This window comes from Atractosteus spatula, assembly GCF_055471065.1.
Source record: "Atractosteus spatula isolate fAtrSpa1 chromosome 10 unlocalized genomic scaffold, fAtrSpa1.hap1 SUPER_10_unloc_3, whole genome shotgun sequence".
Lineage (NCBI taxonomy): Eukaryota > Metazoa > Chordata > Actinopteri > Semionotiformes > Lepisosteidae > Atractosteus > Atractosteus spatula.
Genome location: NW_028296623.1, coordinates 2,140,531 through 2,212,619, shown reverse-complemented (window position 1 = coordinate 2,212,619; position 72,089 = coordinate 2,140,531). Strand labels below are relative to the sequence as shown.

General features: G+C 44.3%; 9 non-coding genes and 1 pseudogene across 9 annotated transcripts; 5 read left to right on the top strand and 5 right to left on the bottom strand.

The window, feature by feature from the left end:
- Nucleotides 1-31,510: 31,510 nt before the first annotated feature.
- trnaf-aaa (transfer RNA phenylalanine (anticodon AAA)) lies at nucleotides 31,511-31,592 on the bottom strand. Its single transcript has one exon. It is a non-coding gene; the product is annotated as a tRNA-Phe (tRNA).
- Nucleotides 31,593-33,278: 1,686 nt separating this feature from the next.
- On the top strand, nucleotides 33,279-33,352 carry trnat-agu (transfer RNA threonine (anticodon AGU)). Its single transcript has one exon. It is a non-coding gene; the product is annotated as a tRNA-Thr (tRNA).
- Nucleotides 33,353-34,363: 1,011 nt separating this feature from the next.
- Nucleotides 34,364-34,445, bottom strand: trnaf-aaa (transfer RNA phenylalanine (anticodon AAA)). Its single transcript has one exon. It is a non-coding gene; the product is annotated as a tRNA-Phe (tRNA).
- Nucleotides 34,446-49,554: 15,109 nt separating this feature from the next.
- On the bottom strand, nucleotides 49,555-49,673 carry LOC148812509 (5S ribosomal RNA; annotated as a pseudogene).
- A 6,945-nt stretch (nucleotides 49,674-56,618) lies between these two features.
- trnaf-gaa (transfer RNA phenylalanine (anticodon GAA)) lies at nucleotides 56,619-56,691 on the top strand. The gene has a single exon. It is a non-coding gene; the product is annotated as a tRNA-Phe (tRNA).
- A 4,133-nt stretch (nucleotides 56,692-60,824) lies between these two features.
- Nucleotides 60,825-60,896, bottom strand: trnah-gug (transfer RNA histidin (anticodon GUG)). Its single transcript has one exon. It is a non-coding gene; the product is annotated as a tRNA-His (tRNA).
- Nucleotides 60,897-63,572: 2,676 nt separating this feature from the next.
- Nucleotides 63,573-63,645, top strand: trnav-aac (transfer RNA valine (anticodon AAC)). The gene has a single exon. It is a non-coding gene; the product is annotated as a tRNA-Val (tRNA).
- Nucleotides 63,646-64,219: 574 nt separating this feature from the next.
- Nucleotides 64,220-64,291, bottom strand: trnah-gug (transfer RNA histidin (anticodon GUG)). Its single transcript has one exon. It is a non-coding gene; the product is annotated as a tRNA-His (tRNA).
- A 726-nt stretch (nucleotides 64,292-65,017) lies between these two features.
- On the top strand, nucleotides 65,018-65,090 carry trnam-cau (transfer RNA methionine (anticodon CAU)). The gene has a single exon. It is a non-coding gene; the product is annotated as a tRNA-Met (tRNA).
- Nucleotides 65,091-70,413: 5,323 nt separating this feature from the next.
- On the top strand, nucleotides 70,414-70,486 carry trnav-aac (transfer RNA valine (anticodon AAC)). Its single transcript has one exon. It is a non-coding gene; the product is annotated as a tRNA-Val (tRNA).
- Nucleotides 70,487-72,089: the final 1,603 nt, after the last annotated feature.

Sequence of the window (72,089 nt, the reverse complement as noted above, 5' to 3'; positions counted from 1 at the left end):
TTACTTTGAAGCAAGTGTTCATTTCCTTTCTGGAACAAGTTGTTTCTGAACTTCAAGAAATTCATACAACTTCTGAAAGATAAAATACAAATCTTGCTTAACAGGACAGAAGAAATACTGCAAGAAAAAGCCAGTGATTTTTCTCCTTTTAACAAAAAGTGGAGCAAAATAACGGTAGTGCATCTCCGTCAGCTTAATTTAGCTTAATACAAGTATTCACTTCATTTTCTGGAAATTACAGCCTGCGAAAGATGAAATAAAGTTCTTGGTTATTCTTGGTTATTACAGAAGAAATACTGCCGGCTGGCAGGAAAATGCCAGTATTTTATTTTCTTTAACTACAAACGTATGAAGGGTGAAAAGCAATGGGAATGTGTCCCTGTGCAGTTCTTAAAGGGCTGGTGGTTCAAACACACTCAGGGACATGCTAAGGATTGTTCTGATGTATAGATAAGATAAGATTTTATTGTCATTTGAGGGAATTTTTTTATGGACACCCAGCACTGCTGTACATTTAAACAGAGTAGAATGAAAAAAAAGAGTAAAGAAAAACATTGCACATCATTCTATTGCACATGTATAGTATTAAACATAACAACATGTAACATTTATAACACATCACAAAAACATATTGCACTCAAGTGGGTTGTAAGAGTCAATATTTTGTTTGTCCTTGACATTTGCATTGACAACTTAAATGGATAGCGGAACAAAGGAATGTTTGTATCTGTTTGACTTACATTTGGGAACCTTAAAACATTTGCCAGAAGGAAGAAGTTGATATTCAGAGTTGAGGATTTGGGAAGGATCTGATATAATTTTTCCTGCCTGTTTGATTATGGATCTTTCAAACATTGTCTGCAGGGAGGGGTGCTGTTTCACTCCCATGACTTTTAAAGCTGTCTGGACGAGGCGGGTAATTTGCAATTTAAAATGAACTGATAGATTACCAAACCACACTGAAATACCATACCTGATAATGCTCTCAATTACAGCACGGTAGAAGAGAAGCATTACTTCCTGTTGAACCCCAAACACTCTTAGTCTTCCCAGGAAATAGCGCTGCTGAACTTTGGAGCAAACACTCTCAGCATGAGTAGACCAGCACAAGTTACGGTCTATGTGCACACCTAAGTATTTATATGAGTTAACCTCCACTAAAAAATGATGGGATTTCTTCACAAACCCTCTTGAACTTTGCAGGAAATGTGCGTGTTTTACTCGTGTGGAACTACAACAAGTAAACAATTAAGTACCTAAGTCAATGTCCATGGAAAACCAGGTTCACGTGTGAAATTTTATCTTCAACTGGTTGTCGGGAGAATTCATTTATACACCCGTTGTGTCCATAGCAAAAATATTTTAAATTTAGAACACAGATTTGTTGGAGAACTTGACAATCCTTGACAATCATTATTAGAATTAGCACTGTACAAATGTACGTTGATATTTTGTTATATGTACCTCAATTGTAATATATATAAACATAATTGCTTTGATATGGATGTTCATTTGAAGGATTTGAGGAAACTATCAAGGATCTCAGAACATCCAAAGATACATTTGGGCATCTGCATATTTGTAAAGATGAAAGAATACTGTAAGTGTGAAGTTTGCACGCATGAGAGAAAAAAAATCAGTTTCAATGCACTTCATTAAACTGATGGTGTGCTTATCAATCGTGCGTAAAACGTGTATAGCAGAGGATGGTTTCAATCTATCTGCGTTATGGACCCAGTACGCTTCCGCTGCACCACTCTGCTACGGGAAGCCATTCAACACAACTGCTTTTGCACCTGAGATGAAAGGTTTCAATGGTAAACGTAGACGTCACTTGGAGCACTTGGTCTTTTGTAGTACAAATCATCACACGCTGCTCTACATGGGCGTGTCTTCAAGATCGTTGAGAACCAAAGCTTCTGCTTTCCGAGGCAACTGATTCTTTCGTAGTTAATTCCCAAATCTTCAATGAGAATCAGTGAAACGAAAACCAGACACATGTACACACTCGCGTCCTAGCGTGAAAGAAAAATGATGGAAGCATTTGAGAAATAACAAGAGTAGTCTGAACAGCTCCAGCCTATCAACTGCTCTACAGTGATCGCTCCCTCTACACCCAGTTTATAACACTGAAAATGATGCAGGAAGCACAGCAAAGTTCTAAAACCAGCGGTTGAAAAGCGTCTAGATACATAAGATGACAATTTCTCATCAGTAAAATCTTCAGCTTTAAAAGATTGTTATCCATATATATTTGTTTTTCTCCGTTTTACATAACACGCTTTCGAGAAATAAACTGTCTTGTAATGAAGCCTGCATTAGAAAATGTGTATCTAGCTTTGTTCAATTAAAATCGGGACATCCCAGTGGTCAAAAGATGTAGAATATACGTCTATTAAACTCATATCTTAGACGTATAAATGTGGTCCGTAATTCGTCTAGAATGAAATTCTAATATACATATATCGTTATACGTCAATTAGACATCTATGATTATATGTTCATTATACATATATGGTTGGAGTTCTATTATACGGATAACTTTAGAGGACTATAATACATATATGGTTAAATGTCTATTATACATCTAAAGATAGGTTTTATAGGTGTAGAAACTAGTAAATCAAGCCAATGATTTGGTTGAGAAATTTATTCTGAAAATATACAATTATTTACACCTGAAAAATATGTAGTTCAAATTATACATTATATACAATATTGTAATCAACATGTGGCTAATCATCATAAAAAACACAACTAGTAAACTTTAGCTACAAATTCTAGTAACATGGCAATATATATATAGTAATGACAAACACAAACTAATTACATGAACACGCTAATATTAAACTCAAAACCACATTTCGATTCAAATATATGTTTTAAAATTTACAACTTCTATATTCGCACGAAAATATTATTAATGTAGCACAAACGCTACTTTCTAAAAAAGACAGAAAGAAACTGTTTGTTTTGTGTCTAATGGTGATCCTCGTCTCCATCCTAATGAAATGTTTAATATTGTAACGCAACGGGGGCTCAGGCGGGCGCCCTTGCCGCATCTGGTCGGCCCAAAGTATAGGTGGCTCGAACCCGGGACTTCCGCGTCTCTCTGCAGCGACCTAGCCCCGTGAGCTAAAGAGAGATCTCTCTTCAGCCCAGTAGCTGTAGTCCTGCTATCACAGGGAAGGGCGGTGACGTCACCTGCTCTGGTACGCCGGCTCTTACACAGTACCTGTCGGCCGTAAGCGTTACACTCTCCCCCGCTTAAATCGCCGTCCCCGGCGAAGGGCTATCCCACCCCGCTTCTGACACCAATGTAACGCAACGGGGGCTCAGGCGGGCGCCCTTGCCGCATCTGGTCGGCCCAAAGTATAGGTGGCTCGAACCCGGGACTTCCGCGTCTCTCTGCAGCGACCTAGCCCCGTGAGCTAAAGAGAGATCTCTCTTCAGCCCAGTAGCTGTAGTCCTGCTATCACAGGGAAGGGCGGTGACGTCACCTGCTCTGGTACGCCGGCTCTTACACAGTACCTGTCGGCCGTAAGCGTTACAATATGATCCCTCTAGAAAAAAAGGAGTGAATATCCGCCTGGAATGATTGATGCTCCATCAAACATTTTGTAATATCCCGGAAGTTTATACAGTAGAATCCTGGTTCTTGACTAAAATTTAAGGTAAACAAGACTAAGGAAACGAGTTGGAAACTTAATGTCGAACTGGGATTTAAATCACCCGGAACATTTCACTACATTGGGCAGTATGTGCCAGAAAGCAGCATCGGACATTCTTTCGATAGCTCAGTTGGTAGAGCGGAGGACTGTAGTAAAAACTGCGCGAAAACTTTAGGTCGCTGGTTTGATTCCGGCTCGAAAGGAGGTGCTTTTTGTGTATTTTAATCAAAGAGTTAAAATAGAGAATCTTTTTCATTCAGACGTTGATCAAAAGCTCAATAAACGACAAAGCAGAGGCTCTTGTTCCGAATTCAAATCCCGTCTGATTTTGTTGTTGGCCAAGATCTGATCTTTGAATTCAGGGACTACACTGTCTGCTTTGTTATTCAAACGTATATACAAATGTCACGTTATTATTGTACATATAAAGGTGTTCTCTGTTTTTATTACGTTCACGCTACTTTGCACTTTTGGGAGTAAAACAGGTTCGATATAAAGTGGCAAAAATATAAAAGGGGAAAATATCTCCAGACTGCGTGTATGTTGTGACTGTTGTTTTATTTTTAGATAAAAATGGCGTACTGTGCCCGGAATGTTGCAGAAACACAATCTGATATTTTAATAATTATTATTTTAATAATTTGATAAAATTGAAGCCCCGGATCCAAATCTTCAGTTCTGATTTTTTTAAAGTGATATCTTCCCTTCTTGTTATGGAAGTCATACGATGTGAGCATTTGTTTTTTTTCACGTTGCGATTCAAATAGCCTCAGACGCACTGTCACACAGTAACCAAACCAGAATAGATTCTGCTGGGAGCCGGACTGAGCTCATTCTCACTTCCTGTGCTGAAAACAGAATCTCTCTTCCCCAGACATCTACTGCTGCCACATACTGCTCTGCGTCCTACTGCTCCAGCAATTCCTTTGACGAAAGACAGATCACTTGTGCGCTTTTAACCTTCTCGCAGCTACAGGCGAGACTGAAGCTGGAGATGTGAAGGCACCCGCTGGTACACCTTTTCTAACTTTCACAATCGCAACAGACTTCTTTTTGATAAAAAAAAAGTAGATATAGCCCTGAAAAAAGCATTAGTTTTATCAGTTTTTACATTAATTGATTTTGAATCAAATATGATATTTTTATTGCATTTTACATAATAATAATTATTATTATTGCTTACACTTATATAGCGCTTTCATGGACACTCCACTCAAAGCGCTTTACAGGTAATGGGGACTCCCCTCCACCACCACCAATGTGCAGCCCCACCTGGATAATGCAACAGCAGCCATAGTGCGCCAGAACGCTCACCACATATCAACTATTAGTGGGGAGGAGAGCAGAGTGATGAAGCCAGTTCAGAGATGGGGATTATTAGGAGGCCATGACTGGTAAGGGTCAATGGGAAATTTGGCCAGGATGCCGGGGTTACACCCCTACTCTTTCGAGAGACGACCTGGGATTTTTAATGACCACAGTCAGGACCTCGGTTTTACGTCTCAGCCAAAGGACGGCACCTGTTTACAGTTTAGTGTCCCCGTCATTATACTGGGGCATTAGAACCCACACAGACCCGCCCAGTGACAGAAACCAGACGGTACCGTGTGTCGGGCTCTGCTGCGAGCAGGACAATGACGTCACGGGGACAAAGTAGAGAAAATCAAAACGGTTCTATAAAATACCTGGGTCAGCTGTCGGTTCGCAGTCTGGACTCTAAATCCACCGATCCGATTTCAAATCTCTCTAACACCTGAGCTGCGGCTTCTTTCGAGTAGTTATTCAGGAGAACATTATGTTAATCATATAGATGAAACATTTAATATATTCAGGTGGGTAGCTACATCAGCATTTGTATCTGCAAAGGAACAAGTAATACTGTAGGTTTATTCCATGCTGAAAAGAGAAAAGAGAAAACAAACCTGAAGAAGGTTTCGCAGCTGAAACGTTATGTTTTCTCTCTTCTCTTTTCAGCATGGAATAAACCTATTACTTGTTCCTTTAATATATTGTTCGGTTTGACTCAAAATGCTTTACTACTACAAGAGAGAATTCTAGTATGGAGGATGAGACAAATTGATGATTTCTTGGAAGAAAATGGTTTTTCTATGCGTTCGAAATTAATCGAAACTTCAGCGCGACACACAAACCCTTTGTCTTTTTTAAAGATATTGTAACGCAACAGGGGCTCAGGCGGGGGCCCTTGGTGCATTAAGTCGGCCCCACACCATCTGGGGCTCGAACCCGGGACTCCCACGTCACTCAGCAAGGACCCAGCCCGGTGAGCCAAAGAGAGATCTCTCTACAGCCTATAGGCTGTGGTCCTGCTATTACTGGGAAGGGCGGTGACGTCACCTGCTCTGGTAAGCCGGCTCTTGCACAGTACCTGTCGGCCGTAAGCGTTACAATATAATATTTTAAAACAGACAAGTATAGAAAACGTTTTTTTATGTAGAAATTTTGGCCGGGGGTGATTTATTACTAGTTGTGGCGCTGAGGTCACTACAGTGCAGTTGAGCACCGTAAGATTAGGGCCAGTGACGTAATGTATAACGCATCTGACTTCGGATCAGAAGATTGTAGGTTTGACTCCTGCCTGGCTCATGTTGCTTTTTTAACACAGTACTGTCTGAAGATCAGCTCCTGCTCTGAGCTCAATAGCAATGCAAAACTGTGCGTAACAAAGCTGGCGAGCAGCTGAAGTTGTGCTCAGTAGTCAGTACGGTGCTGAGGGTTCAGTACTGGAGTTGTTCTAATTAGCACGAACTGCAATGGCTCTGAATGTGACCATTTCTATGGAAGCCCGTTTCCGCCAGGGAGTAAAAATAAAAACGTGCTATGGTATCTCAGAATTCCGACTTAGTAACTGAGAATTGCGACTTAAAAACTCAGAATTCCGACTTTATATCTCTTAATTGCGACTTTATATATCTCACATTTGCGACTTCGAAATAACCCATATTTCATTGTCTGTCCTTTTGTTATTGTAACGGATTCAGGTTCCAGGGCTTGTGCCCTCGCCACTCCCACCCTAGTTCGTGCCTCACTGCATTGGTTCAAACGCAGGCCTTGCCAGCTGAGCTAAAGAAGAGTTTCTTTTTTAAGTAAAAAAGGACATACAATGGAAATATGTAAAAAGTATAAGTTTCAGCTTTTATAATTGTGAATTCTTCTGGATGTGAAGTGTCTATTTCTGTATCTTATTTCATATTCTGTCTTCGTTTTTGTATTTCTGGTGTTTAAATAAAAAAAAATGTAAAAGCCCACCATCCACTATTCCATCCGTGTACTATGGAAGCCTCACTACCGGAAATGGGATTCCATAAAAATTAGTGTAATTAATTTGATTTTTATCAGGGCACTGTACAAGACAAGTCTTCAGGCTTATAGATCCTATGATCTTGTACGATTCATCAATATAGTGTAACAGAACGGCCAACATACAATTTGTAGTTCAGGTGGGTAGCTGCATCAGCATGCGTAGGCTGCAAAGGAACAAGTAATAGGTTTATTCCATGCTGAAAAAAAGAAGAAAGAAAATATGTTTTGGCCGAAACGTACCAGTAAACTTTACATTAACAATACCAGCCAACGATACATTATCATTTCACACTAGTTCTACAGGAATCTACAGCAGAGCCCTGAGTTGACTCCCAGAGTCCCACTGAGCCCATAGAATTCCACATTACCCATCACTCCTGCACACAGTCCACTGAGAGTGCCTGTCCATAAACTACTGGATTGAGAATGGGATCAAATAATTCCCCATTTTCTTAATTCTACATCAAAGGACTGTTAAAGGTCTATTTGAAGGCATCGATTCGTATTCTTAAACCAGATGAACGCCTGGAATAAGTTAATATTACTTATAAATAGTCGTGCTACAATACTCCAGTTGAAGGCACGGTTCTATCTTTGTGGTACTCTGGTGCGTCACGAATTTCTGTTTGAATTTCTGTGGATGAACTACTATAGGTGTACCCTCACTCACTTTCTTTAGCGACAGTCGTTGCTCTTCATCTGAGTGATGTATTTGCCTGTTTTTCAGTTCACTTCCCTGCAAGGAATATTTACCTCAGAGCTCTCTTTCACAGACTGCAGGCGCTATGTTTGTTAACAGGTGTTATAGTGATGACATCTTTCTGTATGATCAGGACAGGAGCTGCAAGTCCACTGTGTTGTGGCTGCAGTACAATTTTAGCTTATTATAATACTTTTTAACAGCGACAGATTCTTAAGATCACGAGGTGTTTACGATATTATTTCAGTATTAAGCTGTTACTACATTCAGAACTGTCCCATAGGATTCAGTGTTCCATTAGTTTGGCACTAAACTGCTTAGTCTATTGCAGGAATTGTACTTAGTCCTGTCCTGTAGTGTCCTCTAGAGAGCAGCAGCTGTTTCCTTGGGCTCATTGCAATTGGGAACATTGTGATTACTGAGCAGGGGACTAAAGTCAGCAGACGAGAGCGTTGCAAATCGGTATTAATCTGGCGTACAGAGCTGCATGTTAATCTCTGGATCTTCTCCAGTTAATGTGATACTGTTCTTACCTTGCAATTGACCCAATCTGACTACTGGCACCAACACCCCTGTTATTACAAATAAACTTCTTATGTACATACCGTGATACATAAGTTTGGTGGAGAGGTTTGGCAGCCCATATTCAGTCAAAGGTGTGTGTGCAGATCACTGTGATATACAGGCATCAACAAAATGACAAATACAATATTAAATGTTTAACTGATAAAACCCAAATGAACCAAACCTGAATATATTAGTGGTGGAAAGGAGTCTTTTTATATAGCAAAAGGTCTCTGATCCTTTGGTAAGAAAGATGGGTACAGATGCAGCCATTCAAAATGCGTGAGGTATTTCGCGGCATACCCCGGTGGGCGTGTCACAGTATCACGCGGTATGACGCAGTTAACGTGGTGTCACGTGGTTAACTATCCGGCGTCGCCTTATAAAACCGCCAGGGGGAGCTTAACCCCTCATGTACAGCATTTGAGCCTTTAATTTTGAACTGTGAATTACAGCATGTTAATCATCAGTCATTAAAATGTTGGTATATCTTATGAAAGCAAGATTGCTCAGTTGGACAAAAGTACACAACCTACCTTTATCAGAAATATCAAAGCCTTTACTGAAGATATTACTAATAGTATTAATAATGGATGACTTTGGACAAGCTGTATACTCAAAGTATAATTTCTTTAGCACATTTGTACAAGCACTTGGAATCTGTCCAAGCCATACTTTGTCAGGCATTTTGTTTTACTTCAACGGGCATAAAAACTTCCTTGCTTTTAACAGGGCGTTTCATAATTTCTAGCTACGAAAATGATTTAAAATGCGACACCTATCATTCAACTAGAGCTTAAAATATCACAAGGAAAAATACACACCGGTATTCCATTTCTCCCTAAACATTGTAAGCTTCGAAGTCTTTAACTAACGTGATACCGGAGTCAACAAGCATACTTTTAGAATTTGATTAAAAGGGAATATAATATGGAATCGCGTATCTCAAGAAATTAATAACGGTATGATTATATCCGTGTACTGCGGCAGGGCTGTGTAGGGCTGTTTCGCCTGCTTGTTCATGCGAGCTGTCTTGTAGCCTACTGGTCTAGGTGCTTGACTACCAACTGGCAGGTTGTGTGTTCAAATCCAGCTGGTGCTGGACCTTCCAGATTTATTTATTTATTTTTTAATCACGTAACATAAACATATTACCGTATGCAAACTGTACTGTATACAATATGTATATGTATATTTAATGTCTTAACTGTGCCCGTTTAAGTATTGAATATTCATATCTAATTTTACCACTGAAGGGAAATCTTAACATAAACATACAGTATATGGCTGGTCTCGGTACTTCAAAGAAAAAAATACACACCAGTATTCCATTTCTCCCTAAACATTGTAAGCTTCGAAGTCTTTAACTAACGTGATACCGGAGTCAACAAGCATACTTTTAGAATTTGATTAAAAGGGAATATAATATGGAATCGCGTATCTCAAGAAATTAATAACTATATTATTATATTCATGTTGCAAAAGAACTGCAACAGACATAAAAACTCCCTTGCTTTTAACAGAGCGTTCCATAATTTCTAACTACGAAAATGCCAGGTGAAACATATTTTGTTAAAGCAAGTCAGTTTTTTCTGCAACACATAAAATACATTTTTCCAAGAAAGTTTAGCCTTTGTCACTAATGAAATCACTAAATAAAGACATAAATATAGAAATCTTAAGATTTGTTTTATTTAATGTTGGTAGCAGGATGAACTGTCAGAGTGTATATTTTGTCGCAAAGTTGCTGCAAGATGTTAACAGTGAAAAAGGTATTTAGAAATGAGTTATTTCAAGATGAAAAAGAAAACATACACGAAACATGGTTTCATTATGACCAGAATCGGTCTTGAGATATTTTTAACTTGATTTACAGTATTTGAGAGGTATGTCTTAACACCGATACTACAGTGCTTAAGTACTGCTCACGTATATGTTTCTAGGTTTATATTATGCATTTCATACGGTCAAATTACTTTTGAGCAACTAATAAGAAGCGCGAAACGGTATGCGTTTTACTTTCATTTTGTGCTGGGAGCCATGGATTGATTAGAGATATCAAGTACATACAAGTCATTTTTTAAATGTTGTAGTTCGTCTTGAAAAAATGTTACGAGTACATCATCTATCAACAATCACACAGGTTCTGTTTCCATATTGCGGATTTTGGTTAGGTATTATCAAATCCAGTGGCGCTGTTAGTTTACTGAGTCCCATGTCACATGGTCTGTGATTGAAACCGGAAAAACTGGTTTAATTCGTCACAGCCAGCACTCTTCAGGTGTGAGGGTCTTCTACTCAGAATGAAACGCTAAAATGTTTGTGTATATTCTAATGGTAGTGGGGGCAGGGTGTGTGGGAACAGGTTTGGTTGAAATTGCATTGGAGATCTATGTTCTTCACACCTGAAACATTTTCTCTGAAACCATTTTCTTCGCAGTTTAACCGATCATGTTACAGCATGTTACAGTTTACTATTATTAACCATATTAATTTTCAGTGCTTAATGTAAAATCTTGTAAAAATATATTTTCATTGTTCAAATATACATTAAGTCTGACTATCATATAATAAGTTAAATACAAAACTAAAGAAAAAATAGGGTTAAATATAATTCAAAATATTTTGCTAACAATGTTAACTGTTTATGAATAATAAAATGTATTAACTAAGGAGTAGGATGGCACAGTTGTTAGTATGTTTTTTGTTTTGTTTCTTTTTCATAAATACAACAGTAGTACCTGATGTCTCAGTGGCTTTCAAAATTAAATTATTTCTCCCTAAACATTTTAAGCATCGAAGTCTTTAACTAACGCGATACCGGAGTCAACAAGCATACTTTTAGAATTTGATTAAAAGGGAATATAATATGGAATCGCGTATCTCCAGAATTTAAAGACCAGACAATCGCAAACTCGTTTTCAATAAAATTATTTTATTCATTCAGCAGTTTGTGAGAGGGACATCCAGCAGGGAGAGACACACACACCGGTTTTCATTGACAACATTGTTTTTTTTTCAATTCCTCTTGTCTAACAGGAATGTTTTGTTTGTGGACAGACTGTTAGACAAGAGGAAATTTGTCTAACAAATTAAAAAACTCCATCCCGGCCTCTCAGTTCACCACCGCGCAGGACTCTGTTGATGCTGTCCCCGCCGGCTATCTCCCCCCAGGAAGCACAGCGGAATTCACAGATGCCAGTGGGACGAATAATTCTCCCAGATGTCCAACTGCTACCCATCACCCAGGAGATGGAGGGGGGGTTGTACTTGCAGTGCATCGGCATAGACGGGAAAGCAAGAGCCGACCGCTACGCCGCCCTCGTGTTTCGAAATCTTGTGACTTTTGAAATTTACTGGGGGTGGACCACGTCTGTAAATTTCGATGGGTCCAGAGGCAAAAGTGCCTTGCCTTGCAATCTCCGGGAAACCATTAGTACGATGGTGAATCGGAGATTCTCAACCCTTGCTGCGTACGACTGGAAAAGAATTCGTGATCGGATCAACGAAATGCTTCGTAGGAGGAGGCGGTCTTTTCCTCTTGTCTAACAGTCTGTCCACAAACAAAACATTCCTGTTAGACAAGAGGAATTGAAAAAAAAACAATGTTGTCAATGAAAACCGGTGTGTGTGTCTCTCCCTGCTGGATGTCCCTCTCACAAACTGCTGAATGAATAAAATAATTTTATTGAAAACGAGTTTGCGATTGTCTGGTCTTTAAATTCTGGAGATACGCGATTCCATATTATATTCCCTTTTAATCAAATTCTAAAAGTATGCTTGTTGACTCCGGTATTGCGTTAGTTAAAGACTTCGATGCTTAAAATGTTTAGGGAGAAATGGAATACTGGTGTGTATGTTTTCTTTAAAGTACCGAGACCAGCCATATACTGTATGTTTAAGTTCCAAAATTAATATCGTTTATGGGCTTCACACGCGTTGCAGTATGCTCAGGCACTAAGTAAAAGGAGATGCTTCGTATTGCTTGACTAATTTTAAAAACTAAGTTATAAATGCAGGCGCTGCTCTGGTGCGTCGGCTCCTACACAGTGCCTGTCTGCTGTAAGCGTTACAATATACATACCCAACACTGCTTGTACCCATCTGTCATGCAAATAAAACACCTTGAATTGAATTGAATTGAGGGGAGAAGGGGGGGATACTAAAGCCAATACTGGCTCAATGGGCTTTGACGTGCTAATGCGTTGGTTTAACAGTCCGGGTGTGGCAGGCTTCCAATGTCAACTCGATTGGAAGACAATGAACGTATTTTAGCCCTAAATGAATTAATAGCAAACATGGTTTACATAAAATACATTTTTCCAAGAAAGTTTATAATAATACGATCTATAGTTGAAATCTGAGCCTACTTAAAAAATAAAGGAAAAGCATTTTCAGAGAGCAATCACGCTGTGTTTATGTAGAAAAAGCGATTAGGTTTATGAGCAATCTAATTACCTAATCGCTTAAAACGCTATATAAAATAAAGTTTATTTAGAGATGAATGATCAGTGTGGTAGTTTAAATAATGTGAGTCAGGAAACTAACACAGCGCCACCGGATTTAATAACGCAATAAAAACGCTATAAAATAATGTGACACAGTACAGCACAGTACAATAATACTGACCATGACTTTAGAAGCATAAATTACCTTACACTCAATTTAAACACAAGCTGTCTTTCTGTATGAACCTCTAAGCTGGTTCATACAGAAAATGTAGAAATGCATTAGCCTGATTATGATTAAAAACACATAATTAAACACGCGTTTGCGATTTAAATCAGAACACGATTTAAATCAATATAAATGTTTATATTGTAACGCATACTGTCCAGCCTCCATTTCTCTATAAAAATTTACTGTTGCACACACACACACAATAGAAGCAGGAACCGCTGTCAGAAGGGAAGATATGTTCAAAATATCGCAATAATCGATCATGTTGCGATATTTTGAAATATAAAAGTCAACTGATTGTCCATAATATCGCTTACCTATTTTTTCGAAGAAATGTTTGTTAAAATAAAAGTCCAGCACCAGCTGGATTCGAACACACAACCTGCCAGTTGGTAGTCACGCACCTAGACCAGTAGGGTACAAGAGAGCTCGCATGATCAAGCAGGCGAAACAGCCCTACACAGCCCTGCCGCAGTACACGGATATAATCATACCGTTATTAAATTCTTGAGATACGCGATTCCATATTATATTCCCTTTTAATCAAATTCTAAAAGTATGCTTGTTGACTCCGGTATCACGTTAGTTAAAGAATTCGAAGCTTACAATGTTTAGGGAGAAATGGAATACCGGTGTGTATTTCTTTCTTTAAAGTACCAAGACCAGCTATATACTCTATGTTTACGTTCCAAAATTAATATCGTTTATGGCCTTCACACGCGTTACAGTATGCTCCTATTCTTTTTATGCTCAGCTACTAAGATTTCCCTTCAGTGGTAAAATTCAATATCTACAACGGGCACAGTAAAGACGTTTACAGTAAGTCTTTCTACGACAGACCAACGGACCACGAGTGCCCCTGTCGGTCAACCAATCACGCACCGCGGTATCCCGTGTCATCATACCTGCGGTATCTGTACCGCGGTGTCTGTACCGCGCACTTTGAATGGCTGCATCTGTATATAACCAATTGTCCTCAATATTAGAAATGAATCCTTGAGCACTGCCGTTGTACCAACGGTCCTCAAAAGTGCTGCCATTACCCCCGTCCCATAAGAGCCTAACATTACCCTTTCTTGCATAAACTGTAGAACGTGCCTTCACATTTCAGTTGCACCTCAGTAGCAGTTTGATCTATTATCACCCTACTCCCCACATCATAACCTTCGCTCTTCTAATTCTGGTCTCCTAACCGTCCCCCAAGCCCGTCTACACTGTATGGGTGACGGGGCCTTCTGCTGTTATGCCCCCAAGCTCTGGAACTCTCTCCCCAAGGATACTAGAGTCACCTTCCCTAAACTCCTTCAAATTCAGACTCAACACCTTGTTCTGTAGAAGAGCCTTTACTGAACTGGTTCTATTCTTTACCCCCCTGCTTCTACTTTTCTTAGTACCGCCATCCATGGTCTCCTCAGTCTATTGGAATTGTTTTATCCCATGTATTCTAATTGTAATTCTGTCAAGTGCTTTGAGGAGCCACCTTCAGAACCATTATATAAAATAGTTTATTCTAAATCCTTGAAACTTTAATAGGGCACTGCAGTAGGGCTAAAAATTGACAGCCTTAGTGGGCCAGCATGATTTGTGCAAATTATAGGTAGTCACAAAGGAAGACTAGGATTCACTTGAAAGCCATGACATGGGACACTGAAACAGTGGAGAGGCTTTGTGTAGTAAGCATTCAGTCTCAATCTACACAGTCTGTGCTGCTGGTAGAGGTGGTTGTGAACACCTGTCTCCCAAGTCAAGTGCTGGGATCTCCAGTCTCAATCCTAATACTTCTCATGACTGTCCACTACCACTGCTGTGAAACCAACACCCATAAGATAAGACCTCTGAGATTCTAACTGTACCATTATTCACTGATGTTCATGCACCAGTATTGTTCCTCTGCTAAGGAAGGGAAGGCCTACTTTACACCAAGCCCCTGTTGACAATTCCGTCCTTGTGTTTCTTTTAGTCAGTTTGGGCAGCCTAGAATAGGACACCAGATCTCACTCTTACTGGGCACTACAGTAGCACCTCACACTCCATAAGCACTACCCCTCTCGGAAATGGGAGGATTTCCAGTATATTGAACACCTCTGTCTCTCCCACAGTAAAAAAAAGTCACACTGCCCTGCCCAAAGAATAGTGCGGCCATCTTCCCCCAGTACAATGCTTTATTACTCCAGCCATTTTCAGTCCTCATTGGCAGCAATACGGGAAGCATTCTTGAAAGGGGAACCCCCACAAATACTTCCATTTATTAATAGGTCTCACTTCCCTTGAATCCTCCACCCCATTCAAACCTATAAACCATAAAGAAACAAGGGCAGGCAGAAGGGTCTTTCACAGCTTTATTGAGATGTTGCCATTACAAGGCGAGTGGAGGCAGGAGAGTCACAAGGGCCAGGCTGGAGCCTTCATTCAAGCACCTGGGGAGGAAGAAGGAGAACAATCCAGCTGAACTGCAGGACACCCACCCCTACAGGAGCTCCTCCTGCCAGACCCTACCTGTCCACTGGCCAACATCTCCAAAGTCCTCTGCTCCCTCCACATCCTCACTGGAGCTCTAAGGGTCTCCCTCCTCATCCTCAGTCCAGTCAGCTCCCACATCCAGAGGAGCTTCTACTGGTGCCACAGCCACCCGACAGGCTCCTGGTACCTGTGGACAAGCGGCACCCAGGAGTGAAGGATCTGCTATACCTAGTGACCCACAGTGATGCTACTCATCTAAACAGTCCCTTTGTCCAGCATGGGATCATTCCTCAGTTGCCCAAGCATGGTTGTCTCTTGGGCAGAGATGCATCCACAAGGGATAGAGAACCAGACCCACCTTCATTCCGGCTGCCAGCACACCTGGACTCACAGCAGGCACAGACCTCATGGTCACCATACAGCTCCTCCAACCTGGAGGAGAGGAGGAGGACAGGTGAGGCCTCCACCTGGCATGTCCCAGAGCACCCTCAGCAGGTTCCTTGCGAAGTACCTCTTAGCCTCCCTGTTGTAGGTGCAGGACTTGGTCCCTGGTGTTGCTTTAGCAGGAGCCACAGCCATGACACAGTGCATGTACAGCTCAGTCACTTCATGCTGCAAGAGGGAAGGTCACTGCATTAAGGGATCAAGGCCAATAGAGGGACAGAGAAGGACCTTCTGCTATCAGTGAAGTCAAGCTGGCAGCTCTAGGCACTACAGCTGCCACAGTATGGTTCACATCTAGATCATGGATGTGAATGCAGACCATGGATCAGTAGAGCAAGAAGGCTGAGCAGCCTTTGAGAGCAGTACCTTCCTGGACAGCTTCTTCTGGAAGAGGAAGGCATCAATTGTGAAGCAGAGCACATTCTTCTGCTTGGAGGGGACAAACCTGGACAGGCAGCCGTCTGCCTTGCTGTCCACCATGCACCTGGGGACAAGAACAAGGATGAGCCCCTTCAGGCTCTCGGGGCTCCTGCCCACCTCCCCTCCCAGAAGGGGCCGTACCCCAAGTTGTCGATTACGGGGAAACAGGGCTGGGAGTGCTGGTCTGGTTTCTCTGTCGCGTAACACGAGTGGATGTACAGTCTCTGCTCCGCTGTGGCAAAGTAGGCAGTGGCCTAGAAGTACATGGGCTGACCCAGGAAGTACTCATCCTTAGGAGAGAGCCGGACCCAGCAGGCTAGAGAGAGAGGCAGCATTACACCTGCACACAGTGCCCCCTGCAGGCAGGAGGAGCCACTCACTCAAGGAGCTTACAGTTGGTGGTGAGCAGGACAAAGCTGTGCTTGTTCTTCAGGTCCTTGAAGAAGGTCCTTCTCCTGGCCCACGTGGCGACATAGCCAACCTTGTAGGAGTAGTGGAACCTGCAGGACAGAGGGGATGAGGGGCTTCTGGACACTGTCCCAGCGGCTTCTCAGCAGCAGCAGAGCCCTGCCTACCTGTTGTAGGAGCACTTGACCGGCACAGAGAAGGGAATGAAGCGATGCACAGGCGCACTGGAGGAGGGCGGTGCATAGCAGAGAGTGTTGGAGTACACCAGGCGGCCCTGGACAACCTGCAGGGTTACAGAGGAAGGGATATTCCCAGGAAAGGCAACCCTGACACTAGCCCTACAGCTCACATCGATACACTGCCTGTAGATGAAGCCCCGCTTACCGATCGCTCGGTGCCGCACTCGTGAAGCCCGTAGATGAAGTAGAAGTAACGGCGTGTGGTTCGGCTGACGCCGCAGTTGCCCAAGGTCACCTCCGATGGCCGACAGCTGAAGCCGAACAGGAGCCGACTGACCCTCATGTACATCCTGCTGGAGTCGCACCACACGGCCACTCCTCGGGTGCCCCCGATGGCCGGGCGAGCCGGCTGCCGCCCTCGCTGGGGAGGAAACAGGACGCTCTTGATGTAGGCAGGTAAGGGCCGGCTGCCGGCTTCGGGCTTCGGGCTTCATCTTCTCCTTGTCGAAGTAGGGCGAGTACGCGTCTCTGGACACGGGAAGACGGCGGAAGTCGGGAGCCAAGGACTGCGAGTCGTTCTCGCTTGCAGAAAGGTCTTCGGACGGCGCATCTGCCAGGTTCAAGTCCTCCGACTGGGCTGCGTCTTCGAGAGCCGGGAAGTCGGCCTGGAGCGCTAATGCCCGAGAGTCCCAGCCAGCCGGCCCGGCGGAGATCAGTGCGGGGAGCCCGGCCCCTGCGCACAGGCACAGCATAAAGAGAAACGAGCGCATCGCCAAATTAACGTCCTGCTAAATTGCTACAGGAGTAAGATAAGTAAACCACCAAACTGTGTTGAAGCAAGAGAGCATAAAGTGTGAACGCTGTGACTAGGTTTTTATACTGGCAGGACCTGCTACCACACACCTGGTCACACTACCGCTCAATCAACACAATCAGTTACACACAGAGACCCGGATTGTTCTCAGCGTCTAATTAGAACCTGCTTCCAGTCTGAGGCGGGGCTCCGTGAAGCCGCCTGCACACTTTCCCGTGTGTATCTGACCTCAGCGGAGGTGTTCCACGCAATTTCGACAGAATTAAATCACCCACACGTGTAAAATTTGCTCAGATTAATTTATTGTTCAATTAGTTTCTAATTTCCGAGGACAGTGTGTTAAACTCGCTGTCAGACAGAGTACGGAACATGCGACACGTCCGTCCACACTTTCCTTTATCGAGGGGGCTGTTCTATCAACACGTACCGCAATGAAAATAATTTTACTATTTTTCATGTGTAATTGCGTCATATTAAAATGTGTAATACAAGCATTTCTTTGCTTCCCAGTAAAGAAATACTGATCAGCTTTTGACATGATCTGATAATAATTTGTCTGATTTTCCAGAGATTGCTTTTGCTTCGCAGCACTGAGAACCAATGGAAGCCCGTTTCCGCCAGGGAGTAAAAAGAAACGCGCTATGGTATCTCAGAATTGTGACTTAGAATCTCAGAATTGCGACCTAAAAACTCAGAATTGCGACTTAAAAACTCAGAATTCCGGCTTTATCTCTCACATTTGCGTCTTCGAAATAGCCCATATTTCATTGTCTGTCCTTTTGTTATTGTAACGGATTCGGGTTCCAGGGCTTGTGCCCCTCGCCGCTCCCACCCTACTTCGTGTCTCACTGTATTGGCTCGAGCCCAGGCCTTGCTAGCTGAGCTAAAGAAGACCTTCTTTTTTAAGTAAAAAAGGACATACAATGAAAATATGTAAAAAGTATAAGTTTCTGATTTTTTAATTGTGAATTCCTCTGGATGTGAAGTGTCTATTTGTCTATCTTATATCATATTCTGTCTCCGCTTTTGTATTTCTGGTGTTTCAATATTTTTTTTAAAAAAGCCCACCGTCCACTATTCCATCCGGGTACTATGGAAGCCTCACTGGCGGAAATGGGATTCCATAAAAAAATAATGTAATTAATTTGATTTTTATCGGCTGAAACGTGTTTTCTTTCTTCCTTTTTTCAGCATGGAATAAACCTATTACTTGTTCATTTGCGACATACAATTTGTACAATCTGGTTGCAGTGTGGTGACGGCACCGCCCTCCCCTGCGCATAACAGGGATGCTGGCCGCCGGGGCTAAAGAAAGTGTTCTTTAGCTCAGCTGGCAAGACCTGGGTTCGAGCCAATGCAGTGAGGCACGAACTAGAGTGGGAGTATCAAGGGTACAAGCCCTAGAACCCGAATCCGGCATAATAACAAAATGACAGACAATTAAATATGGGTTATTTCGAAGTTGCAAATGTGAGAGAGAAAGTCGGAGTTGTGAGTTACTAAGTCGCAATTCTGAGTTACTTAGTCGGAATTCTGAGATACCATAGCGCGTTTTTTTTAACTCCCTGCCGGAAACGGGCTTTCATACATTTCAATTAGTCTGATCAGTGTAGGACAAGTTAATGTAGAATCATTACTATGTCTGTCTGTCTCTTGTTTGTATATAAATGAATGTCTTTGACAACTTAATGTTAGTTTTTAATTTAGTTTTACGATGTAGGTCATGCGTTAACATATGCACGAGCATACGAAATGTCTCACTCCTGATTCAGCTCATGCTCCATAGGAGAGAAGAAATTCCTCCTGCTTCTCGTACAATCATATCAGAACAGAAGCCCGTGTCACCCAGCTCTGATTCAAGAGCGACTCGCATCTTCAGCCCTTTTTTTATTCGTGATCCTAATTTTCTTTAGTTATGATCAATATTGAACTTTTTCTAAATAAAACGACAATAATCAAACATGCAGGCAGATTTTTAAAAAGTTTTAGGAGCTGACAGGGTGCCCCTTTGGAATAGTTGTCAGAAAATGTGAGAAAAGGAAAGGTACGTAAGCTCTCACACACAGCATTAGAGATTGGCATCTGATTGAAAAAAAAAACTACCTGTCTCCCCAGCATTTAACGGTGCTGTTGTTTTGATTTTACGTATTGTTAGCATTTTAATGAATTGTTAAAAGATTGATACACAAATCGCTAAATAAGAAAACGTAAAAACCCTAGCTGTAAGCAATTGGCCATTCATATTCCTGAATTTTAAATCCCTGTGTTTATCTGTATCCGAATGCCTGGTGCAGCTATTTTGAAAGCAGAGTCTATGATTTACTGTATTGCAGAAGCGTATTGCCACCAAAGAAAAAAAATCCTGAGTTTACAGGAGTGAGAGAGGAAACAAATGCAAACACCGTTTAGAAAAAACACACACGTCTCAGGCCTTAACCTTGACAAGGATGGGATTTGAACCTAGACGAGCAGAGCACAATGGATTAGCAATCCAAAAAGTGACTCCTGTTTAATTTTCTTTTTGCTTGCTCGATTTGTAGTACGCTCCTCAATCCTTACAAACGATAAACAAAACGGCTTCATGTGCCACAGCACTCTGCTGCAGGTACGGTTTGCACCGTGTATTAGGCGAACCCGAATTAAATATTTCAAATATGTGAAGAATTTCATGAAACCTGAAAAAAGATCACAGCCAATGTCAGCAATTCGGAGCCTGTAGGCAGCTTCAACAGAACAAAACGATCTGAAGCCGCAATACTTTCATAGAGTGTATTGTGACACTCTAACCACGTTGTTGCTATTACTGCTACTTCTGCTGCCGTTGCTTTAACCTCTACTCAGCGGGCAAGTAAAGTTGTACAAGGAATCTTGAAGACACGCCCTTGTAGAGCAGCTTGTAGAGCAGCCTGTGATGATTTGTACTACAAAAGACCAAGTGCTCAGTGACGTCTGCGTTTACCGTTGAAACTTTTCTTCTCAGGTGCATAAGCAGTTGTCTTAAACATAGCTGAGTGGCACAGCGGAAGCGTGCTAAGCCTATAACCCAGAGGTCGATGGATCAGAGCCATCCTCTGCTATACACATTTTATGCACGATTGATAAGCACACCATCAGTTTAATGAAGTGCATTGAAACTGATTTCTTCTCTCGTGTGTGCAAACTTCACACTTACGGCGCTCTTTAATCTTTACAAATACGCAGATGCCCAAATGTTTCTTTGGTTGTTCTGAGATCCTTTATAGATTCCTCAAATCCTTCAAATGAACATCCATATCAGCACAATTATGTTTATATATTTTAAAATTAAGGTACATACAACAAAAATATCAATGTACATTTGTACAGTGCTCATTTAATAATGATTGTCAAGGATTGTCAAGTTCCCCAACAACTCTGTGTTATAATTTTAAAATATTTTTGCTAAGGATACACAACGGGTGTATAAGGCATTCTCCCTACAGCCAGCTGAAGATAAAATTCCACACGTGAAAATGGTTTAAAACACGCTCATTTCCTGCAAAGCTCAAGAGGGTTTTTAGCGGAGATTATGTTCACATTGAAACAATCCGAAGCGCGTCCCTGAGTGGGCTTGAACCACCAGCCTTTTGTTTAATAGCTGTACAGAGACACACTCCCGTTGCTTTTCAATATTCACACGTTTGTAGTTAAAGAAAATAAAATGCTGACATTTTCCTGCCAGCCGGCAGTATTTCTTCGGCACTGACCAAGAATAACCAAGAACTTTATTTCATCTTTCGCAGGCTGTAATTTCCAAAAAAGGAAGTGAATACTTGTATTAAACTAAATCAAGCCGACGGAGATGCACTGCCGTTGTTTTGCTCCACTTTTCATTAAAAGGAGAAAAATTACCTGCTTTTTCTTGCAGTATTTCTTCTGTCCTGATAAACAAGATTTGTATTTTATCTGTTAGAATTTGTATGAATTTCTTGAAGTTCAGAAACAACTTGTTCCAGAAAAGAAATGAACACTTGCTTCAAAGTAAATCAAGAAGTATGTCTCTCTCGCTGTGTGTGCTCTTATCTGTCCATCTCTCTCTCCTCTTCTCTCACTCTGGCAGTCTGTGCAGTGTATCTGAAGGGGATGTAACACCACTTGGCAAAGAAGAAGAATTCTCAGAGGCAGAATAAAAAATCATTATTCTCTTCTCAGTCAGATTCACAGCTTAGACTCACACTCAGACTGACGCTCAGCTCCATACTGGTCTCCATCCTGACAGTCCAGAACCAGAAGATTTTCAGACAATCAGTGCTGCTACATGAATAATATCAGACAGAACAGCCTGGACTCGGGTCACATCTCCCCCTTTTCTCCTTCCTCACAGCCGCTTAGAGACAGAGAAGAGCTCCTGGTCCTCCTCTCTGTGAACTGGGCTCAGGGGTCACTGATCTGGCAGCTGAAGGCTCTGTTCCAGGGCAGAAGCAAGAAGCTTCTATTAACCCTTTCCAGGACTTCCAGCCCTTTAGTATTACTTTCTTTACTGTATATCAGCCTCCAGACATGTTCTATAAATGTTTTATAACACACATGAGTGTGGAATTATCTTAGTATTTATGTAATTAACACCAGTAGTGACACTCTGATCAGTATATTGAGTATTAGTAGCCAATGGTCTGATGGTTGTGTCTCCAATAGTGACTAGTTGACCAGTCTGTAGCTCTGAGCAGTGGTACTTAGATCACACAGAAGAAGACCTGTCTGTGTGTGATTCCACACCAGCCCTGGGATTCAGCGTCTCCCACACATCTCTCGCAGACAGTCTTATAAATTTACAATTAAATGAAGTCTTGTAACAGTTATACAGTTAATTTCAATCATCAGACTACCTATGAAACTGAGAGCTGGCTGGAAATAAAGCCAGGATACACATTTTAACCTCAAGGATCAGGAGTCTGTTCCTCCTGGCTCCTATACTCTGATGATTCGTTTAAAACATTTAAAAGCGCTTATTACAGGGACTTGTGCTCGTTCTCTACTGCTCCACACGGGTATGCTTTGTAACACATTAATCTACGAAGTAAACTATTTTTTTTTCCTGTTTAATGATTTTCATTCCTCGGTTTGTCGCTCTCCTTCTCCAGCTGTTATAAATCGCTTCTCTTCACAGCCCGGTGTGTTCTTTTTGGAGATGTTATATCTGTAAGAAAAGCCCCCCGGGCTCCGGACAGGAGTCTCGTCCAGCGGAGACGCGCTCTGCTCTGTCAGAAAGAGCGCTGTGACGTCACAGACACCAGCCAGAGCGCTGGGATCAGAGAACGAGACCGCGGGAGGAGCGCGGAGCGCACGGAGGAGAGTTATTGATCACTTATCTGTCGACAAACAATTAATTCACCTGAAGAACTCTAGAATAATCGATTAAATTCACCGATTGGTGACTACTGATTCTTTTCCCGTTCTTGACCCTGTTTTAAATATCTAGAAAACAGTCAATAAAGACTGTATCGATCAATTACCATAGTGCGTTTAATGTTAATAATGTTCAATCTGAAATTAAACAATGATTATTCATATTATTATTTAGGTAACTGTATCCTAGAGCTAGAAAATTATTTTCCAAGTTGATAAATGTATGTAAGTAACAGTTTACATGCATTTTTTCCAGTGTTTATAAATCATAAGTATGGTAACCACAGCAACAGACGTCAGGTCACTGTGCGCGTCTAGGTGTCTCGCGTTCGTCACAAAGAGTGATGTGACGTCATGGGTAGCAACTAATACTAATACTAGTGTATTCATGTTAATATTAATGAGAGTACAACTGGTAGTTTTAATGCTAGTGTTCATGTGAGTATTAATGATGATAGCGCTACCGATAGTTTTAGTTTTAATGTTCGAATTCATGTTAATATTAATTATAATTATAGTGTTACTGTTAGAGTATTAACAGTAGTAGTAGTGTTAGTTTTAATGATAGCATTACTGTTATTATTTGTAGTTTGTGTCAGTGTTAGTGATAATGATAGTGTATGTCTTAGTGATAGTGTTTGTGTTGTAATATGAGGAGTATTTGTTTTAGTGTTAGCTATTGTGTATCTGTAGATACGTGTGTATGTGGTGTCTGTGCATGTGTCTGTTAAGTGTGTGGTGTCTGTCAGTTTATGGGTGTGTGTCTGTGAGTGTGTAGATGTGTGTCTGTGAGCTTGTTGTGTCTGTTAGGGTGTGAATGTGTGGGGTCTCTGAGTGTGTGGTGTCTATAAATGTGTGTCTGTGAGTATGCGTAGTGTCTCTTTGTTTCTGTAAATGCATGCCTGTGAATATGTGTGTTGGTGTGTGTCTGTGAGTGTGTGGTGTCTGTCAGTGTGTAGTTGTTTATTTGTAAGTGTATGTGTGGGTATGTCTGTCAGTGTGTGTAGTGTCTATTTGAGTATTAATGATGATAGTGTTACTGATAGTTTTAGTATTAATGCTAGTATTCATGTTAATATTAGTGATAATTATACTGTTAGAGTCAGAGTACTCATCATGTTAGTTTTCATGACAGTATTACTGTTATTATAAGTATTATTAGTCTAGTAGTAGTTTGTGTCAGTGTTAGTAACCATGATAGTGTATGTTTTGGTGATAGTGTTACTGTTGCAATATTAGCAGTATCTGCATTAGTGTTAGTTATAGTGTATCTATACCTAAGAGTGTATGCGGTGTCTATGTGTGTATATAGTGTCTATGTGTGTGTCTGTGAATGTTTGTGAGTGTATATCTGTGAGTGTGTGTAGTGTCTGTGAGTATAAATGTGTGTGAGTGTGTAGGTGTATATCTGTCAGTGTGTGTGAATGTGTGTGTAGGTGGGCTTGGGCTCCACTGGTGTGTCTGACAGAAGTGACCCATCAACAGGTGTTGAGGTCCAGAGCCGCTTGCGAATAGAAACACTTTCTTGAGTCCAGACCAACATCCAGAGAGCTGTGAGTGCTCTGTTTTTATCACAATTAGTAGTAATGACAGTAGTAATTCCCACACTAATCATTATTAACCGAAATAATCATCAGAAAATATTGCCTTTGCAATGATGTCATTCCTCTTGACATTGAATTCTTCATGAATTTTCTTTACTGACAGGACATATCTGTGTCTGAGTGCCTGCTGCGATAAGTACGACAAGCCATTGATCTCCAATATTTTCTGGTGTGGTTATTTATTGCATACGAAACATTATTCTCATTAAGAATATTTTACCTGCAGTCACAGTGAAACTGCTACGGCAAATAAACTTTTTATGGGTGGAAAACGTTCAAAAGACTTAATGGCTACAGGGGAGGGTTGAACACACAAACTCAGTATAACTCCACTGTGCACAACTGTATATGTACCACACACTGACCAATTGCACCACTTGACCTCTGTAAGGCAGGCTCCTACACAGATTGTAAAATTTGCACAAACGTAGGGTGAAACAGGGTTTTTTGGCTGTGGATACATCTCCACATGGGGGAAAGGGACAGTAAAAAAACAAGAGAAGAAACTGAAATATATGTGCTCACTGTAATGTGGGAAGAGGTGGTCAGACAAGCAAAACAGCTTTGCGGATAATGTGAAGTGACATTGTTTTGTGTCAATCAGCTCACGGATTCAGCTTCATGTGTATGGTTGTTGAGCGAGATTGGTTTCTTCACAAGCCCAGTCAATTGCCAGTGGAGAGCTTTCCGACACACACCTTCATGAATACTCTCGTTAAGATGATCACACCTTTCATTGTCAAGTCACCTCCTTTATATACAATAGTTGCACCAACACTAAGAGAAAGGATGAGAAATGGCTTTTATCAAGCGATTGCAGTGTTTGTTGAGGATCCTTTTTTGCTGAACTGGCCTCTGGAGAAGTGTTGTAGAGGTGCAGTAAAAGAGAATGTTTGTGTCACTCAAGACTGTAATAGAACACTACAATTACAATACTTTTATAAGAGTAAATATTACTGGTGCATCACAGTTCTTATAATGGTGAAAACAAGAGCACCTTCTCAACATTTTTGACTGATGTTCTACTCTGATGAAACAGTGTATAGAATTAGGTGACAATATCGGAATTCATTCAAACGCACAAGATTAATTTTCAGCAACAAAATGCGCTCAAAAATATTTTACAAGAAAGAAACCTTACATTCACCTAAATAAACATTCACCCTCTATGTTAGCAGAGAACAGTAGGACAGATAGTTAGTGTCACTGGACACTGCATCACAGAGGCCAATCTCTTCTCCCTCATTATGCCGGCTTACTCTCTCATAATAAACTGTCCTCCAACGATAGTCAGCTGCCATCACCGACTCAGACATGACGTTCATGTACATATTATACCTTAATATGGCACTGCATTACAATAATTTGATCAAAACAACTGGTGAAAAAATAATAATCAAATATTTCTTTTCTTCTTTTAGTAGATAAAGACTTTGTCCAAAAAAGAAGCATTTATTCCTTTCGTCTCCTACCAGCCTTTACAAGTCACCTAGTTTTCTGTGAGCCAGTGTGAGGTATGAGGCAGTCGAGGCTAATGCAGCCGAGCGCTCTAAAGAGGTGGATTAAAGCTCCAGTCTCTTTGGGGGTGTGAGTTGGAATCCCACTGCTGCCAAATATCTCCAACTATCTCTGTGTCAAGAAGCACTTCTTTTTTTGTTGTTATTTCCCTGCAGTTTAAACCAATTTCAGACCAATTAATTTAAACAACCACGCTGTTCTTATGGCATGGCATTGTCTGGCAAAAAAATAACATGACACCTCCTTTAAAACACACATTTTCTGTGGAGGGAACAGGAGAACTTGTGCCATTCAACCGTATAGCATGATGTCATTTTCTCATGCTCATTTTTAGATGCTTGTCATCGAATCTATGATCCTTATGAGTACAGTCACCCTCCATTCAGGTAGCACAGATATAATGTGCCACGTTTTCAGAGAATCGCATTAAATACAGGTCAGAAGAAGACGACAAAATGTCCACTAGGCAGTTTCCCAGTTGATTTTTTTTTCTTGTTTTGTAAGACAAGGAGACCGGCTGTTCAAAAAGTTACCTCACACTGGAGCCACTCTTTTCTTTCCAAAGGCTCAGAGAGAGATAATACCGCAGGTAACACCAAGTGAGAAACATCATGAGCATTTGTAAAAGCTCTCTACCTGCCCACTCCCCACACTGACATGTGTCAGAGCAGAGCATTTCTAAAACAGGAATTACACATTTCGGAATGTGCCCTCCTTTATACATTAAATAAAAGGTCTGAAGCCTGCTCCAAAGAAGAACTATATTCAGAGCTGCCAAAGAAGTCGAGATTTCACCAAGTGACAGGAAGCATCTCAGAAAACGATGGTACAGTCGTTTCCACACGTCGGACAAGAAGAGCTGAAGCCACCCGGTGTTCTCCGACCAAGTAATGTGAGGATGGAGGGTCTCATCAATGGTAGTGTGGCTGAGTGGTGCGTTTTAGGCTCCAGTCTCTTCAGAGGTGTGGGTTTGAATCCTACCACTACCAGGTCTTTCTGTGTTAAAGCCTTGCTCACTGAGCTAGGTTTTTCACGATTGTCTTTGTAAGCTTAATATCAAGGCAGAAAAAAGCTTTAGTTTTCTTCTCAACAGAAATGCTCATTGGATTGCTCATTATGCAGGGAACAACTTTTGAGTCCGTGCGAATCGTAGTGTGCCGTCAATTCCATTTAATAGTGCTTTTGTGTGGCTTTTGTGTGTCGATAGAGTCGATATTCAAAGACTTCAGTGTCTGTACTGGACTGCTTGTATGCGGACATCACTCAAAATCCCTAATATGTTTCTTCCGAATTCAGTTTTGCAGTGCTTTAGTGCTTTACTGTTTTCAGAGGGTCTTTTACTGATGCTGCTGTAGTAGAGAAGTGACAATCTTCTGTCCATTGCAGTTGAGAACGGATTTAATACGGAGCTGCGGAGAAATGTCTGCGGCAAATATCGCTGCAGAACTTGCCCGTGCACAACACCGAAGAGAAAAAGAAATACCACAGGGTTGCCCATAAGAGTGAAAAATAGACATCAATTGTTCAAAGAATTACAACACTCTTCCTCTTACAGTGGTCTAATGTTATTTTTCTTGCAATAAGAACAGTGGGATTGTTCGACTGTGTGGTTCCCCAACTGGTTGAATAATAATAACAATAATAATAGTGGTGGTAGCTGATCATTCTTGTCCGTGGCCGAGTGACCTGTGCAAGTATGTAGGTTGAATTCTAACCATTCGGTGCTTATTTCAACTAATGCCACGTTCCTTTTTCTAGGTCTTCAAATAATTCACAATGTAGAGGTATCTTTAGTAATAAGAAAAAAGGTGCACCTCGGAGATCCATCTCACAAAAGCAAAGACTTCTTAAAGTGCACTTCTGAGCTTTAGAACCCGAAGGAGTTATCTCTCCTAGTTATTAAATGTGCAGATAATGAAATCTGTAATTTCTGCAACCTTCCAGTAAGCGCGGTACTTATACAGCAGTACACGGCGGAGCAATGCCGAGCTTGTGAGTTCAAGACTCACATGGAGCAGTTTTGCCTGTGTTTTCAGCTGCAGAAACTTAACATCCATTGCCCTAAGATTGTCAAAAAGCAATTCCTTCTCTTTCATTTGAAGTCAGATGAAGAGGAGTCCCAAAAAAAGCAGCTAGAAGCAGTGGGATTTGAACTCACACCCCCAAACAGACTTACACCTTGACCCAGTGTCTTAAACCACTCAGCCATGCTACCTGTCATAGTAGGCCTCTTTGTCTCATTACTTGCTCGGAGAAAGCCGGGTGGCTTTTGCTCTTGTCACCCGACTTAGTGGCGTTATGACCGTTCTTCTGTGGAGCAGGCTTCAGACCTCTGTGTACAGCACCTTTGATGTCATTTTATTTTTACAGCAGCCACATCCGAAAAGTTGTGTTTTTTACTTTTTATTTGAACAACAAAATTAAATTCAATACAAACAGGAACACATATAACATATTAAGAAAATCGTCAGGGGCACATGCTATCATACAATTACACTTTATGAAAAACGATTACACAAGGTAAATAAAGATAAGGTACGCACAGCTTGTTCTTACATTTCAAAAGAGTCCGTAAATACCCCTTTACGTCTATTTTGAATTGTTCAAACGTAGGACTCTTCCCAGACCATTTCACTTTATACCACATTCCTAAACGAGGATGCATCTCCTGTTTTAGAACTATTTTGGGCGGTATGGTTTATACAACACACCCACAGTATTCTAATGGTGGACTGCAGATCTGTGCTATAGTTCAGTCGAATTCGAAGGATCCAGCAATCGTACTGGATTTGACTGGGATTCTGAAATGTCTCTTGCAAAGGTATTCGGGTGTAGTGTGCTCTCTGAAGGCACCAGTTCTGTAGGGTTTGGGCATTTACTGGGACAATTATTAATTGTAGCAGTAAATCACAAAATGATTCTTTTAATGGTTTTAGAATCCAACCATGCGATATAACTCAAACAACGCACACACACAGGTACTAATACACGAGGATACATTTATTAATACATAGAATATGCATGTAAACCCTAACAGATCTTATCGAGAGGGTTATCAGAATCCAAAAGGTATATATTCAATGAGTTACGAAGAGTTACATATATCAAGAGGACATACATTCAGTATATCATTCATTTAGACCGTTTCGTAAATGAACTTGGTCATAACTTCTACATTGGATACTCAAAACAAGTACATAACTCTTAGGAATTAAATTGATATCAATTGGTTGGGATAACAATTGAATTCTCGAGCTGTAATGCATTGAAGTTGAATACTCATCCAATCTCTGGGGATTCAGATCTCCTGAGGGCTCTCTGGCTCCGTGCCAGGCTGTGCTGTGCGGCTTGCGATGGTGCGCTGCTGACGCTCATTGACCGGCTAGTTAGTGTTGGCTTTAACTAGCAAAGTTTGTGCACAGGAGAAAAGATTACTGTGGGTCCCAGCAAGTCAGGAAGAGGACCGGTTCGTTCCTGATGAAGCGCTAGTTCTGAATAGTGATTCAGCTGTCCACAGTTCCGACCTGTTCACGAGGCTTGCTGCTGATGCTAACCTCGGGTGGATCCTCTGGTTACTCTCTGGCAACCTCCGCTCTAGACTCTTAGAGCAAAGGAAAGTTCTGGCACTCGGACACACTGGCCGTTCCGTGGTTGTCCGGGCTGAGTCTCAGGATGGTCAGGAGGCGCGCGGCGAGAATGTCTTTCCCTTGGGAGCCTTCTGCTCCTGGGCCGTCCTGCCCTGGAATTCTCCTTTGAATTGTCCAAAAAAGTTCACAGAATTCTCTCAGGCTCTCGTGTTGCCTGTTGTTACCTGGAGGAACTTCAGCTCGTTCATTGGCTGAAAGTTCCATGGGCATCAGAGTCCCACGTGGGTTACTCGGCCCTACCAGTCCCTGATTGGTTGATCAAGGTGAGATATGAGTCACTTACTCCTGACACTTAGGAATGCAGTCCAGATGTCCATCTGGCACTCCCTAGACAGATAGGCGCCAATGGATGACCATTGATCATGATAGCCAGGCTTAGCTAAGTGCATCCCCCTTTGGGAGCTGTCCCTTATCAAAAGAAAACATCTTTAAATCAGCCTGCATGAATAGTTTCTCTGTGGCTGCACCACAGAGATGAACAGAGAGATGAGGCCTTATTTGGGAAAGCACCGCAATACTTAATTCTGTCTTCCTAACAAGCATTGCCGCTACACGGGTTTGTTTCAACCTTTGATAAAAAAAGTGATCTGATCTGAAACTACCCAGCTTACAATCTCTGAGGTAGTTGTCACTAAACTCGGACGTGATGTGGCACACATGTGCCGTGTGCCTTTACTTTTGTAAAAAACTGGTATCGGGAAAAGTTTCTTAATATTTCTTTTGATTAGCATGGAAGAAAATGTGATCATTACCTATGGAATTTCCCGCCAGCGTGGAGCTTGAATTCACAACCTTGAGATTCAGTGTTCAAGAGTCACAGAAGAGGTCGGCCTGGTCTTCAGTCTGCCAACAATAAGCTCCGGCAGTGCTCCTCTGTAAAGCAGATTGTTCGGATCGGTTATGTGGGACGGCACTTCGATACTAAGATCGTTTGCAGCACACGCATGGTTTCCCCCCTTCATGCAAAAAACATAGACGAAGGAAGCTTAGCTGAAAGAGTGGTAAATGGAGCTCGCCCCAGCCCGTCCTTATTCTTTTAAAGAGGATAAAAAATTAACTTCCCGCCATTACTACCAGCTTTCAAAGACTGCCATGGGCACGGAAAAAAACACACTAAAGATGACTTTTCTGGAATCGAAGCAGAGATTCCTTTACGAACCAACTGATAAAGCTCAGCCAGTGAATACTGTTAACAGAATGTGAAAGCACGATCAACTTTGTAACTGCAACCACAGGAAAAACAGCAAGAAGCAGGCTCCATTCCCCATTTAAATCTGTCGTGCGAGGCATGCTTTTTGAACGCAGGAAGTAAATCCTACGATCGCTTTTGAACTTGGACAAAGTACTTCCAAAGGAGCGCTATGCGCAAAGATTTAACAAGCTCAACCCCCGCCAACGATTCGGTGCGAAGAAGCAGAACATTCAAGTTTCACAGACAGAAGCAGCACGCCAGCACAGCCAACATTAAAACGGAGGGCACACTACGATTTGCATTGACACAAAAGTGATCTGGGCAGACGTCGTTCCCTGCATAACGCAAAAAGTGGCAAAGCGCTTTTGGGTTGAGAGGACGCAAGAAGGTTTTTGTTTTGTGCCTTGATGTCAAGCTGAGAAAGTATCTTTAAACACTTTGCTTAGTTTCTCGAGAGACTGCCAAAAAGCAGTTCCCTCCCTTTCGTCTGAAGTCAGCTGAAAGGGGATCCCGACAGAAGCACCTGGCAGCGGGGGGATTCAAACCCACGCCCACGAAGAGACTGGAGCTTTAATCCAGCGCCTTAGACCGCTCGGCCACGCTACCCACTGTGCCCTGTCTCTTTGTCTCATTACTTGCTCGGAGGAGCTCGGGTGGGTTTTGCTCTTATCGCCCGACTTAGTGGCGTTATGACCGTGGAACCGACTGCACCTGCTTTTTCTGAGATGCTTCCCCTCTCATGGCGAGATCTCGACTTCTTTAACACCTCTGGATAAAGATCTTCTGTGGAGCAGGTTTCAGACCTCTGCATACAGCACCCTTGATGTCATTTTATTTTTACAGCAGCCGCATCCGGAAAGTTGAGTCTTTTACGTTTTATTTGAACAACAAAACTACATACAATACAAACAAGAGCACATATAACGTATCAAGAAAATCATCAGGGGCACATGCTATAATACAATTACACTTTATGAAAAACGATTACACAAGGTAAATAAAGATAAGGTCCGCACAGCTTGTTCTTACATTTCGAAAGAGTCCGTAAATACCCCTTTACGTCTATTTTGAACTGTTCAAACGTAGGACTCTTCCCAGACCATTTCACTTTATACCACATTCCTAAACGAGGATGCATCTCCTGTTTTAGAACTATTTTGGGCGGTATGGCTTATACAACACACCCACAGTATTCTAATGGTGGACGGCAGATCTTTGCTATAGTTCAGTCGAATACGAAGGATCCAGCAATCGTACTGGATTTGACAGAGATTCTGAAATGTCTCTTGCAAAAGTATTCGGGTTTGCTTGGACCTTTGATAAAAAAAGTGATCTGATCTGAAACTTTGTTTTGTGCCAGCTTACAATCTCTGAGGTAGTTGTCACTAAACTCGGACGTGATGTGGCACACATGTGCCGTGTGCCTTTACTTTTGTAAAAAACTGGTATCGGGAAACGTTTCTTAATATTTCTTTTGATTAGCATGCAAGAAAATGTGATCATTACCTATGGAATTTCCCGCCAGCGTGGAGCTTGAATTCACAACCTTGAGATTCAGTGTTCAAGAGTCACAGAAGAGGTCGGCCTGATCTTCAGTTTGCCAACGATAAGCTCCGGCAGTGCTCCTCTGTAAAGCAGATTGTTCGGATCGGTTATGTGTGACGGCACTTCGATACTAAGATCGTTTGCAGCACACGCATGGTTTCCCCCCTTCACGCAAAAAACATAGACAAAGGAAGCTCTCTTGTCTTGGGCTGCTGACTCCCGGATTTAAAGTCTCTGGGTGCCAGCTAAGTCTCTAACAAGCACACTATAAACACAGGAATTACACTTTGCTCACGTCACGCATGGAATGGCGAGGCTACTTGTTCCAATATTATCTAGTCTCACCTCATATGGTGCCGATTCCTGGTTTACATTTAGGAAAGAGCACTGCAAACACCGTAAACAGTGCAAAACGTGTGATGAAAGAAGTCTTTTCCCCCCTTTGTCTAAAGCAGAACACAGCGGAGTCATGCCGAGGGTTGTGAGATCAAGATTTCAGCGGAGCACTGTCGTCTACGTCTTTAGCTACATGAGTTGGACATCCTCTTGTACACGGAAAGCAGATTGAGATCCTCTGACATGAAAAGTGCCAGATAAAAGCCATTTCTCATCCTTTCTCTTAGTGGTGGAGCTATCGCATGTAAATGAGGCAACTTGCAAGGCGAGCAGGCTCGGTGCACACCGAACGCAGATGTCTCAGAGCAGTTGAGACGTGTCCAAGTGGCTGTCAAAGGACAGCCCTTTGCCGGCGCCGTGGCTTAGTTGGCTAAAGCGCCTGTCTAGTAAACAGGAGATCCTGGGTCCGATTCCCAGCGGTGCCTTCTTCCTGTTTTACTGTACAGAATTTATCCTTACGGGCAAATCCCATGCCTTTTAATTCAGGTGAATGCAAGTGTTCGTTTCCTTTCTGGAACAACTTGTTTTGAAAGAAATCTATACAGCTTGCGAAAGATGAAACACAAATCTTACTTATCAGTGATGAAGAGGTACTCCCAGCAGGCCAGCTAATACCAGCAGTGTTTTTTTTTTCACCCTAACCAGAGAATGGAGAAAAGCGAGGCGCCTGTGGCTCTGCAGTGTAATCAGTTCGCGAGTTCGGCGGTTAGCTGAAAGAGTGGTAAATGCAGCTCGCCCCAGCCCGTCCTTATTCTTTTAAAGAGGATAAAAAATTAACTTCGCCGCCATTACTACCAGCTTTAAAAGACTGCCATGGGCACGGAAAAAAACACACTACAGATGACTTTTCTGGAACCGAAGTAGAGATTCCTTTACGAACCAACTGATAAAGCTCAGCCAGTGAATACTGTTAACAGAATGTGAAAGCTCGATCAACTTTGTAACTGCAACCACAGGAAAAACAGCAAGAAGCAGGCTCCATTCCCCATTTAAATCTGTCGTGCGAGGCTTGCTTCTTGAACGCATGAAGTAAATCCCATGATCGCTTTTGAACTTGGACAAAGTACTTCCAAAGGAGCGCTATGCGCAAAGATTTAACAAGCTCAACCCCCGCCAACGATTCGGTGTGAAGAAGCAGAACATTCAAGTTTCACAGACAGAAGCGGCACGCCAGCACAGCCAACATTAAAACGGAGGGCACACTACGATTTGCATTGACACAAAAGTGATCTGGGCAGATGTCGTTCCCTGCATAACGCAAGAAGTGGAAAGCGCTTTTGGGTTTAGAGGACGCAAGAAGGTTTTTGTTTTGTGCCTTGATGTCAAGCTGAGAAAGTATCTTTAAACACTTTGCTTAGTTTCTCGAGAGACTGCCAAAAAGCAGTTCCCTCCCTTTCGTCTGAAGTCAGCTGAAAGGGGGTCCCGACAGAAGCACCTGGCAGCGGGGGGATTCAAACCCACGCCCCCGGAGAAACTGGAGCTTTAATCCAGCGCCTTAGACCGCTCGGCCACGCTACCCACTGTGCGCTGTCTCTTTGTCTCATTACTTGCTCGGAGGAGCTCGGGTGGGTTTTGCTCTTATCGCCCGACTTAGTGGCGTTATGACCGTGGAACCGACTGCACCTGCTTTTTCTGAGATGCTTCCCCTCTCTGGCGAGATCTCGACTTCTTTGACACCTCTGGATAAAGATCTTCTGTGGAGCAGGTTTCAGACCTCTGCGTACAGCACCCTTGATGTCATTTTATTTTTACAGCAGCCGCATCCGGAAAGTTGTGTCTTTTACGTTTTATTTGAACAACAAAACTACATACAATACAAACAAGAGCACATATAACGTATCAAGAAAATCATCAGGGGCACATGCTATAATACAATTACACTTTATGAAAAACGATTACACAAGGTAAATAAAGATAAGGTCCGCACAGCTTGTTCTTACATTTCAAAAGAGTCCGTAAACACCCCTTTACGTCTATTTTGAACTGTTCAAACGTAGGACTCTTCCCAGACCATTTCACTTTATACCACATTCCTAAACGAGGATGCATCTTCTGTTTTAGAACTATTTTAGCCGTGTGGCTTATACAACACACCCACAGTATTCTAATGGTGGACTGCAGATCTGTGCTATAGTTCAGTCGAATTCGAAGGATCCAGCAATCGTACTGCATTTGACTGGGATTCTGAAATGTCTCTTGCAAAAGTATTCGGGTTTGCTTGAACCTTTGATAAAAAAAGTGATCTGATCTGAAACTACCCAGCTTACAATCTCTGAGGTAGTTGTCACTAAACTCGGACGTGATGTGGCACACATGTGCCGTGTGCCTTTACTTTTGTAAAAAACTGGTATTGGGAAAATTAAAGTCGAAACCCAAAACAGTTACATACTTAAGAGTAAATGCCTCCTAATAGCTAGCAAGCGCTCCTAGTTAGTAAAGTTGTTTGTGTCCCTGCCTGTCACGCGGGAAACTGGGGTTTGATTACCGACGGGGAGACAGCTAGTTTTTTATGATCAGATTCCAATCTTTAATGCTGTGTGTGAGAGTTTACGTAACTTTCCTTTTCTCACATTTTCTGACGACTATTCCGAAGGAGCGCCCTGTCAACTCCTAATACTTTTAAAAAAATCTGCCTGCATGTTTGATTATTTTTGTTTTATTTAGAAAAAGTTCAATATTGATCATAACTAAAGAAAATAATGATCAGAAACAAAAACAAAATGTTGAAGATGCGACTCAATCTTGAATCAGAGCTGGGTGACACAGGCTTCTGTTCTGATATGGTTGTACGAGAAACAGGAGGAATCTCTTCTCTCCTATGGAGCATGAGCTGAATCAGGAATGAGACATTTCGTGTGTTTGTGCATATGTCAACGCATGACCTACATCGTAAAACTAAAACTAAATTAAAAACTAACATTAAGTTTTAAGAGACATTCATTTATATACAAACAAGAGATAGACAAAGCAATAATTCTACATTAACTTGTCCTGCACTGATCAGACTAATTGAAATGGTCTGATTCAGAGCCTGTGCAGCTCATGCTAATACAACATTTTCCTTTGATTTCCTTTGAGGGCGGAGTTGTCTTTAAAATCTGGATAAAATAAAAAGGAGTGACGTCAGTGTAAAACAGCTTTCCTTCTTGGGGAACAACGGTTGTGTTCCATATTTCTAATTATTTTGGTTTCAAGATAGCAATTTAGTATGAAACATAAAAACCAGCTGGATAAAGCTGTTACACGTCATTTACAATGGTCTTTCAACTAATAGCCCGTGCAGGGATCAAACCCTAGCTGTTGGTACAGTACGAGTTGCGTAAGGCTCTGCAACATGCAGATGAGAAACTAACCTCTGCTTCTTCATTATATACACAGTGAGCTATATATGCGGGCTTACTGCCCCCTACGGGCTCTGTATTTGATTGCGGTACAAGACTGGCCGTGGAGAAATGAAGTGAAGAGGGTGTGTTCATTAAAAGGCTCATAGCATCCCTGGATGGTCTCAAACCACCACCCTTTTGGTTAACAACCGAGCCACAAAGACTCATGTACAGCTTAACACTTCTCGGTCTCGGTGTAAGTGATACACTCTGTAAAATTTCTGGAGAATCATTTGTTTTTAAAGGAAAATCGCCAACAGCGGCCGAGATCTATTGGAGTTTTTTTCATTCTATACTGCAATTTCTGAAGGGTACCCTGTGAAAATACGAATTTTGACAAGAAGGGATGGACATATAAGGTTAGTAGGCTTGGGGAATTGGACCTTATGGTGAAGGCTGTGGGCTCGGCATCAGCAGAACCTGATCAATATCGGTTGACTCCGATATACTTTGACAACTTAACTTCTGGATTTAGAGACATTTACCTTAGTGTCGGTATACTAAGATGTTTTGGTAACGAGGAAGGAGGGACAAAGCAAATCGGCAGAATGCTTGCTATTTTGTTGACTACAAGTCCTCACATGCCAGAGGGTCAATATTAAAAAAAAACCGTAACAGTATAATCTCTTGTACTTCACGATTTAATGGTGTCTGTCACATTGTATCTCACACCTCAGTGTCAGAATTGTGAGACGAGTTTGTAATCAGGAGGGTGGGCCATAGCAATTCAGCAGAAATTGCATTCACCTTTTCCCAATGCATTCTCACATGCCATTTTCTCACATGCCATGCTCAGAGGGTCATATTTTTAAAATGGTATCATAAAATGTCCTGAAGTTCAGGATTTTGACAGTCTGTTATATTGTGTCTCACACCTTGATGTCAGAAATATGAGACGATTTTAAAATCAGGAGGGAGGGCCCTAGCAATATAGCAAACATTGCATTTACCATTTGACAATGTATTCTCTCATGCCATGTTCATAGGGTTGTATTTAAAATACAGTACAGTACAATGTCCTGAAGTTCAGGATTTTGATAGTCTTTTCCATTGTCTCTCACACATCTGTGTCAGACTTTTTAGACATTTTTATAACCAGGAGGTAGGGTCGATCACCCTCTGCTCATCCTCAGTTAACCATATATTCTCATATGCCATGTTCTAAATGTCCCATTTAAAACTGCTATATTAAAATTTCTTGTAAAATGCAAGAGTTTGAGACTTTTTATGATCAGAAGGCAAGGTCGTGGAAAATATGCAGAAAGTGCCAGTGAATTTACGTTTTGCCTTTGTCTTATTTACTCGTGGTATAACATGCCAGTTTGTTTTATTGTGAGTTGTGTTTCTGAAATGTGTTTCATACAAAAATGCAATTTGGATAGTCTCTACTTACACATTCCCCTTTACTGAGGAAATGTACAGTAATACATCCGGATAAGTATTTTTAAAAATGACTGTAGAGAGTCATCTACAGGCGAAAGACGACATAACATCATAGCGAATAAGAAGCCAACTTCAGCCTCGTTAATGCAATAGCATTAGGTGAGTTGGAAAAATATTTCTTGCTCTGAATCTTAACATTTTTTTAGGAGGTGTTCTAGGACCTCTTGCCTCAGAAAAAAAAAAAACTGCCAGTACATCACTTATTTCTACTCCATCAATAGCAGCAGTGTTATCAGTACTGAGCCCTAAATGTAGGTCCTATCATCATATAAAAAGTCAAAAGTACTGACTGCATTCAACTGATAAAATGTATCTTCTATGAGAGTTATATCTTTATCCAAAATACATCGGAAACAAATTTGCACGTTTTTTTGGGGGGATCCTGAAGACTGACACTCAAAACTTTTTTTCCTTCTTTCCAGGAGGGAGGATTATTCAGATGCAAACATTGTCCCCAAATCAATGTACTCTCCATTGATATTCAAATCCTCAAATTCTTCATCTGAACGTCGATATTGAAATATGATATCGTACAAATTGTGGTTTTCTTTTTAAAGCAAATTTTATGCTTTAAATTAAATAAATTGTATTTATTATGAATGTGCCAGAAATTTTTCAGTACTTTAGAGGGTTCTGCCATTTTAGATGTTATGCTGTTCTTGTCTGATTTATCAAATGTGTCATTTAAATCTCCAGTCATTTCTATATCAGTCTGAAGGCCTTGCAGTAAAGATTGCAATTCATCCAAAAATGCCAAGTTTCCCACTGGTGATACATACAAGGAAATTAATGTATATTTTCCCCCCAAATCAACAAATTTAAAATCAAATACCTCCCTCATCTATATACCCCCTGTTATGTCACCCAGGTCTACACTGTAAGACAATGATTATTTAGGAAAATTGTAAGGAATGCATTCCAAAGCAGTCAATGGAAGTATGGAATTAAAATAGTCAAGTCTTGATAAATAGAGTATATTATCTATTTATTATGCCTTTACATTGCGACAAAAACAAATTTCAAGTCCATTATGAGCACACACAGCATATTAAAGATGGGTCTCTGCACTGTAAAGGAATCTCAGTTCACTTATAAAAACTAGCTAATAAACCTGAAATGTCATTTCTTTAACTGCTTGTTCTTTAAGGCACTAATTCATTGACATTATTTAGATTAAAATAAGACTATTCACAAAGAAAAAGCATTTATCACAAATGTATCATGCCAAATACGCTCTAGTAATCAAGAGCAATTAAGAAAAGGAAACAAAACCATCTTTTAAGGATGCCAGATAGACATGTAAACACACACTCACACGTGGGGCCAATCTTACCAGAAATCAATTAACCCACCAATGATCTTGGACTGATGTCTGAAAACCAGAGCAAACAGTACAATATTAAGGTACTAAAGCTATTAGTAGAACAGATCTAGCTTCTCAACATAATACTTATGTCTGAACTTCATTGAATAGTGACACTTCAATCTTTCATATTCAATATTTTTCACAAAATCAACAGCTGAGAACAGACCGCCATATACCTTTATCCAGTGGTTTTCAGAGCAGAGACATCCGTGTGGGCAAGAGTTCTTTCCCTGAGGTCCACTGCACGTCAGCTAGCCACGTTCTAGCTGGGTCGTGTGTACTCCTGGGAACGTCGCCTGTAATGAATATTGGGGACTTTGTACAAATTAATAATGTGAGCATATTAATATGATTTGTGTTGAAGCCAAACATAGACAATCACTGTTAAAACTTGAATTCAACCTCCAGTGTCTGCTTTTGAAATGCTGATCATCACCCGTCTTCTGGCTTCTAGATGCACGTGTTAATGGATATTTCTTGTCTTCTTTTTTTTCCCCCCATATGCTCTTCTCTGTATCATTAAGTACTTCTGGGTCATTTCATGTACCTCGTGGCATCTTGGCTGTTAGTGAATGGCAGGCAGCTGCTCTAAAAATAACATGCCTATTAATATGATGTTGAAGACAAAACCAAAACAATACAACTTTGTTTTGCACTTTACAATCTATCACTAGCTTGTCATATTTACAGTCATCAACTGATTTAGGCTGCTGTTCCTGTGAAAAATGTCCTTTGTTTAAGAAAGATTCAATTTTAAATCTTTAGGTTTTAAATATAAACCACTGGCAACATGGTAATCACTTTTCCAACTTTTAAGAAGTTGCAAGATAGCTCTACAACTATGTTGTCCTTAACCTATTCAGAAACTACCACTAATATTATAAGAAATTGTTCTCCAGACTCATCTTGTGGGCTCTCTTCTCAATGAATTGGAAAGGTGTCATTCATGAAGTCCAGTACTGTCGATGTCTCTCTTATCAAGAGACTACCTTTCTAACACTGCAGGAAACTCCAGTGCCTGGTCTGGGAATGCTGTGCTATTCAGATTCTATCAATACATTTCAAGAATGGTTCACCTTTTTGTTTACACTGTGGCATTTCTTTGCAGTAACAATTGAGTGGGATAGTTATCTGCCTTCTAGACTCTTCTGAAAATCATGTATCTTTTTAGCAGTCCCATATCCCTTCCTTATATCCTTGCTGATGAGAATGAGAAATGCTACTTTCAAGACATTAACACGAATATAGTTTTTACATTAATTCCAAGGTACAAGAAAATTAATATCTTCAAAATATGCACTTTACAGAGGAGCTCTTCTCCCCTCAACAATGACCCTTTTTGTCACAGACAGAATTATGACAGGCTGTTCGTTGATTATAATTGACTTTCTTATAGCCCTTACATTGTCTTTTCTCTTTGATGGATTTATCCATCTTCCGATTTGCCTCCTTATCCAGGAGGCGGGCTCAGTGTTTTTCACGAGCATCAATGCAGTTTTTGTGCAGGTTCATCTGAAAAGAAAAGACATCTCATGTCTCCCTCTGTCATCTGTGAGCTTCAGCAGTTGTCTTTGTGATGACCTTGCCGTTGTTATCACACACCTCCTCTCCCTTCTGGAAACACCTGGAAGTCACAAACTTCTTCCCCTTCACAGGATCGTCAGTGATGCTCAGGCCTTCCCAGATTTGATACTTTATCAACTTTTTAATTTGCATGTCATTTGGTGGCAGTCCTGTGTTGGGCTTCCACTCCTCAAGCACTTCAGACACTGTTGATACATTGGCTGACCAGTCCATCTTCTCTATCTCCTTTCACAGCTGCTGACCTGGGCATTACAGCGCAGTTTAGTGAAGTAAAGATGAAATGGCTGATAAAACACAAATAAAATGCAATTAAGGTACATTCCAGATTTTCTTAAATACTGTACATGATTGGAGCTATGCAGGTGGAGGTCTTTTGTTCGGTATTAACATGGATTTTAATTGGCTTCTATGAAAATTGGCCATGGTGTGAGTGAGTCCTGTGATGGACTGGTGTCACATTATGGGTGATACAGTACTTTGCATCCACTGCTTGCCAGGATGGTTCCAGTTCTACCACAACCCTGAATTGAGTGGATGGGTATATCAATGTAGCCTCAACTTGCATGTTCCTCTTCTTCACTCAATGCAAAGGAAGCCAGCTGTTGTTTGAGGTTTTGTGCTCTTTAACAGGAATTATGACCATTTTTGTGCCCACTTGTTGAAACAACACTTTCTTTGCACCCATTCCTCAACCTGTAATAGCGAGAAAATAAAAATGAATACACCAAACTGTAAAAATCCCATATATGTAATTTCTTACTTTTGTTGTATGAAAGTATTCTTACTGTCATGTTCTTTACCACCCCTGGGTGCTACAGGTGCTTCAGCTGGAGAAAGGCCTGCAGGTAACACAGTATAAGAAGCTGCTCAGGCAAGGTGATGTCTTGCCCAGTCTGTGCAACACATCTCTCTTTGCAACCATCAACACCTTCCAGCAGTCCTTCGTACTTGGTTCTGGACTCTGCAACTGTCTATATCTGTGGGAGAAATTAATACTCATCAACTTTTTTTTGTATTCAGATTAAAAGTACAACTGAAAGAAGATTTAAAATGAAAATGACCTATTTTTAGTAATCTCTTGGCAACATTGTTACTGTTCTTCTTCTGAATATCCTTTAGGATACTTTGGAAGTTGATGATGAGGTTAGCCAGGCTGGGATCCTCTACTTTCACACTGATATCATTTAGGATGTAGCCCGGAAAATGGTTTATGTTCTTAATATAATTAGCAATGATTTGGTGAGACAGTCCAGTGGTCTTCATTTGGTTACAATAATTGTTGTTTTGGATAGGCCCTTTACAAAGTTTAAGGAAGATGCAGATGGATCCATAAAAACAGGAATCTGGAAACATTTTCTACCTGACAAATGTAGAGTCACTATGTTTATGGCTGAGATTTCACATGGGTGAATTTTAAGCTAAGGAGTAAAAACATGTGCTATGGAAATATCACTGCTCAATTTTAAATGCCTTTAAAAATAAATACCTCCTGAGAGCAATCTGCCACTCCAAGATCCTTGGTAAGGTCCTGTTTAAACCCAGCCAGGTGAGGAGCATCCAGGGAGTGCGTTCTGTCCAGTCCAGCCTGGGTCACCGTCTTCCTGAGAGCCTGCTGATGGCTTTTAAGAACTGGGGGGACAGTAGGAATACAAAATACACATTTAAACATTTTTACTTCTAAGACAAACTAGAATACAAGTATAAAACAAAAGATACATTTGGAAAAAATAGAAAGTTCTCCAGAACTCACATCTTCCCCTTCCTCTTCCACTTCAGTCTCTGGCATCTCTTCCTCCTGGACAGCAGCCTCTTGCTCAGGGCATCTGGACCACTGGTATATCATTTTAACATACCCTTACATAAAGGTAAAGGTTAGAAATGAAACAGAAGAAGCCTTATAAATTATAAATATCTTACCTTGCTGATGTGTCTTCAGGATTCCACATAAAACAGTCCATGGACTCCACCAGTCTCACATTCTCACCACACATGAGCCGTATGCTCTTGCAATCCCCGACCTGCCCATTCCTCAGGTGATTCAACAAGTCCTCCCTGGCCTGGAGAAGGACCTTGCTGATCTCCTCTGCTGAGGCTCATTTCATACACACCCTCTTTAGGTGAAGAGGAAACTGGTCAAATGTCTTTAGGCAGGCCTTGCACACCAGAGGAATCCTCATGGGTCTCTCTTGAAAATAAATAACTTTTGTGTAAAGGAACAAGTCAAGACTGTTTCAGTTTCTTAACCGAGCCTTAATTTTCTCTCCAATAGCTTCACCATATTGTTTATTGTATTTTTATCAGAATTATACCTTGCTCTAAAATAATGACTTTATAAAACAACTTAACTCTTACTTGGTCTTGTTCGCAGTCTTTCCAGTAGAAGTCGTTGTAGAATTTAAAAACTGCTGTGATAATTTGATCTGCCCGAGTGTCCTTCCCTAACCCAGTATCGATAGCTTGTGTACTGTAGGGTCCAAAGGTGGTGTTCTGCAATTTCCTCCCATAATATTTCTTTGATCAGTTGGAAGCAAGTGTGAAAGCTTCCTCCCAGTGGGGAAGCTCAAGATCCTCTAGTTGTATGACAGATTTTCCTCGTAGTGCTCTTCGAGGATCTGCAGTGTGGTGTGAAGCCAATTTTTGGAATTGCTTACCAGCTTCAAATATGTGAGTTTGGGTGGCTTGGCAGGTTTTATGAGGCGCTTGAGTTCCTCGTTCTTCCGTCGTAGGCTGGTGGGTGCTCGGTTCTCCCGTCCAATAAAACTGCTGTGTTTTGTAAATGGTGGACTGTTTGGATCATTTTGTAGATGATCCTGGTTCCTTGTTGGAAGGTATCCTGTCTGTTTGACATGTTTGTTGTGTAGCCAGTGTGGAGGGTGACCGTACGGTTGCGTGCGTTGTCAACTCTGGATTGATCTATACTTACCATTTAAATGCCTAAAGCTTCTTTGACACCGTTAGGTTTCCACTGTTAGGCAGCTTTACCTCTGTAGAATCTGTGGCTCCATAGGAAGACAATCTTGCCTTTCTGTGTGTCGCTATGTTTTTGCCTGGGTCTTCTTCAGGCATTGTTCTGGAACACTGTGTCCATGCTGGCCTGTTTTTATCCTGTTTTGTAAGGGGCAGTGTGTTGTAGTTCCTCCTAGGGGGCTAGTTTGTATCCTATGGTCTGTGTTCCTTCTGTACGTTTCTGTATGAGTAGGTGTAGTTTCAGTTGGTGAATGGGTTTCTGCTTTTCCTGGTGGAGATTATGCATGGACCATTAATATCTCAATAGGCAACCAGGGTCTTTTGTTTTCCTCCCTAGTAGGACTGTGCAAGCTGTGCGAGTTTCCATAGCTGATTGGTTTCAGTTATTCTTCTGTTTGTTGCATGTTAGTATGGTGAAGAGTTCCAGTCCCTGTAGGATCTGGCTAGTTAGGAGAAGGGAGCAAAGCTCCTTCTCCCAGATTTAATCCAAGAGGGGACCATCTGGGACAAGGAGAGCACTCTCCTTCCAACGACTAAAACCCTCCCGGTTTTTCTGATGTTCAGGTCTTGTGTAAAGATAGTATTAAGTCTTTTGATCCACTCCCTTTCCTTTTTCTTTCTTTCTATCTCTGTCCAGTTGGGGTTGCTTTCCAGTCCCGTGGTTCCTGATGTACCTGTGTTGTGTCAGATGGGTTCGGATGGAGTTACCCGTTCCCCCCACATAGGTCACCCCGCACTTTTTGCACTGGATGCTGTAGATGGCGTTATTGATGTTTTCTGAGAGTGCCCTTTGCAACTGGAAGATTTCTTTAGTTTCTTTGTTTGGGATCATTGTTTTCTGTTATGAAATGTTTGGCTCTTGGTGTATATGATCTGTTTTGTACAGGTTTTAGCTTGCTTTGGACTAATTAATGCTGAAGGTTTTTGTTTTTTTCTGTGTGCAGATATGATTTTGTGCTCCCTTAGTATGTTTATGTTTTCTAATATCATGGTTTTTGGTTGGTTTTTATGCTGAGTTGAGAATGTGATGTGTTGAGGGGTATTTTTCTGTCATCTGGAGTTTTTCTATTTAGAAATGTTTGTGCCACATTTTTGAGGAAACGTTGTGTGTATCTTCTCTGGCATAAAGCTTGGAAGAGTGTGTATTTGGCTTCCTCAAAGTCTTGTTGTTGTGTACAGATTTTGTGCAAGTGTAGGAGCTGTGATTTTACCAGTCCTTTTAAAGTATGTTTTGGGTGGAAGCTATCCTTGTGCAGTAAGCCGTGTGAATGTGTCTTTGAAAAATACCTTGATGTCCAGTTTGTCTGTGTTGTTGAAGGAAGAAACCTTGTATGTGGTGGTGTCTAGGAAGTCTATCAGGCTACCATGCTTGGTGTATTTGAGTTTAATGGACCTGTGGTGTGTGTTGAGGGTGTTAATGATTTCTTGTAAGGCTTGATATGTGCTGCCTATATGTTTATTTTTTATATCTTTGCCCTGGGATGGACTGGTGTCCTTTCCAGGGTGTAGCCTGCCATGTGTCTATTTCTTGCCACGTTTTAAAGTGGAGTTACAATCTTACTATTTTTACAGTTTTAAATTGACATTTACAAATGTATATTGAAGCAGCTACCCACCTGAACTAAACTATGTCAGCATGTGTAGTCTGCAAAGGAACAAGTAATAGGTTTATTCCATACTGAAAAGAGAAGAGAGAAAACTCAATGTTTCGGCTGTGAAGCCTTCTTCAGGTGTGAGAAAGACAGGGCAGATTACAAAGATTAAATAGCACAGAAGAACAAAAGCTGGGAGAGGGGAGGAGGCAGGAGCAGCAGAGAGGCCACACAGGAAGTGCAAAATGGAGAGAGGTGAAGAAAGGTGTGAAGTCAAAACCTGCAAGAGAATAGAGAAGATTACATTAAAATAAGTCAGTCATTGAGAGATCCTGGCTATTTGAGGTGAAAAGAAAAACTATGGGCTTGGAGAAATCTTTAACCTTTCCAGCCCTAATATGTTCTCTGAAGCATTCTCCTAGTCTCCTTTCGGTTTCCCAAATGTAGATAGCTGGACATTTTTTGCAAGAGATACAGTAAATGAGATACAGGATGTTGTCAGGGTTATCTGGAATTGTCCTGTGATGCCCTGAATGTCGTTAGATATGTATTTGCAAGTGATGCAGCGAGTGCTATTGCAGGGGAAGGTGCTGAGTGTGAGGGAGCTGTGAACAAGAAGCTTATTTGGTGGTCAGCGATAAGAGATGATTGGGCGGTCGGAAAAAAGAGTACCAATGGAGGGATCGTCCTGTAAAATGTAGTCATTGTTAATGATGGTCCTGGGGATAGAAATTGGGTTAGGGTGGTAGGGAAGCACCGAGGGAATGCAGTTGTGAGACTGGGAGTTCCTGATTGAGTTGATGATCCGAGGGCTGTTTTTGGCCCGGGAGTAGAATAAAGCGACACCTTTCATCAAACATTTTGACAGGTACCACGCCCCCTTTTTCAGCCAATGGGAGGCTGTCATGGGCAGATGTCCTGCCCCCTTATCGGCCAATGGTGCAATGTTATGGGCGGATGTCCCGCCCCCTCGAGAGCCAATGGTGTGGCATAATGAGTGTTGTTGTCCCGCCTTCCACCCCTAGCAGCCCCAGGCCTCAGGGTCCAAATGCCCACCACCGCATCCCCTTCGATTTATAAATAAGTGTGTGAAAGAGCGTATTAGCAACGAGGGATGGAAGGTGATCATGTCTGCTGCAGGTTTGAATGCAATCTATTATAACCCTAGGGAATCGGCGGTGTGGGAAGTCTGGTGAGTGCAGCGAGTTTCCGGGATGTGAGCGCACGCACGCACGCACGCACACTGACTGACTGAGTAAAGTGTCACAGAAAGAACTCGCAGGACAAATAGCATGTGAAATGTGAACCACTTTATTTCATCAGTAGGTTTAAAATTACAGAAACATCCCAGTATACACTTTTAAACTTTTCACACACATTACAGACCACTGCTTGCAATCGCCAATTAAATGTTGGTGCAGAAAATTAGTTGTAGCTATCGCCCCAAAATTGTTCAGAAACTCAGCAGCATCTGAAAAAGCATTCATAACGCCCTTTCTCTTGCCATTTCTATAGCCATGAACACCGAACTCGGCGACCTTAACAGAGCAAATAAAGTAGCCTGAGTGATCAGAGGGACGGTGTTACCACAGGTTCTATGTAAAATACATTGTATTTTGGAATACAAACCACTGAATCCGCCAGGCTTCAGTTTCTGATCTGAAAACATCAGAATCACAGTAATTTCACTCATGTTCTTTACATGCACATCTATCTCTTTAACAAATTCAAGGACATTAGCATTCAGTTAATTGATTTTCATTTCAAACTTTGCAGAAAGAAGAGTGTAAAGCACTTTTTGTAAGAATTCTTACGTATACATTCGAAATTTTTCGTTCTTCTCACAATGGCACACCTGTGTCTGTAAAACAGAGTGAAAGCTCTATTCACATTGCGAGTATTTCACAGCCCTGGTTTTACATAGATCTTTTTTCTTTTCTGTAAAAATAAGTATAAATAAGTATAAAATAAGTTTTGCAACGCACCAAAAGTCACGTGTAGTATTTTTCCATCTACCTTTACAAGTAAGGAGCGTACATACTCATATGGCGAGCGGTCGTCAATTATTTTTCTCAGCAAGTGCTTTATACTCCGCTCAGTATCATCTGTAAAAGTATAGGCACCCAGGCCACTGGCGATGTACAGAACAGCCGATAAAATTTGGGCTAAACTGAGACACTTATAAATTTCTAATGCGGCAAACAACACATCTTTGTACTGTAACATGACCAGGGGAAGGGTCATTCATAACAGGTATTTTCGGAATGACCTACTTAAAATACTAGATATGGACCTTAGCAAAATGGCTGCCAAAAAGAATCAGCTGACCGGTAAATGGAAAGGGTCTACCCTGAGAAACAATGAGACACAGCTGAGCCGCATCAGGAACCGAAATATAAGTGCCCTGGAGGCAGTGAACAGGGCGGAAGCCGATAAGGTGAATGCGGTTTGGAGGAAAAGAGAGGAAAGAGGTGTATGTTAAAGATTGGGCTAAAGAATAACGGACTACTGAAAGGAGAAAAGGTTTATGGTTTTTGGATTACGGACACTGGATAAGGATACATCGCGGATTGGCTTTATTACGGACTTTTGGAACTCGGATCGGATCAGGATTAAGGGAACGGATTACGGACTGTATTTGGAAGATAGTTGGAGGAAGAAATGCCACGAAACTCAGGAAAGAAAAGTGTGGTGTGAGTACTACTTTCATTTACATAAACTTTCCCCCGGAGACACCACAGTACCCATCCACGCACCCGACAACCAGGCATGTGTGACCCCAGTGACCTGGATGATTAATCAAACAGGCCGCGCATTCATCAACCACAACCTCTTTTAAACAATGGTTGAAGTTGCAACATACCACCGACTTTACAATCTGATCCATAGCATCGGGCTCATTAGAGCCATCGTTAGCTAAACTAGGTTGAACATCATCATTAATCACATTTTGGCGAACACACATGAACAGACACGAAACATTCAACCTTGATGGTAGTTTGAAGATTGATGTGTCGACCTCTTCGTTATTCTATTAAAGGAAAAAAGAAAAGGAAGGCTTAACAAAATAAATAGGCATGCTTTTTACCTAAAATATTTAAATTGTAATGCCTCTTTTGTGTTAGAGTTCTTCGTTTGCTTCGAACTTGCTGTGGTTTAATATTTACCATTTGTAGCAACTCTTCATCAGTCTTTGACGGACCCGCAACACCTGAATCACCATCAGAGTTCACATGACAGCCACTGTCACACACCACTGAGTGCTGGGTCAGCTTTTGCTAAAAAGAAGACAAAGTGTTGAAAACGAAATACGCTAAACGCAGATTGAAACAACAATTCCACTATCAGAAAAAATATTTTAGTAACCTACTTCTTCAGTTTGCATAGCAGAGGAATCCGATGATTCACTACTCAAAGAAGCCATCTTCGCAGCAGTCAATATCGGGGCCGCACAGCTCAGGTGTCACACTTCAAAACTGGCAAGTCGGCTAATTTAAACATAAACTCCAAATTTGTAACCATGCTCAAGACATTTTTCAAATGGTTGTGATGTTTTAGAACGCCCCACCATATCCCCCAGCCCCAAAATCACACGTGTTTTATCGAGAGTGAAAAGTAATCACGTTGAATTAAAATATGTAAGCTTATTTCAATGACAAATTCTCAACAACTTTTCAAAAGTTTGAAATGATTTTCCACGTACCTTGAACGTAAAGTCTTTAAACCTTAAAAATATTAACATGCAACCCAAGCCTCAAATGATGTGTGTTTCTCTAGAAAAGAAATTACATTGAATCAAAAAATGTAAAACTTATTTTATCTTTTGAGAAGAGCATTGTAGGGCGGGTCTTTATATTTTAGTGGATAGGTCATAAAAGTGTTAAAATAATTGAATAAGACACATTTAGCAGCGATAACTTATAAGCACGAGCAAAAATTGATCTTTATAACACTTATAGATTTTAACAATATAACAGACTTTACTAAAAAGTTTACTTTTAAAATAAATATTACATCACAACATGTCCACACCCAGGCACCTGCCGTTAAAGGTTATGGGATGTAGAGATACAGTATATAAGGTTCATGATAAGAATAAATGGCTGGCAATAAACCTTTCCTTGATCCTTTGCGGACTTGTAAAACTGTTCATGATCAGAATAAAAAACGCACATGCTAATACACAAGCACCTGTGTCTCACCAAAGCTGACAAAAAAACAAAAAATCGCACTACACGTGTGAACAGGGGAATGAGCGAGCGAGCGGGGATAGGGCGCCTCCTGCGCTTAAAAGCTTATAGCACCTGGTATTCCCAGGCGGTCTCCCATCCAAGTACTAACCAGACCCATCTCTGTTTAGCTTCCGAGATCAAACAAGATCAGGGATGCTCAAGGGGGTGTGGCCGTAAGCAAGAGTAAGGCTCGCTGGCACCCTTCTTATAGAGAGGACAGCTCCGTCACCTCTTTTACGACGCTGCTTTTTTTCCCTTGCGTTTTTCTCTTCTTCCCACGTTCTCTCTCTTCACTGCCTTCGTCCCGCTCTATTTCACTTCAGCCTTTCACTTTTAGCGGCAATGCTTGTTAATAAGACAGAATTAAGTGTTGCTGTGCTTTTTCATATGAGGCCCCATCTCTCTGTTCATCTCTGTGGTGCAGCCACAGAGAAGCTATTCATGCAGGCTGATTTAAAGATGTTTTCTTTTGATAAGGGACAGCTCCCAAAGGGGGGTGCACTTAGCTAAGCCTGGCTATCATGATCAATGGTCATCCATTGGCGCCTATCTGTCTAGGGTGTGCCAGATGGACATCTGGACTGCATTCCTAAGTGTCAGGAGTAAGTGACTCACATCTCACCTTGATCAACCAATCAGGGACTGGTAGGGCCGAGTAACCCACGTGGGACTCTGATGCCCATGGAACTTTCTGCCAATGAACAAGCTGAAGTTCCTCCAGGTAAAAACAGGCAACACAGAGGGCCTGAGAGACTATTTCGTGGACTTTTCTAAAGGGAATTCAAAGGAGAATTCCAGGGCAGGATGGCCCAGGAGCAAAAGGACAAAGGACATCCTAAGACTCAGCCCGGACAACCACGGAACGGCCAGTGTGTTCGAGTGCCAGAACTTTCCTTTGTTCTAAGAGTCTAGAGCGGAGGTTGGCAGAGAGTAATCAGAGGATCCACCTGAGGTTAGCACCAGCAGCAAGCCTTGTGAACAGGTCGGAACTGTGGACAGCTGAATCACTATTCAGAACTAGCGCTTCATCAGGAATGAACCAGTCCTCTTCCTGACTTGCTGGGACCCACAGTCATCTTTTCTCCTGTGCACAAACTTTGCTAGTTAAAGCCAACACTAACTAGCCGGTCAGTGAGCATCTGCAGCACAGCACAGCCTGGCACGGAGCCAGAGAGCCCGCAGGAGATCTGAATCCCCAGAAATTGGATGAGTATTCAACTTCAATGCATTACAGCTTGAGAATTCAATTGTTATCCCAACCAGTTGATATAAATTTAATTCCTAAGAGTTATGTACTTGTTTTCAGTATCTAATGTAGAAGTTGTAACCAAGTTCACTTTATGAAACGGTCTAAATGAATGATAAACCGAACGTATGTTCTCTTGATATATGTAACTCTTGGTAACTGACTGAATATATACCTTTTGTATTCTGATAACCCTCTCGATAAGATCTGTTAGGTTTATATGCATATTCTATGTATTAATAAATGTATCCTCGTGTATAAGTACCTGAGTGTGTGGGTTGTTTGAGTTATATCGCATGGTTGGATTCTAAAGCCATCAAAAGAATCAATTTTGTGATTTACAGCTACAATTAATTATTGTCCCAGTAAATGCCCAAACCCTACACTGGTGCATTCAGAGAGCACACTACACCTGATTGTTCCTTAGGCTGGGACAGCAGATCATAATATGCTCTCTTAATATTGAGAGACTGGCTCACTCCTGTCTGTTCCTCAGGGTGGGACAGGAGATCACACACTGTATTATTATTATTGAGAGACGGGCTGACTGTCTGTTCCTCAGGCTGGGACAGTGGATCACACACTATTATTATTATTACTGAGAGACAGGCTCACTTTCAATTCCCCAGACTGGGACAGAAGATCACACACTGTATTATTACTGAGAGACAGGCTCACTGTCTGTTCCTTATGCTGGGACAGTAGATCACACTGTATTATTATTATTGAGAGTCTGGCTCACTGTTCCCCAGGCTGGGACAGGAGGTCACACACTGTATTTTTATTATTGAGAGACAGGCTCACTGTTCCTCAGGCTGGGACAGGAGATCACACTGGATTATTATTATTGAGAGACAAGCTCACTGTTCCTCAGGCTGGGACAGTAGATCACACACTGTATTATTATTATCGAGAGACCTGCCCTTTCCTGATTGTTCCTTAGGCTGGGACAGCAGATCATAATCTGCTTTATTATTATTGAGAGACAGGCTCACTGTCTGTTCCTCAGGCTGGGACAGGAAGTCACACACTGTATTATTATGATTGAGAGACAGGCTCACTGTCTGTTCCTCAGGCTGGGACAGGACATTCCACACTGGATTATTATTATTGAGAGACAGGTTCACTGTCTGTTCCTCAGGCTGGGACAGGAGATCACACACTGTATTATTATTATTATTGAGAGACAGGTTCACTGTCTGTTCCTCAGGCTGGGACAGGAAATCACAAACTGTATTATTATTAATGAGAGACAGGCCCTCTGTTCCTCAGGCTGGGACAGGAAGTCACACACTATATTATTATGATTGAGAGACAAGCTCACTGTTCCTCAGGCTGGGACAGGAGATGACACACTGTATTATTATTATTGAGAGACAGGCTCGCTGTTCCTCAGGCTGGGACAGGAGGTCACACACTTTATTATTATTATTGAGAGAGAGGCTCACTGTCTGTTCCTCAGGCTGGGACAGGAGATCACACACTGTATTATTATTATCGAGAGACCTGCTCTTTCCTGACTGTTCCTTAGGCTGTTACAGGAGATCATAATCTGCTTTATTATTATTGAGAGACTGGCTCACTCCTGTGTGTTCCTCAGGTTGGGACAGGAGATCACACACTGTATTATTATTATTGAGAGACGGGCTCACTGTCTGTTCCTCAGCCTGGGACAGGAGGTCACACACTGTATTATTATTATTGAGAGACAGGCTCACTGCCTGTTCCTCAGGCTGGGACAGGAGATCACACAGTTTATTCATATTATTATTGAGAGACAGGTTCACTGTCTGTTCCTCAGGCTGGGACAGGAGATCACACACTGTATTATTATTATTGAGAGACAGGCTCACAGTTCCTCAGGCTGGGACAGGAGATCACACTCTATTATTATTATTGAGAGACAAGCTCACTGTTCCTCAGGCTGGGACAGGAGATCACACTGTATTATCATTATTGACAGATAAACTCATTGTTCCTCAGCCTGGGACAGTAGATCACACTGTATTATTATTATTGAGAGTCTGGCTCACTGTTCCCCAAGCTGGGACAGGAGGTCACACACTGTATTATTATTATTGAGAGACAGGCTCACTGTCTGTTCCATTGGCTGGGGCAGGGAATCACACACTGTATTATTAGTATTGAGAGACAGGCTCAGTGTTCCCCAGGCTGGGACAGGAGATCACACACTTTATTATTATTATTGAGAGACAGGCTCGCTGTCTGCTCCTCAGGCTGGGACAGGAGATCACACACTGTTGTAGTGTGCTCTCACGAGGCACCAGTTCGGTAGGGGTTTGTGCATTTACTGGGACAATTATTAATTGTGGCAGTAAATCACAAAATTGATTCTTTTAATGGTCTTAGAATCCAACCATGCGATATAACTCAAACAACGCACACACAGGTAATAATACACGAGGATACATTTATTAATATATAGAATATGCATGTAAACCTAACAGATCTTATCGTAAGGGTTATCAGAATACAAAAGATATAAATTCATTCAGTTACAAAGAGTTACACATATCAAGAGGACATACGTTCGGTATATCATTCATTTAGACCGTTTCGTAATTGAACTTGTTTACAACTTCTACATTAGATACTCAAAACAAGTAAATAACCCTAAGGAAATAAATTGATATCAACTAGTTGGGATAATAATTGAATTCTCAAGCAGTAATGCAGTGAAGTTGAATACTCACTGCCGGTGGGCCTGTTTTCCCACTGTTTCCGTAGTGTAGTGGTTATCACGTTTGCCTCACACGTGAAAGATCTCTGGTTTGAAATCGGGTGGAAACAGGCCAGTTTTGTTTGTCGCTACGGACACTGTTTGGGGATTCACCTTGCGCTGTGAACACTCTCCCGCTCCTCTTGGTGTGCTCATGCCACAACACAGGAAGGCTGGAGCAGGTGGCTGGGGGTGATGCGCACAGCCGAAGTAACTCAGTTGGGAGAGCGTTCGACTCAAGATCTAAAGGTCCCTAGTTTGATCATGGGTTTCGGCATTTTGTTTAATCGCGCCCCTTGTTCCTCTCTCCAGCGTCCCCTGCCTAAAGTGACGCTTCCCTTTCTCAGCCCGAAACGCAAGCGAGACACCAGCAGTGGTCCCTGCAGGTTTCCGTAGTGTAGCGGCTGTCACGTTCGCCTAACACGCGAAAGGTCCCCGGTTTGAGACCGGGCGGAAACAGCCTCTTTTTGCACGCTCCTGTACTTCACAGAGGTCTTGAGCGACCGGTCATTTGTTCCCAATGTATTTCCGGTCCCTTCATGCACTCTTGTACCAAACGCACGTTCCTTCTGTACGCGGAGCCGATCATTTGCAATTGGGCTGTGCCGACAGACCAGGACGAGCTCTGTCGGCTCAAAAGCAGCGCAGGACCTGCAAGAACAACAGAAAGATTAGCATCCAGTGGGGGCCTCTTAGTGAGCCCAAGATCTCATCAAGAATCGGCTCCAGCAACAGGGCTGGGCGCATTGTTCCATTCTCCGACCACTCTCGGTGTAAACAAGTCCCTCCTGGTCTCTGCTTGAAATGCACTTTCCTGCGTTTGCTTTGGTGTAACTGGCTTCCCCTGCATGGGCGAATGTGAAGAAGATCCTTAGTAAGTCATTGAAGAAAACCGAGAAGAGGTCGGAGTGGCCTCTGTCGTTCATCAACGATCCAGTCAGGCAGTACTCCTCTGTAAAGCGCCGTTCGTTCACATCGATTGGCTTTTTTTTGCCTTCATTCGCGCAAGTAGTAAAAGCAGACGCCCCTATTCTACCGTGACCCGGATTCGAACCGGGGTTGTTGCGGCCACAACGCAAAGTACTGACCACTATACGATCACGGCGAGTTACCGATACACACACGGCAGGGCAGAAAAGGCTGTGCTCTCTTCGTGTGACCTAATTCGGCAAAGTCCTGACGTTGCATTTCAACTGAGCCCCAGTATACATCGACCCTTCGACACTCTGAGTGACAACTCTCTTGCGTGTTTTCTCATATTTATGTAGTTTGCTTGCATGATGCCCGGAACAGCGGGGTTGTGTGCTCCCATATGGTCTAGCGTTTAGGATTCCTGGTTTTCACCCAGGCGGCCCGGGTTTGACTCCCGGTATGGGAACGTGTCAGTTTTGCCTCCTGCTTTCCAAAAGATCAGCACCGTGTACGAAGGAGCCGCATTAAAAGCACTCGAACGTGCAAAACGCGCGAGAAGAGGGGGCGCTTGATTCCAACCGAAGACTTCTCGCGTGTGAGACGAGCTGATCATCGCTGCAGGAGGTGGGAGGGTTACTCTGGTATACAGGGCTGGCCTTTGGCAATGGGATTTATACTCTCCAAGATGATATTTGCACTTTCTGGAGAGGCGATTTTCTCCACTTCAGTGGCCCGATTTCGTCGATTGCGTGGAGAGGGCTGTAGAATGTGGCGCAGCCTTTCCTGCTCCGTCCATGACAGGCGTGCTGGTCTCTGGAGAGAGAGCACGGTCCATCAGCGCACTTTAATAAAGGCACTGGAAGCAGCTGAATCGCATTGGCGAAACTCAGCGCTGGGCCGCTGGACAGGGTTTGCCACCGTTTCCGTAGTGTAGTGGTTATCACGTTTGCCTCACACGCGAAAGGTCCCCGTTTCGAAACCGGGCGGAAACAGAGCGGCTTCTTTTGTCGCCACGCACAAAAGGGGATTGGGGATTCGCCTAGCGCTGTGATCGAACAGACCCACTCACCTCTTAGTGTGGCGGGATCTGCACAGTGCATGTCGCAGCGCATCCTGCTTTCACTCCAATGCGCGTCCTGATGTACCCCAGTCTCCCGCGTGACAGGTGGGGATAATCACCACTATACTAACGAGGAAGACATCGCCCTCTCCGACCCCCGGCATCGTGTCCCGACCCACCGTGCTGGAAGCCGACGCGTGCTGTGATTTCTTTACGGAGCAGAAATGACAACCGAGGAGCCGAGAGATCATTTCAGCATTTCGCGTCTGAACAGAAAACACAAACGACCAACTCGGAATGACTTGCCTTTGACGCTTTTCAAAGCGTTCTTTGTGCACGACGACTGCGCCGCCTAGCAGATACAAATGGGTTGTACAACTCTGAACTAGCAAATGGAAGAGGGCTAAACACCCTCTCTTTTAGCCCAGGTTCGATCTGTCTCCCAGAATCACCAGGGCGCACGCACACACACACAACCGTGCCGTTGAAGTGCTCTGCTTCATTTCAAAGGGCAACTCAACATTCACTCCTACCCCGAGAACAGAAAAGACAGCGTCCGCAGCAACAACAGCTCAGGTCTCTGCACAGGAGCTAAGCTGCCCCCATCTCCTCTGCTCTGCGGCTCCTGCGGAGTGGAGTGGAGTCCTGCCTGGAGCCGTGTTTGCAGGCGGCGGCTCCCCGCGCTCTGTCTGTGCGTCGTGTCCAAGAGCTCCTGGGAGGAAGAGAGAGCCCTCCCACTCGGGGGCTTTTCCACGGTCTGTGTGAGGAGGGGCGGGTGTGTCCAGTAGCTTATCGAGCGGAAGCCTGGGGCGGCGGAGAGCTGTGATCGTGCAGACCTTGAGGTGTCACCTCTTTGTCTGCTTTCCCGCCGCCCCTCCGCCCAAGTTTTGCTCCAGAGTAGCCCGGCAACCCCTCACACCTGCACGTGTCACAACCTAAGGTGTGGCATGAGACACCCATGGGGTGCTGTTCTGTTCTTGCTAATTGTTTCCTGCCTGTCGCAGGCAGGAGTCCATGCGAGGAAGATGCGCTGGACAGAGCTCAGAGGGCGCAGCTGGGTGGCTTTCCTTCTGAGTGACGTTCCTGCAACACTCTCCCGCTCCTCTTGGTGCACTCATGCCGCAACACAGGAAGGCTGGAGCAGGTGGCTGTGTGCTTTGTGCACCGCCGAAATGGCTCAGTTGGGAGAGCGTTAGACTGAAGATCTAAAGGTCCCTGGTTCGATCCCAGGTTTCGGCATTTTGTTTCATCGCGCCCTTTGTTCCTCTCTCCAGCACCCCCTGCCTAAAGTGACGCGTCCCTTTCTCAGCCCGAAACGCAAGCGAGACACCAGCAGCGGTCCCTGCAGGTTTCCGTAGTGTAGCGGCTGTCACGTTCGCCTAACACGCGAAAGGTCCCCGGTTCGAGACCGGGCGGAAACAGCCTCTTTTTGCACGCTCCTGTACTTCACAGAGGTCTTGAGCGACCGGTCATTTGTTCCCAATGTATTTCCGGTCCCTTCATGCACTCTTGTACCAAACGCACGTTCCTTCTGTACGCGGAGCCGATCATTTGCAATTGGGCTGTGCCGACAGACCAGGACGAGCTCTGTCGGCTCAAAAGCAGCGCAGGACCTGCAAGAACAACAGAAAGATTAGCATCCAGTGGGGGCCTCTTAGTGAGCCCAAGATCTCATCAAGAATCGGCTCCAGCAACAGGGCTGGGCGCATTGTTCCATTCTCCGACCACTCTCGGTGTAAACAAGTCCCTCCTGGTCTCTGCTTGAAATGCACTTTCCTGCGTTTGCTTTGGTGTAACTGGCTTCCCCTGCATGGGCGAATGTGAAGAAGATCCTTAGTAAGTCATTGAAGAAAACCGAGAAGAGGTCGGAGTGGCCTCTATCGTTCATCAACGATCCAGTCAGGCAGTACTCCTCTGTAAAGCGCCTTTCGTTCACATCGATTGGCTTTTTTTTGCCTTCATTCGCGCAAGTAGTAAAAGCAGACACCCCTATTCTGCCGTGACCCGGATTCGAGCCGGGGTTGTTGCGGCCACAACGCAAAGTACTGACCACTATACGATCACGGCGAGTTACCGATACACACACGGCAGGGCAGAAAAGGCTGTGCTCTCTTCGTGTGACCTAATTCGGCAAAGTCCTGACGTTGCATTTCAACTGAGCCCCAGTATACATCGACCCTTCGACACTCTGAGTGACAACTCTCTTGCGTGTTTTCTCATATTTATGTAGTTTGCTTGCATGATGCCCGGAACAGCGGGGTTGTGTGCTCCCATATGGTCTAGCGTTTAGGATTCCTGGTTTTCACCCAGGCGGCCCGGTATGGGAACGTGTCAGTTTTGCCTCCTGCTTTCCAAAAGATCAGCACCGTGTACGAAGGAGCCGCATTAAAAGCACTCGAACGTGCAAAACGCGCGAGAAGAGGGGGCGCTTGTTTCCAACCGAAGACTTCTCGCGTGTGAGACGAGCTGATCATCGCTGCAGGAGGTGGGAGGGTTACTCTGGTAGACAGGGCTGGCCTTTGGCAATAGGATTTATACTCTCCAAGATGATATTTGCACTTTCTGGAGAGGCGATTTTCTCCACTTCAGTGGCCCGATTTCGTCGATTGCGTGGAGAGGGCTGTAGAATGTGGCGCCGCCTTTCCTGCTCCGTCCATGACAGGCGTGCTGTTCTCTGGAGAGAGAGCACGGTCCATCAGCGCGCTTTAATAAAGGCACTGGAAGCAGCTGAATCGCATTGGCGAAACTCAGCACTGGGCCGCTGGGCAAGGTTTGCCACCGTTTCCGTAGTGTAGTGGTTATCACGTTTGCCTCACACGCGAAAGGTCCCCGTTTCGAAACCGGGCGGAAACAGACCAGCTTCTTTTGTCGCCACGCACAAAAGGGGATTGGGGATTCGCCTAGGGCTGTGGTCGAACAGACCCACTCACCTCTTAGTGTGGCGGGATCTGCACAGTGCATGTCGCAGCGCATCCTGCTTTCACTCCAATGCGCGTCCTGATGTACCCCAGTCTCCCGCGTGACAGGTGGGGATAATCACCACTATACTAACGAGGAAGACATCGCCCTCTCCGACCCCCGGCATCGTGTCCCGACCCACCGTGCTGGAAGCCGACGCGTGCTGTGATTTCTTTACGGAGCAGAAATGACAACCGAGGAGCCGAGAGATCATTTCAGCATTTCGCGTCTGAACAGAAAACACAAACGACCAACTCGGAATGACTTGCCTTTGACGCTTATCAAAGCGTTCTTTGTGCATCGAACAGACCCACTCACCATGTCGCAGGGCTTCCAGCTTTCACTTCAATGTGCTTCCTGATGTCGAGTCGTGTGCCGTGCGGAGGCTCTGAAAGCGAGAGCAATGAAAAGGTGCATGACGCTGTGAAAGAAAACAGAGAAGTGAAAGGCAGTCTTTTCTCTAAGGAGGTAAAATGAAAGCTTTCTACTCACGCTCGGGGAATTGAACCCCGGTATCCCGCATGACAGGCGGGGACACTTGCCACTATACTAACAAGGAATACATTGCATTCGCCGATCCCCGGCATCGTGTCCCGACCCAGCGTGCTGGAAGGCGACGCGTGCTGTGATTCCTTTACGGAGCAGAAATGACAACCGAGGAGCCGAGAGTTCATTTCAGCATTTCGCGTCTGAACGGAAAACACAAACGACCAACTCGGAATGACTTGCTTTGGACGCTTTTCAAAGCGTTCTTTGTGCACGACGACTGCGCCGCCTAGCAGATACAAATGGGTTGTACAACTCTGCACTAGCAAATGGAAGAGGGCTAAACACCCTTTCTTTTAGCCCAGGTTCGATCTGTCTCCCAGAATCACCAGGGCGCACGCACACACACACACCCGTGCCGTTGAAGTGCTCTGCTTCATTTCAAAGGGCAGCTCAACATTCACTCCTACCCCGAGAACAGAAAAGACAGCGTCCGCAGCAACAACAGCTCAGGTCTCTGCACAGGAGCTAAGCTGCCCCCATCTGCTCTGCGGCTCCTGCGGAGTGGAGTGGAGTCCTGCCTGGAGCCGTGTTTGCAGGCGGCGGCTCTCCGCGCTCTGTCTGTGAGTCGTGTCCAAGAGCTCCTGGGAGGAAGAGAGAGCCCTCCCACTCGGGGGCTTTTCCACGGTCTGTGTGAGGAGGGGCGGGTGTGTCCAGTAGTTTATCGAGCGGAAGCCTGGGGTGGCGGAGAGCTGTGATCGTGCAGACCTTGAGGTGTCACCTCTTTGTCTGCTTTCCCGCCGCCCCTCCGCCCAAGTTTTGCTCCAGAGTAGCCCGGCAACCCCTCACACCTGCACGTGTCACAACCTAAGGTGTGGTCATGAGACACCCATGGGGTGCTGTTCTGTTCTTGCTAATTGTTTCCTGCCTGTCGCAGGCAGGAGTCCATGCGAGGAAGATGCGCTGGACAGAGCTCAGAGGGCGCAGCTGGGTGGCTTTCCTTCTGAGTGACGTTCTTGCAACACTCTCCCGCTCCTCTTGGTGCGCTCATGCCGCAACACAGGAAGGCTGGAGCAGGTGGCTGTGGGCTCAGTGCACCGCCGAAATGGCTCAGTTGGGAGAGCGTTAGACTGAAGATCTAAAGGTCCCTGGTTCGATCCCGGGTTTCGGTATTTTGTTTCATCGCGCCCTTTGTTCCTCTCTCCAGCGCCCCCTGCCTAAAGTGACGCGTCCCTTTCTCAGCCCGAAACGCAAGCGAGACACCAGCAGCGGTCCCTGCAGGTTTCCGTAGTGTAGCGGCTATCACGTTCGCCTAACACGCGAAAGGTCCCCGGTTCGAGACCGAGCGGAAACAGCCTCTTTTTGCACGCTCCTGTACTTCACAGAGGTCTTGAGCGACCGGTCATTTGTTCCCAATGTATTTCCGGTCCCTTCATGCACTCTTGTACCAAACGCACGTTCCTTCTGTACGCGGAGCCGATCATTTGCAATTGGGCTGTGCCGACAGACCAGGACGAGCTCTGTCGGCTCAAAAGCAGCGCAGGACCTGCAAGAACAACAGAAAGATTAGCATCCAGTGGGGGCCTCTTAGTGAGCCCAAGATCTCATCAAGAATCGGCTCCAGCAACAGGGCTGGGCGCATTGTTCCATTCTCCGACCACTCTCGGTGTAAACAAGTCCCTCCTGGTCTCTGCTTGAAATGCACTTTCCTGCATTTGCTTTGGTGTAACTGGCTTCCCCTGCATGGGCGAATGTGAAGAAGATCCTTAGTAAGTCATTGAAGAAAACCGAGAAGAGGTCGGAGTGGCCTCTGTCGTTCATCAACGATCCAGTCAGGCAGTACTCCTCTGTAAAGCGCCGTTCGTTCACATCGATTGGCTTTTTTTTGCCTTCATTCATGCAAGTAGTAAAAGCAGACGCCCCTATTCTGCCGTGACCCGGATTCGAACCGGGGTTGTTGCGGCCACAACGCAAAGTACTGACCACTATACGATCACGGCGAGTTACCGATACACACACTGCAGGGCGGAAAAGGCTGTGCTCTCTTCGTGTGACCTAATTCGGCAAAGTCCTGACGTTGCATTTCAACTGAGCCCCAGTATACATCGACCCTTCGACACTCTGAGTGACAACTCTCTTGCGTGTTTTCTCATATTTATGTAGTTTGCTTGCATGATGCCCGGAACAGCGGGGTTGTGTGCTCCCATATGGTCTAGCGTTTAGGATTCCTGGTTTTCACCCAGGCGGCCCGGGTTTGACTCCCGGTATGGGAACGTGTCAGTTTTGCCTCCTGCTTTCCAAAAGATCAGCACCGTGTACGAAGGAGCCGCATTAAAAGCACTCGAACGTGCAAAACGCGCGAGAAGAGGGGGCGCTTGTTTCCAACCGAAGACTTCTCGCGTGTGAGACGAGCTGAACATCGCTGCAGGAGGTGGGAGGGTTACTCTGGTAGACAGGGCTGGCCTTTGGCAATAGGATTTATACTCTCCAAGATGATATTTGCACTTTCTGGAGAGGCGATTTTCTCCACTTCAGTGGCCCGATTTCGTCGATTGCGTGGAGAGGGCTGTAGAATGTGGCGCCGCCTTTCCTGCTCCGTCCATGACAGGCGTGCTGGTCTCTGGAGAGAGAGCACGGTCCATCAGCGCACTTTAATAAAGGCACTGGAAGCAGCTGAATCGCATTGGCGAAACTCAGCGCTGGGCCGCTGGGCAGGGTTCACCACCGTTTCCGTAGTGTAGTGGTTATCACGTTTGACTCACCCGCGAAAGGTACCCGGTTCGAAACCAGGCGGAAACAGACAGGCTTCTTTTGTCGCCACGCACAAAAGGAGATTGGGGATTCGCCTAGCGCAGTGATCGAACAGACCCACTCACCTCTTAGTGTGGCGGGATCTGCACAGTGCATGTCGCAGCGCATCCTGCTTTCACTCCAATGCGCGTCCTGATGTACCCCAGTCTCCCGCGTGACAGGTGGGGATAATCACCACTATACTAACGAGGAAGACATCGCCCTCTCCGACCCCCGGCATCGTGTCCCGACCCACCGTGCTGGAAGCCGACGCGTGCTGTGATTTCTTTACGGAGCAGAAATGACAACCGAGGAGCCGAGAGATCATTTCAGCATTTCGCGTCTGAACAGAAAACACAAACGACCAACTCGGAATGACTTGCCTTTGACGCTTATCAAAGCGTTCTTTGTGCATCGAACAGACCCACTCACCATGTCGCAGGGCTTCCTGCTTTCACTTCAATGTGCTTCCTGATGTCGAGTCGTGTGCCGTGCGGAGGCTCTGAAAGCGAGAGCAATGAAAAGGTGCACGACGCTGTGAAAGAAAACAGAGAAGTGAAAGGCAGTCCTTTCTCTAAGGAGGTAAAAGGAAAGCTTTCTACTCCCCGTCAGGGAATCGAACCCCGGTCTCCCGCGTGACAGGCGGGGATACTTGCCACTATACTAACGAAGAAGACATCGCCCTCGCCGATCCCCGGCATCGTGTCCCGACCCAGCATGCTGGAAGGCGACGCGTGCTGTGATTCCTTTACGGAGCAGAAATGACAACCGAGGAGCCGAGAGTTCATTTCAGCATTTCGCGTCTGAACGGAAAACACAAACGACCAACTCGGAATGACTTGCTTTGGACGCTTTTCAAAGCGTTCTTTGTGCACGACGACTGCGCCGCCTAGCAGATACAAATGGGTTGTACAACTCTGAACTAGCAAATGGAAGAGGGCTAAACACCCTCTCTTTTAGCCCAGGTTCGATCTGTCTCCCAGAATCACCAGGGCGCACGCACACACACACACCCGTGCCGTTGAAGTGCTCTGCTTCATTTCAAAGGGCAACTCAACATTCACTCCTACCCCGAGAACAGAAAAGACAGCGTCTGCAGCAACAACAGCTCAGGTCTCTGCACAGGAGCTAAGCTGCCCCCATCTCCTCTGCTCTGCGGCTCCTGCGGAGTGGAGTGGAGTCCTGCCTGGAGCCGTGTTTGCAGGCGGCGGCTCCCCGCGCTCTGTCTGTGCGTCGTGTCCAAGAGCTCCTGGGAGGAAGAGAGAGCCCTCCCACTCGGGGGCTTTTCCACGGTCTGTGTGAGGAGGGGCGGGTGTGTCCAGTAGCTTATCGAGCGGAAGCCTGGGGCGGCGGAGAGCTGTGATCGTGCAGACCTTGAGGTGTCACCTCTTTGTCTGCTTTCCCGCCGCCCCTCCGCCCAAGCTCTGCTCCAGAGTAGCCCGGCAACCCCTCACACCTGCACGTGTCACAACCTAAGGTGTGGTCATGAGACACCCATGGGGTGCTGTTCTGTTCTTGCTAATTGTTTCCTGCCTGTCGCAGGCAGGAGTCCATGCGAGGAAGATGCGCTGGACAGAGCTCAGAGGGCGCAGCTGGGTGGCTTTCCTTCTGAGTAACGTTCCTGCAACACTCTCCCGCTCCTCTTGGTGCGCTCATGCCGCAACACAGGAAGGCTGGAGCAGGTGGCTGTGTGCTCTGTGCACCGCCGAAATGGCTCAGTTGGGAGAGCGTTAGACTGAAGCCCTAAAGGTCCCTGGTTCAATCCCGGGTTTCGGCATTTTGTTTCATCGCGCCCTTTGTTCCTCTCTCCAGCGCCCCCTGCCTAAAGTGACGCGTCCATTTCTTAGCCCGAAACGCAAGCGAGACACCAGCAGCGGTCCCTGCAGGTTTCCGTAGTGTAGCGGCTATCACGTTCGCCTAACACGCGAAAGGTCCCCGGTTCGAGACCGGGCGGAAACAGCCTCTTTTTGCACGCTCCTGTACTTCACAGAGGTCTTGAGCGACCGGTCATTTGTTCCCAATGTATTTCCGGTCCCTTCATGCACTCTTGTACCAAACGCACGTTCCTTCTGTACGCGGAGCCGATCATTTGCAATTGGGCTGTGCCGACAGACCAGGACGAGCTCTGTCGGCTCAAAAGCAGCGCAGGACCTGCAAGAACAACAGAAAGATTAGCATCCAGCGGGGGCCTCTTAGTGAGCCCAAGATCTCATCAAGAATCGGCTCCAGCAACAGAGCTGGGCGCATTGTTCCATTCTCCGACCACTCTCGGTGTAAACAAGTCCCTCCTGGTCTCTGCTTGAAATGCACTTTCCTGCGTTTGCTTTGGTGTAACTGGCTTCCCCTGCATGGGCGAATGTGAAGAAGATCCTTAGTAAGTCATTGAAGAAAACCGAGAAGAGGTCGGAGTGGCCTCTGTCGTTCATCAACGATCCAGTCAGGCAGTACTCCTCTGTAAAGCGCCGTTCGTTCACATCGATTGGCTTTTTTTTGCCTTCATTCGCGCAAGTAGTAAAAGCGGACGCCCCTATTCTGCCGTGACCCGGATTCGAACCGGGGTTGTTGCGGCCACAACGCAAAGTACTGACCACTATACGATCACGGCGAGTTACCGATACACACACGGCAGGGTGGAAAAGGCTGTGCTCTCTTCGTGTGGCCTAATTCGGCAAAGTCCTGACGTTGCATTTCAACTGAGCCCCAGTATACATCGACCCTTCGACACTCTGAGTGACAACTCTCTTGCGTGTTTTCTCATATTTATGTAGTTTGCTTGCATGATGCCCGGAACAGCGGGGTTGTGTGCTCCCATATGGTCTAGCGTTTAGGATTCCTGGTTTTCACCCAGGCGGCCCGGGTTTGACTCCCGGTATGGGAACGTGTCAGTTTTGCCTCCTGCTTTCCAAAAGATCAGCACCGTGTACGAAGGAGCCGCATTAAAAGCACTCGAACGTGCAAAACGCGCGAGAAGAGGGGGCGCTTGTTTCCAACCGAAGACTTCTCGCGTGTGAGACGAGCTGATCATCGCTGCAGGAGGTGGGAGGGTTACTCTGGTAGACAGGGCTGGCCTTTGGCAATAGGATTTATACTCTCCAAGATGATATTTGCACTTTCTGGAGAGGCGATTTTCTCCACTTCAGTGGCCCGATTTCGTCGATTGCGTGGAGAGGGCTGTAGAATGTGGCGCCGCCTTTCCTGCTCCGTCCATGACAGGCGTGCTGGTCTCTGGAGAGAGAGCACGGTCCATCAGCGCACTTTAATAAAGGCACTGGAAGCAGCTGAATCGCATTGGCGAAACTCAGCACTGGGCCGCTGGGCAGGGTTTGCCACCATTTCCGTAGTGTAGTGGTTATCACGTTTGCCTCATACGCGAAAGGTCCCTGGTTCGAAACCGGGTGGAAACAGAGCGGCTTCTTTTGTCGCCACGCACAAAAGGGGATTGGGGATTCGCCTAGCGCTGTGATCGAACAGACCCACTCACCTCTTAGTGTGGCGGGATCTGCACAGTGCATGTCGCAGCGCATCCTGCTTTCACTCCAATGCGCGTCCTTTTTAATCAAGATGGCGGCGCGCATGGACGCAGCGGCTTCATTAGCTCTCAAACAATGGTCCTTTTTGTTCGTTATTCTTACGTTTTTTGTCACGTTATTTACTCAAAACACTGAAGCTTACTTCTCCTACGACCGGAAAACATTACTGGACATCAGAAACAACTGCAGGGATTTCTCCTTTAGTTCGCTCGACCTGGATTACATCAGCTCGTCCATCCTCTACACCGCAGACCCGGAAGCCGCGGAGCCACCTGACCGTGTCCGCCGGGAGAGGAGACGGCGCAAGCGGTGCGAGCGCAAACAGAAACGCGGTAAGAGAGCCGGGCTGCAAATAAGACTAAAAGAACAGCGGAACAGACCACCTATACCCAGCCTGTTCCTCGCTAACGTACGGTCCCTAGACAACAAACTGGACGAAATAAAACTCAGGCTCACTACTCGCCAGGAAATAAAAAACTGCTGCACTCTTGTGTTTACGGAAACGTGGCTTCACAACAACATACCGGACTCCGCCATTCAGCTTGATGATTTTTTAACTCTCCGGTCGGACAGAACAGCCGCCTCTGGTAAAAATAAAGGAGGAGGTCTGTGTATTTATGTCAACCAAGCATGGTGCAGAGATACTACAGAAATCGCTATCCACTGCTCACCCGACTTAGAATATTTAATGGTAAAATGCCGACCCTTCTACCTACCTAGGGAATTCACGTCGGTCATTATTACTGCTGTATACATACCTCCTAACGCTAATGCTAAGGAAGCAGTCAAAATGCTGTCCAAAGCTATTAGTAAACAAGAATCAGCACACCCTGATGGTGTATTTATTATTGCAGGTGATTTTAATCATGGAAATCTGAAATCAGTCCTGCCTAGCTACAACCAACACGTTGACTGCCCCACCAGGGGAAACAACACACTTGACCTAGTTTATACTAATGTACCCGGTGCTTACAAAGCAGTACCTCACCCCCCTCTTGGACAATCTGACCACATCTCCCTGTTCCTACTCCCAGCCTACAGACGACTTCTCAAACGCACCAAGGCTCCAGTTATAACTGTAAAAACATGGACCAAAGAGGCAGAATCAATGCTTCAGAACTGTTTTGAGTGCACAGACTGGAGTGTGTTCAAAGATGCAGCCTCCCATGGATCCCACACTGATATTGATATGTATGCATCAGCAGTCACTAGCTACATCAGCAAATGTGCTGATGATGTGGTGAGCGTTAAAAAGATACGCAAACTCCCGAATCAAAAACCTTGGATGAACACTGAGATCCGCTCCCTGCTTAAAGCCCGTGATGCAGCCTTCAAATCTGGTAATGAGGAAGAACTGAGAGGGGCTAGGAAAGAATTAAGAGCTGGCATAAAATCTGCCAAGAAACAGTACAAATCCCAGATAGAACACCACTACAACACCAACACTAACCCACGACGCATGTGGCAAGACATAAATACAATCACAAGCTACAGGAGCAAAACAAGCCCTGTAAGCGCTACTGACCCCTCTCTCCCAAACAAGCTTAACACCTTCTATGCACGCTTCGAAGCTCAAAACCCTGAACCAGCCACCTGGACCACTGACTCCCCTACCACCCCACCCCCCACACTATCGAAGCTAGATGTGTGGAAATCACTAAGTAGAGTGAACACACAGAAAGCTGCTGGACCTGATGGTATCCCTGGCCTGGTACTCAGAACATGTGCCTGGCAGATAGCTGATGTCTGTACCGACATCTTCAACCTGTCCTTGGCCCAGGCCACTGTACCTAGCTGCTTCAAGACAACCACCATCGTGCCAGTACCGAAAAAATCAGCCCCCACATGCCTAAACGACTACCGCCCTATTGCACTCACCCCCATCATAATGAAGTGCTTTGAAAAACTACTTATTCCGCACATTAAAGCCAGCATTCCAAAAACACTGGATCCTCTACAGTTTGCCTATCGCACAAACCGCTCCACAGAGGATGCAATCTCCATAGCTTTACACACCACACTAACCCACCTGGATAAAAGGAACACCTATACAAGAATGCTGTTCATTGACTTCAGCTCAGCATTTAACACCATCATACCCATAAAACTTTCTACCAAACTCAGGGCTCTAGGTTTAGATACAACCCTCTGCAGCTGGATCCTAGACTTCCTCACCAGCAGACCCCAGACTGTCAGGATTGGCAACCTCATCTCCAACACACTCACCCTTAACACCGGTGCCCCTCAAGGCTGTGTGCTCAGCCCACTGCTTTACTCCCTGTTCACCCACGACTGTACTGCTAAGTTCAGCACAAACACCATCACCAAGTATGCTGACGATACCACAGTCGTGGGCTTGATCACTGACAACGACGAGACTGCCTACAGGGAGGAGATAAAACAACTCGCAGACTGGTGCCGAACCAACAACCTATGTCTCAACATCAGCAAAACCAAAGAGCTGATTGTTGACTTCAGAAGACAAGGAAAAGTTCACTCCCCCATCTACATAGAAGGGTCTGCAGTGGAGATGGTGAATAACTTCAAATTCCTAGGCGTTCACATCTCTAAGGACCTTACATGGACACTGAACACCTCCAGTCTCATCAAGAAGGCACAACAGCGGCTGTACTTCCTGAGAAGGCTGAAGAAAATACACCTACACCCACTGATCCTCACCAATTTCTACAGATGTACGGTGGAGAGCATACTGACCAGCTGCATCACAGTCTGGTACGGCAACTGCACCGCATCCGACCGTAAGGCACTACAGCGGGTGGTCAAAACTGCCCAACACATCATCGGCAGTGCCTTACCATCCATCCAGGAAATATACAACACCAGGAGTCTGAAAAAAGCCACCAAAATTATGTCTGACCCCACTCACCCTGGTCATAACTTGTTTGTTCCCCTACCATCTGGCAGAAGGTTCCGGTCACTCCAGTCGCACACAACTAGACTCCAAAATAGCTTCTTCCCCAGAGCTGTCAAGTTGGTGACACCCCCACTCCCTTCCACCTTATTATGAACTCTCCTAACATCCTCCTGTACCCACAACCACTGTACTCCTACACCACCACACACACACATGTAAGCCAAAATTGTACTGTCCCCTCGATAGCCCAGTAAAATTGTAACAGGCATAATAATATTTAATATTTATTAATTAACCATACTACTTTTAACCATACTATCCTTTTTTTTTTTGCACTGTTCCAAGAATTACCTTGCACTGTTTTTGTCCTGTTAAATTTTCTTTGTTTGCGGAATTTTGCACAGTTTTCGATTACATGTTATTTATGTTATGTTATTACATGTTGTTACTGTTATTGCTATTGTGTAACTGTCTATTGTCTCATCTTATGTCCTATTTATATACTGCACCTGAGTGACTAATGAGAAACACTTTTCATTATACTATGCACCTGTGTAAGTTTAATGACAATAAAGTTGAATTGAATTGAATTGATGTACCCCAGTCTCCCGCGTGACAGGTGGGGATAATCACCACTATACTAACGAGGAAGACATCGCCCTCTCTGACCCCCGGCATCGTGTCCCGACCCACCGTGCTGGAAGCCGACGCGTGCTGTGATTTCTTTACGGAGCAGAAATGACAACCGAGGAGCCGAGAGATCATTTCAGCATTTCGCGTCTGAACAGAAAACACAAACAACCAACTCGGAATGACTTGCCTTTGACGCTTATCAAAGCGTTCTTTGTGCATCGAACAGACCCACTCACCATGTCGCAGGGCTTCCTGCTTTCACTTCAATGTGCTTCCTGATGTCGAGTCATGTGCCGTGCGGAGGCTCTGAAAGCGAGAGCAATGAAAAGGTGCACGACGCTGTGAAAGAAAACAGAGAAGTGAAAGGCAGTCCTTTCTCTAAGGAGGTAAAAGGAAAGCTTTCTACTCCCCGTCGGGGAATCGAACCCCGGTCTCCCGTGTGACAGGCGGGGATACTTACCACTATACTAACGAGGAAGACATTGCACTCGCCGATCCCCGGCATCGTGTCCCGACCCAGCGTGCTGGAAGGCGACGCGTGCTGTGATTCCTTTACGGAGCAGAAATGACAACCGAGGAGCCGAGAGTTCATTTCAGCATTTCGCGTCTGAACGGAAAACACAAACGACCAACTCGGAATGACTTGCTTTGGACGCTTTTCAAAGCGTTCTTTGTGCACGACGACTGCGCCGCCTAGCAGATACAAATGGGTTGTACAACTCTTCCTAGCAAATGGAAGAGGGCTAAACACCCTCTCTTTTAGCCCAGGTTCGATCTGTCTCCCAGAATCACCAGGGCGCACGCACACACACACACCCGTGCCGTTGAAGTGCTCTGCTTCATTTCAAAGGGCAACTCAACATTCACTCCTACCCCGAGAACAGAAAAGACAGCGTCCGCAGCAACAACAGCTCAGGTCTCTGCACAGGAGCTAAGCTGCCCCCATCTCCTCTGCTCTGCGGCTCCTGCGGAGTGGAGTGGAGTCCTGCCTGGAGCCGTGTTTGCAGGCGGCGGCTCCCCGCGCTCTGTCTGTGCGTCGTGTCCAAGAGCTCCTGGGAGGAAGAGAGAGCCCTCCCACTCGGGGGCTTTTCCACGGTCTGTGTGAGGAGGGGCGGGTGTGTCCAGTAGCTTATCGAGCGGAAGCCTGGGGCGGCGGAGAGCTGTGATTGTGCAGACCTTGAGGTGTCACCTCTTTGTCTGCTTTCCCGCCGCCCCTCCGCCCAAGTTTTGCTCCAGAGTAGCCCGGCAACCCCTCACACCTGCACGTGTCACAACCTAAGGTGTGGTCATGAGACACCCATGGGGTGCTGTTCTGTTCTTGCTAATTGTTTCCTGCCTGTCGCAGGCAGGAGTCCATGCGAGGAAGATGCGCTGGACAGAGCTCAGAGGGCGCAGCTGGGTGGCTTTCCTTCTGAGTGACGTTCCTGCAACACTCTCCCGCTCCTCTTGGTGCGCTCATGCCGCAACACAGGAAGGCTGGAGCAGGTGGCTGTGTGCTCTGTGCACCGCCGAAATGGCTCAGTTGGGAGAGCGTTAGACTGAAGATTTAAAGGTCCCTGGTTCGATCCCGGGTTTCGGCATTTTGTTTCATCGCGCCCTTTGTTCCTCTCTCCAGCGCCCCCTGCCTAAAGTGACGCGTCCCTTTCTCAGCCCGAAACGCAAGCGAGACACCAGCAGTGGTCCCTGCAGGTTTCCGTAGTGTAGCGGCTATCACGTTCGCCTAACACGCGAAAGGTCCCCGGTTCGAGACCGGGCGGAAACAGCCTCTTTTTGCACGCTCCTGTACTTCACAGAGGTCTTGAGCGACCGGTCATTTGTTCCCAATGTATTTCCGGTGCCTTCATGCACTCTTGTACCAAACGCACGTTCCTTCTGTACGCGGAGCCGATCATTTGCAATTGGGCTGTGCCGACAGACCAGGACGAGCTCTGTCGGCTCAAAAGCAGCGCAGGACCTGCAAGAACAACAGAAAGATTAGCATCCAGTGGGGGCCTCTTAGTGAGCCCAAGATCTCATCAAGAATCGGCTCCAGCAACAGGGCTGGGCGCATTGTTCCATTCTCCGACCACTCTCGGTGTAAACAAGTCCCTCCTGGTCTCTGCTTGAAATGCACTTTCCTGCGTTTGCTTTGGTGTAACTGGCTTCCCCTGCATATTGCACTCAGCAGAAAGTTACCCCGAGCAAAGACTCCACCCCTCCCAGAAAACAGCACTCCCCTTTGGCAAAGCAGTGGGTGGAGGAAGCCTTTGCTACCATTATCAAACACAGAAATCGTTATAATTTAATTTTAAAAACATGGCTAAGCATGGGTTTAAAGTATATTCAACGGTGCAGGTGCATTCAAAGAAATAGAGTTTCCCAAGCCCTCAGAAAGAATTACCATTTCTAACGATGTCTAGTTTCAAGCATTAACATCCAAACTACCTGTCTTAGCTGGAGCAGGGAGCTTGCTAAGCCACCTGAAAGAATTACCATATCCAAAGATGTCTAGTTTAAAGCATTAACATCCAAAGTACCTGTCTTAGCTGGGCCAGGTAGTTTGCCAAGCCATGTGAAAGAATTTCCATTTCCAAAGAAGTCTGTTGTAAGCCTGGTTCAATCATGACCATCCAAAGTATCGGTCGTCCCTTGGGGCGAGAGGGTTTCCTGTGTGTCTAGGATGTCTACTTCCCTTAAATAAAGGGTGAATATGGGTACCATAGGTATTAAATCTCTCAAAGCTCAGAGTTAAACTAAAAAACCCTTGGTGAGTGTGTTATAACATGGATGGGCATTTATAGTCCAGTGCCTCCTATTTGGTGTCCCCTGAAGGCGTTTTGAACCCAGCAGGTGACACTGATTTAGCTTTACTTGGCCCTGATTATACAATAAAGGATAAGTAATCAGAAAGAGGTGGTTTTTCGATTTTACAGTACATAAAAAATACATACATTCCACAGCTCAGCATGCACATGGTGAGATTCCTGATATTAGATTAATAAAAAATATCAAGGCACTGAGGATAATTAATAAAGATGCTTTTGACTGACTGGACCTTGGAGCAAGGTGTGTAAATTACAACAGACATCTTTAGAAATGGTAATTCTTTCAGGTGGCTTGGCAAATTTACTGCCCCACCTAAGACAGATACTTTGGATGTTAATGCTTGAAACTAGACATCACAACTGATCGTATTTTACTAGAGATTCTGTTTGGGATTCAGATGTGCATTCGGACAGCAATCCCTTTCAAGAAATGATACGTTCTGGATGAGGTCAAAGGTGCTGGAACACTGTATTTCGGATGCGATTGTGTGTCTGGATAGAGTCTTTGCTCGGGGTAACTCGGGGTAACTTTCTGCTGAGTGCAATATACCTTTCACTTTT